Source organism: Arachis hypogaea, chromosome 12, assembly GCF_003086295.3.
Source record: "Arachis hypogaea cultivar Tifrunner chromosome 12, arahy.Tifrunner.gnm2.J5K5, whole genome shotgun sequence".
NCBI classification, from domain to species: Eukaryota; Viridiplantae; Streptophyta; class Magnoliopsida; order Fabales; family Fabaceae; genus Arachis; species Arachis hypogaea.
The window spans coordinates 51,320,906-51,392,994 of NC_092047.1; the positions used below are offsets into that span (position 1 = coordinate 51,320,906).

The 72,089-nt window shown below is 36.7% G+C and overlaps 1 protein-coding gene and 1 non-coding gene across 3 annotated transcripts; both read left to right on the plus strand.

The window, feature by feature from the left end:
- The first annotated feature begins 22,913 nt into the window (after positions 1-22,913).
- On the plus strand, positions 22,914-27,765 carry LOC112727383 (uncharacterized). Of its 2 annotated transcripts, none has more exons than XM_025777112.3 (5): positions 22,914-23,219; positions 23,445-23,588; positions 23,881-23,981; positions 24,658-24,721; positions 26,908-27,765. In XM_025777112.3, exons 2-5 carry the CDS (start codon positions 23,531-23,533, stop codon positions 27,324-27,326), a joined length of 642 nt encoding a protein of 213 aa, XP_025632897.1. In that variant the 5' UTR covers positions 22,914-23,219; positions 23,445-23,530; the 3' UTR covers positions 27,327-27,765. The 2 variants fall into 2 exon arrangements, with proteins under 2 accessions (XP_025632897.1, XP_025632896.1); XM_025777111.3 differs by having other exon boundaries at positions 22,916-23,219; positions 23,872-23,981.
- A 38,313-nt stretch (positions 27,766-66,078) lies between these two features.
- On the plus strand, positions 66,079-66,186 carry LOC112731957 (small nucleolar RNA R71). Its single transcript, XR_003167704.1, has one exon. It is a non-coding gene; the product is annotated as a small nucleolar RNA R71 (small nucleolar RNA).
- Positions 66,187-72,089: the final 5,903 nt, after the last annotated feature.

The window sequence follows — 72,089 nt, forward strand, 5'->3', positions numbered from 1 at the left end:
AGAATCCTTTAATAGGAGAATGGTGAGAGAAGATAAGGGGTTGGACCAAGTTCTAAAGGACATATGTCTCCCTGGAACTAAGTGGATAACTAATTCAAAAGGTGTCCCAAACCAACTCAAGAGAGGAGATCTCAAACCAGTTACAAGAGGCCGGTTGGACTTTATTGGACGTTCCATACTACCCACTAGCAACCGCTCTGAGGTCACTGTCAAAAGAGCAGTGATGATTCATTGTATTATGCTGGTCAACGAAGTGGAGATTCATCATCTGATTTCTTGTGAGATTTACACAATTGCAAATAAGAACTCCACTGAAGCCAAACTGGCATACCCAAGCTTAATTTCTTTGCTATGTAAAGATGCTGGGGTGAGGATGGGAGTAGATGAATTCATCCCAATCGAACACCCAATCACCAAGAAGTCAATGGAAGGACAACAAGTGCAAGACAACCCCATCAAAAGGAGGGCACAGAAGTTCCTCCCAGAAATCCCTGAAACTGACTACTGGATCCACCTAGAAGCATCTGTCACCAAGCAGCAAGAAGCTGTGGATCAACTTAAGGAAGAACAGCAGAATCAAAACTGCATGCTCTTCAAGCTGCTTAAGGAACAGGAGAAGCAGGGGGTGAGCTATAGGAGCTGAAGCGCCAGAAGCTCTCCCTTGAAGGATCAAACACCCCAGAGATTGAAGGAGCATCTACTTCTCAAAGTCAAGGTTGTTGAGTCCTAACTCTGTGATAACCTTTATTATTAAGAATCTATTTTAAGAGTCATTTATTTTTCTGTTTTTAATTTCTGTCTTCTATTATTATTGGTCTGCTCTTATGATTATTTTTTAGTCTTATTTTGTTTCCATAATTAATAAAAATTTAAAGTTTATGTCTTAAAGCTATGAATGTCCTATGAATCCATCACCTTTCTTAAAGGAAAAATATTTTAAATCACAAAAGAACAAGAAGTACATGATTTTGAATTCATCCTTGAAATTAGTTTAATTATTTTGATGTGGTGACAATACTTTTTGTTTTCTGAATGAATGCTTGAACAGTGCATGTCTTTTGAATTTGTTGTTTATGAATGTTAAATTTGTTAGTTCTTGAAAGAATGATGAAAAAGAGAAATGTTATTGATAATCTGAAAAATCATAAAAAAAAAAATTTAATTCTTGAAGCAAGAAAAAGCAGTGAAAAAAAAAACATATTTGGCGAAAAGAAAAAAGAAAGAAAAAGAAAAAGCCAATAACCCTTTAAACCAAAAGGCAAGGGTAATAAAAAGGATCCAAGGCTTTGAGCATCAGTGGATAGGAGGGCCCACAGGAATAAAATCCTGGCCTAAGCGGCTAAACCAGGCTGTCCCTAACCATGTGCTTGTGGCGTGAAGGTGTCAAGTAAAAACTTGAGACTGAGCGGTTAAAGTCGTGGTCCAAAGGCAAAAGAGTGTGCTTAAGAGCTCTGGACACCTCTAATGGGGGACTTTAGCAAAGCTGAGTCACAATCTGAAAAGGTTCACCCAGTTATGTGTCTGTGGCATTTATGTATCCGGTGGTAATACTGGAAAACAAAATGCTTAGGGTCACGGCCAAGACTCATAAAGTAACTGTGTTCAAGAATCAATAATACTGAACTAGGAGAATCAATAACACTATCTAAATTCTGAGTTTCTAGAGATGCCAATCATTCTAAACTTCAAGGGATAAAGTGAGATGCCAAAACTGTTCAGAGGCAAAAAGCTACGGTGGAAGCCATAGCCACAACCACTTGTGATGCACAGATTGTCCTTTAATTCCTTAAGAAGCATATTTTCACTAGATATGGAGTGCCCAAGGGTCTTATTAGCGATGGTGGTGGTCATTTCTGCAACAAACAGATGGAGAAACTCCTCCACAAATATGGAGTAATCCATAAGGTAGCCACACCATACCATCCTCAAACTAATGGCCAGGCTGAATTAGCAAACAGGGAGTTGAAGAAGATCTTGGAGAAAATAGTGGGAAGCACAAGAAAAGATTGGGCTAGAAAGCTAGAAGATGCACTCTGGGCATACAGGACAGCTTTCAAAACTCCCATTGGAAAGTCCCCCTTTCAGCTATTGTATGGAAAATCATCCCATCTCCCTATAGAGCTTGAACACAGAGCTTTTTGGGCTACTAAACTCCTCAACCTTGATTCTCAGGCAGCAGGGGAGAAAAAGGTTGCTACAATTAAATGAGTTGGATGAATTTAGGCTAGAAACCTATGAAAATGCTAAGACATACAAGGAAAGAGACAAAAGGTGGCATGACAGGAAGATTTTAAAGAAAGAGTTCAAACCAGGATAGCAAGTACTCCTGTACAATTTACGGCTGAAGATTTTTCCTGGCAAGCTCAAATCCAAATGGACTGGTCCATATTTAGTGACAAAGGTTTTTTCTTACGGAAGTCTTGAGTTACTAGATGAAGCTACACAAAGTTATTTCACAGCAAACGGGCACAGAGCAAAGCCTTACTTAGGAGGGCAATAGGACAAGGAAAAAGAGGTTCAGAACCTGAGCTAAGCAAGAATAAGAGATGTCAAGCTAGTGACAATAAAGAAGCACTTGTTGGGAGGCAACCCAACCTGAGGTAGTTTTCTTTTTATAGTTATTTTAATAAAAAGTTCAATTAGCTTTATCTATATTGCAAGAAGCTAAGTTTGGTGTTGCACACCAAAACAATATAAGGGAGAATGAAGGATTTTAAGTTTGGTGTTTCACCAAAGTCTCATCATGAAATGCATTCTCACTTTTTGCCTAATGCTAGCTTCAAACAATTAGATAAACTAGTTAACTATTTGCTGTTTCATAGTTTTTAGTTTTATTACCTTTAGCAAGGAAAAAGGATTCCACATATGGTTAGTTTGCTGCATGAAAAACGTTGTCAAGGAACTAAGTTTGGTGTTCACACACCAAAGTAAGTTCAAGAGCCACAAATAAGCTTTGCATATTAATCAGTTACCTAAAGGGCTTGAGAAACAAGCAACTTTTGAGAATCATGCAGGGAAACAGCAAACATTTGAAGACAATCTCTAGTATAACTCAAAAGAGACATAACAGAAGGAAGAATGAAAAGCTGCAACCCAACAGGTTGTATTTATTCTTAATCCTTGTGGTTATGAAATGTTTCAATTCAGAGATTCCTTTATGCCTTGCTAGAATAATCATTTAGTTGCAAGTAAAAGTACATGCTAAAGAAAGCTATCTGAAATTTCTCTTTAGCCTAAAAGTTATCTGTATAATAAATGTCATCACTCATCAGCTTGAGTACTTCGTTTTGTTCCCTTGCTTTTTGAATAAAAGAGAGATGTTTGATTTGGAAAAGTAATTGTTCAATGTTGCAAAAGTTAAAATGAAAGTTAGTGGTGGTATGTGTTTGATTCAATTGATAGCTCATACAATAATTGCTACAAAATGACATGTTACTTGAAGCCTAAGCTAGTTTGCCGCTATGATCCTTAAATTAATGAAAATCCCTTGAAAATGAATCAAAACAGAAAGAAAAAGAAATAGAAAAAGCCAAAGAAAATGGCAAAGAAACAAACAATAAGGCTAGACACCAATAGCTTGGATCCTAGGACACATGCCTGTGGTGTTTTTGTACTAGGATATGCTTGGACAAGTAAGTTCTAAAGAGTATTTCAAAACTTGGCCACTTAGATCAACTGATTTGGGATTGCCAACTGAAAGTCCACAATAAAGAGCAACCTAGATACAAAACATTTAGTTATCCAAAGAGATGCTGGGCATCAATGATCTTAGGAGGAAAAAGGTGAGCCATGTGTCTGTGGTGAAGAAATGTTGAGTGAAATTAAGCCAGGGCCACTGCAACATTTGCCACCAAGCCTTCAATAAGTAATAAGCTCTCTAATGCAAAAGAAAGAAAGAAAAAGCTAACAAGGAAAGTAAGCAAAAAGCAAGGCATTATAGCAGCAACCTTAGTGAATCCTTAAGGAAAGATTGTTTGTTTTGACAGCAAGTAATAAATGAGCCACTTTTGATCTGCATGAAACCCCATGAACCAAGTTCAACTATTTGCTTAATAAGGACATGTATACTTCTCTATTCTATTCTATCTTCTCTTATGTTTTATGCTTGCTTGGGGACAAGCAAGTTTTAAGTTTGGTGTTCTGATGACAAGTCATCTTAGCCTAGTTTTACTAGTCTTTTTCTTTGTTTTTATTAGAATTTATGCACTTTCTTGCATTGTAAGTAAGTAATTTGGAGTGGAATTGCATGGTTTCTTTGAATCAATCAACCACCCTTTAATTGATACAAAATCATGAGGTTTAAGCTAAATTTAATTGATAATTAATTGATTTATAAACCTTGTGAATTTGGTGATACTTTGATTGGTTGTTTTGATTACTTGTAGGTGAAGAAAGAAGAAAATAAGAAAAGCGTGGCATAAGGAACGTGTCCAAAGGAAGCAAAAAGCATGCCCAAGGAAAGAACAAGCGTGGCAACATTGAGGAAGAAGGAAGGCTAAGTTGAGAAAGCAAACTGAGCTCCACAAGGAAAAATGGGAGAGAGCAAGGCACAAAGCTCAGTTAACTTAGTGAACTGAGCACTAAAGAAAGCAAGGAAATGACATAAAGCTCAATTAACTAAGTGAGCTTTATCGGGCTCCTTCAAGAATTAATTCAAAGCAAAATCCCCATGAAATAAGCCACCAAGTTTCGAACTCATGAACTCAAGGAAGGCAAGGAACGCTCCTTGCAAGGAAAATCAAGAAGAAATGGCCAAAATGCTTCCTCCAAGGTTCGAACAAGGAACCTCACACTACTTAGCTTGCAAGGAAAAATAAGCCAAGGTGGGGTGGCTAAGATTCGAACCTGGGAGCTCATGCAAGACAAGGGAGGAGCGCTACTTGTGTGAAAGGAAAATGAGTCAAGATGGCTCTCCCAAGATTCGAACCTGGAGCTTCCTTGTACAAGCACTCCTTACTCTCCACTCTTCCAAGAAAATTGGCATCCATTTGCTTCCACCAAGAGTTGAACCTGGAAGCTTGGAGTCCAAAGCAAGGCGCCACAATGGGGAGCTCAGTTGGTTTTCCCAACTGAGCGCTACTTTCCCCACTCCCCCACATTTTGGCACACCTTGACACGGACCAAAGGGCTGTGACACGCAACAAGAAGCACGCCAAGGATGCCATGATGCGCTAGGTTAACATTGCCAAGACATAGAGCTCAGTTCAAAATTCCAACTGAGCTCTAGTGCAATTGACACAGCCAAGGCTGGGACACGCACCAAATCAAGAAAGCAAGGCAACATTGGGCGCTCAGTTTGATTTTCCAACTGAGCCGTCCCCTGGGAGGTGCACTTGGGCCAAAAATCCATTAAAAATCCAATTTAATTTATTTCTTCGCCAAATTTTAAAGCCCACCCAAATTCTTAGATCTAAATTAGGAAGTGTATAAATAAGTGTTAGTTTGATTTAGAAAGGACTTTTGGCTTTTGAACTTTATTTTCTTTGATCTTTTGCTTCTTTAAGAATTTTCATCTTTGTAATTTTGAGCTTTTTACTTTTGAATTTGGATATTAGAGAATTGGGAAGGAGAATTGATCTCTCTTCTTCCTTATTCTTGCTTGAGCACTCTTTACTTCTTGTCTTGGATCTTGGGTGGAGAATTGAAGAAATTCTTTTCAATCTCACCTTGAGATCTCTTGTTTAATCCTTCTGCATAATTGAACTTCTGTTTACTGCTTTCACTTTCTTCTCTTCTGCAATTTACTTTTCCATTTTCATTTTGCAATTGTTCTTGTTGGATCAAGGAAGGATTTGAGATCTAGACTTGTTTTCTAGTCTCTTCCACTCCTGAGATCTTCAACATTCTTTTAATTGCTGTAATTAAGCATCTGTTTTCTATTTTTAAATTCTTCAAGCATTTTTACTTCTCTGTTTGAGATCTATTTCAATTCAATTTATCTCTTGCTCTTCTGTTTATTGCAATTTACTTCTGTTTGTTTAAATTCTACAATCCCAGTTCCCAATTCCTTTTATAATTCAAGAAATTTACATTTCTTGCACTTTAAGATTCAATTATTTACATTTCTTACAATCTAAGTTTCTGCAATTTAATTTACTTGTTCCTTAAGATTCAGCACTTTTACTTCCTGTTCTCTTTAATTTACTGTAATTCTTCCATCTCCCTTTACATTTCAAGCAATTTAGTTTCTGTTAATTACAAACAACTCAAACCAATACTTGATTCACTTGACTAAATTAACCACTAAACTAAAATTGCTCAATCCTTCAATCCCTGTGGGATCAACCTCACTCATGTGAGTTATTATTACTTGATACGACCCGGTACACTTGCCGGTTAGTTTGGGTCTTGGAATTCATTTTCCAAATTTTTCGCATCACATTCTAGGAGTGTTGAGTTCTGACTACAGCAAATTTCCTATCTGTGACAAGAGTTGGGTAAAGGTGCAGGAAAAAGACAGGGTTTATGATGATTGCATAAAGGTAATGACTTCCGACATTGTTTAATCATATCAAACCTTTCAACTTACAATTACTTACAACTGGACATTGTCGTCGCAGGAGATGTCCTTTTAGGAAGATAGCGGTGGTAAAATCAAGAAAACATTTTTGCAACAAATGGGGAGGTCTTGGAAGGATACAAGGGGGAGGCTGTATGACACGCATTACAAACCAACTGTAACACCCTAGCTTTTATAAAATACCCATTTTTACCCTTGTACTTTATTTAACTACAAATTGTACCTCGATTTTTATATACAAATACAATGTTACCCTTCAAAAATAAAGTTTAAATATTAATCTTCCTCTTATACCAAAACTGAAACCCTTAGCCCTTCCCTTTCAAAATATTACTTGTATTTTAATCCCTTTTCGAGTCTTTCGGTTACCGATTTTTCTCAACTTTTAATTTAATCTTTCAAGTACTAAATCTCATCAATTTTCTCAAAATACCATATCACAACAGTCCCAAAATCATTAAAACAATCACAGCTGAGCTATTTCTCATAGCCAAACCAACAAATCACAAGCAACAATAATAATTCAACATAAACTCATTCAAACTCAAACAATAATCAACCAAATTAATATTCACTTATCAGATTCACATTTAACTATTATAAAGTTACCAAAACCCTACCTGTATATGAAATCAAAATAATGGAAACTCTGAAGAAGCTTTCTGATCGGGCTGCTAAAGAAGAAAATGTCAGAAATCATTTGTGCCTCCTAGAACTCTAATTGGTTGAACTCAAAGGGAAGAGGAGCTATGTCACCATTAACTTCTACCGAAAAAAAGTAACACCAACATGTAAAGGAGGAGGATATGAATATTTTTACCGGATTAGATTTTTTTATTAGAATTACGAATCGCAAGAAATCGAAGCTGGAAGCTTCACGGTCATGGAGGTTCTTTCTTCCTTACTCTCGGTTCCTTTCTCTTTCTTTGTTTGCAAATGGTTCCGTGAATGAAATGAATAAGTGAAGGTGATGATTATCGTTAATGAACAGGGAGGGGTTAGGTGTCATGTTATGAATATATATATATGTGCATATAAAGCCACATTTGATTTTCTTTTTCTTGGTTCCTTTGGCTTCGGCCAAGTATTCTTTTCTTTTTTTTTTTTTAACTTTAATAATAATAATAATAATAATAATAATAATAATAATAATAATAATAATAATAATAATAATAATAATAATAATAATAATAATAATCAATTTAATTTTTGTTTTATCAAATTATTTTTTGATAAATAATTTAAATTTAATAAAATAAGTAATAATTAAATTAAACTTCAATATAATATATTAGCTCATAAATAACTAATTATTTAATTTTTAAAAATTCGAGATCTTACACCAATAAAGACACTTGAGCAGAATTTTGATAACTGTACAGAGGGAATTCTTAGAGAGCATTGGAGGTAGTTCATTGATTATCGTAATGATCCTACAGCAAAGGTACCCCATTTTTTAAGTAGTCCTCGTCTTTAATCCACCTAGGTTCCAGATAAACGCATATAAAAACAACTAATTTTTAGTCTTAAAGATTACTTTCTTGCATTCAAGCTTTTTTGGAGTTATATACATTACTTTTTAAAGAAAGAGAAAAAGAACGCATATATAAGTAATACATCAAAGTAAAAGAGAAATATAAGAACATTTAACTATTTATGGTACACTCATATGTATTCATTCTATGTCCAACCAATCTTACTGTTAATGACATAATAGGCGAAGTGCAGGCAAAATGCGCTGAATCGAAAGAAGCAGCTTTATACGCACACTGGCGGTTCTAAAAGCTTGACTAGGGAAAGGAAAGAAGAGGTAATATAGATTTGAAATCAAGTATAGGTGCCTATCATTGTCTTGAATAATTCTCTTTTTTTAAGCAAATAATTCTTCAGTTTTGATTTATAAGAAATTGATAAGTGATGCTGATTTCCAAAAAATAAATATTGGAGCTGTTAAAATAATTTTACTATTTAAGTATAATCAATTACTCAATCCTTGAAAAATAAATGGAGCAATCATTAGATACTTAACCGATTGAGGTAAACTAAATTGGTTGGTATGTAGTTTAAATATATTTATAGAGTAGAACAAGAAAAAATTGTTGGGGAAAATTAAATAAGTGAAACTTATGGGATAAACTGTATTGTCACAGTAAAAAAACCAAGGGAAGAGAGTTGGTAGGGGAGAAGTATGGATCCTAAAGCACAAATGACGTGATGGCACCTACGTACATGAAGAAGCTCATAGGATTGGTGTAAGTACACTTAACTGCTTATGTTGTAATGTGTTGGGCTTAATTATTAAAATGTCTTGAGTATGCTATATTCCTAGTGTGATTGTGTATGCTTATTTACGTCTACAGGAAGAAATATCTGAGATTGAGCATCAGGATGAAACTTCGAGAATATTATCTGCAAATGATTTCCTTGCCCAAACTCTCGGTAAAGAGCGCTCGGGTGGAGTGCATGGCATAGGTTTCGGGATGACACCAAGTCAACTCTTTCGTCCGAGTTCGTAGCCGCCGGTGGATAGAGATTAAACAGAAGAGGCTCAAAGGATGCTACTTGAACTACAGACAGAGGTGACGGCTGAGAAATTGAGAAGGAAGGCAGTGGAGGATGAAGTAACAGCAGAAAAATTCAAAAGGAAGGCAATAGAGGATGAAATAGCAGCAGAGAAAACAAAGAGACAAGCATTAGAGAGTGTGCTGAGTTATGTAGTCCAACAGCAAGGTGGGGAGCTACCATCAGATATCGCTGCACGGATGAATTCTTTGGATGGACATGGCGGGAAATAGAAATTAGGATGTGATAAATTATTTTTCAGTATATGTTTTGTTTATGTTACTATGAAGCATTAATTATTAGCCAAATACTTTACTTTTTTGGGTGACTATTGAAATACTTTATTGATATTATAATAAATATGTTAGTTTTTTTGCAGTTAAATATTCATGAGTCTTTTACCTATAATATAAAATTTTAGAGGGAAACAATAAGATTTTTAAAATAAAAAAATACTCCATACAATTAAGAAATACTCTCAGGTTAACAAAATAAATCAAAATAAAATTTTAGAATCTAAAAAAAAATAGCGCGCGTAACAATTAGCGGCGGTTTAAAACCGCCGCAACTAAAATCCAGATAAAAACACAGGGAGCAAATAGCGGCGGTTTAAATACGTCGCAAATAAGATGGCTAAGTCTCTCTTGGTGATGTAGCGGCAGTTAAACCAACCGACGCAAAATAATTGATTTACTGCGGTTATGCCAGTAGTTGCTTGAAATCGTCGCAGAATATCATCCCGCGCCCTTATGCACTGCGTTTGTAGTTTCGCTGGCATTATGTTTAGCCGCAAATCGGCAATTAAACCACCGCTATCCTCAGTTCATCTTGTGGTGTGTGCTCAAACTTATGAAATGGTATGATGAAAGTGAAGTGAAATAGTATTAGATAATCACCAAAATGTCTCACAATACATATATAGCAACTTCCATTATGCTCAAACAATGTTGATTCTACCATGTGTTATCTTTAATTCTTTATATAAGAATATAAACGAGTAACAAACTAATATTAACTTTTATGTTTGCAACAACAACTTTTACAAGTACTATTCAGCATTCCCAAGACATAACTACCAAAATAAACCATTAATACAACTTTTAGACTGAAGTATACATATGGTCACAACTAATTACATTCAACCCAAAACAATGTAAATAGAAAATTCCAGCTCAATAACAAATTATTCAAGATTTAGTGATGATAATCAATAACAAATTTATCTTTGTGATGATTTTCAACAACAAAAAAATAGCTTAGTGATATTTTCAGCAACAAATTATTCAAGGTTCAGTGATGATAGTGACAAATTCATGTCGATGATGATTTTCAGCAACAAAAATACTAGTTCATTGATATTTTTAGCAACAAAATAGAAAAGGAAAGAGAGAGAGAGTAACTGATTTTTTATTGAGCACTATAAATTGAAGGGACAGCGGTAGCACAGTAGCAACAAAGCTACGGTGACACTGCAGCAGCAGAGCAATGGTAGTGCGAGCAAGAAGAGTGACAGTGGCACAAGTGTGAGGAGCAACAGTGGTGTGAACGTGAGGAGCGACAATGGCACGACAACAACAGAGCAACGGCAGCGCGAGTAAGAGGAGCAACGGTAGAGCGAGCAAGAGGAGCGATAGCATCACGACCGTGACGGAGCAATAGTGGCAGCGGAGAATGAGGGTTAAAGTGTGCGAGGTAAATTTGGAGGTAAAATAAGAGTCGGTGAAATAGTAAATTTGGGGAAAATGAGGGAGGCCCAGGAAGTTTGCAAGGAGTATGTTTTTATTGATAAAAATCGACGGCGGCTGTGTCGATTTTAATTTGACAAAAAGGAACAACCTTACCGTCAATTTTATACATTAATTCTACATCAGTTATCAGATTTTGAAAAGTGATATTGATCGTTCAAATTTATCGATGGTAAGATAGTGTTGATATTTTAAATACTAAAATAGACGCCGTGTTCATCAATTTTAAAGAAAAAGTATTCTTCACCCACAGTTCGTCGATAATGTGTCGATAATAGTAGAATAATTTTAATATCATCAAAATAATCGATGTCTTGGCTATCAATTTTAATATTTTATTTTTAATTATCTGTTTTAAACCGTATCGGCAATAAGCTATCAGAAAATATCGACAGAAAAACTGACCGTCGATTTTTAGCATAAAAAAAACACCGTTCTTTGTAGTGCGTGCAATAGAATTATTTGAGACAGAAAAAATAGAAGGCAATTGTGAACATATATGGTCATTGGGATGAGTCTTACAACAAAATCCATAGACTTTTGCAAGTACTCCAGTAATGACTCCCAAGGATCATTGCTGACCTCCAAACTATGCCGTACTATCACAACATGTCAGGATCAGCATTAGCGAGAATTCGTTCCATCCTCTGTCTAGGCCATGTCATCTTGCTCTCTGGCTATTGCAGTGATATGGCTCTCAGTAGCTCTACCATCCATCCTATGTCGATTACTAATCTAGAAATCATGTAAGCAACCATTGAACAGGTCTCGATCTGTATGCAACCCAAGATGATACGCTATATCTTAGAGTAGTGATGGTACACTCACCTCATAGTAAGTGGAATGCGCGTCTCTGGACACCATCTCTTCATAAATACAAATATCAGGATGTTGTCGAAACAAAAAGTTCCTAAGCATCGCCACATATTCAAACCATCCTTCATGAGGTACGACAACAAAATCTCTAAAGGTGCCATGCTATGGCTAATCTGCCTAGCACCCTGCATTGCAAACTATGATTGAACTTTAGTTTTATAACAAAAAAAATATGTGACATTCAAAATAACTAACGCTAGTGACACAAATAAACTAACTAGGATTTTTTGGAATAAATAAATATATAAAATAAAATATTAAAAATATCCTAATTAACAATTTTGATTTCTTTAAAATAAATAAAATAAATATTCCTAACAATATAGTATCACGCCACAAAAATATAATGAATTCAAATCAATTAGAATAAAATTATTAAATAAGATAAAACTAACTAACAAACAACCCTAACACACTATTTCTAATAAATATATTTTGTAAAAGGATTATTATCTCACCTAAACTAACAAATTCAACTTAATAACAAAACATTATTTTCTAATCTAAACTTCAATCATTATCATCTAACTTAAACTAACAAAATAAGTTTAATAATAATAACATTAAAATATTCAAATAATTTGATTATCAATCTCACGATTGAGTACTCCGACAGTGTATGTAATCGCATTCAACTAGCTGATGTTGATGACACGTGCTTGTGTCACCATCAATTATCTAAAAACTAACAAGAAGAGCAAAGAAAAGGGAATTTCTCTAGAAAAACATTGAAAGGAACTTAAGAGCAAATTAAATGAAGCTCCATCTCGTATGCGAGGAGTCTATATATATGAGCGGATGGGCCTCTGTTCACAGGTATTTTGTCCTCACAATGGAGGAGATAGTTATGTTCGTATTTTGTTTTCACTATGGACGAGATATATTTAAATTAATCCCATTTTTTATTAAAAGTGATCCGTTAGAGTTAAACAAACAACAACAAACTCGGAACTGAACTAACGCGTAAACTCTCCCCAAATCTCTCCTCAACTTCGAAAATAAAGGACACAACGGATGGAGGCTCCATCCAGTCCAAAAAATCCGCATAACCACCCTCAACAAACCCCAATATATACGAATTACATACTCAAGTGATAGGTACGCTGTTCACTCTAGTTTTTCCTTCTGAACTCTCTCATACTTACACTTACTTGAGCGTTGGAGTCCCTTTTCAGGTACCCAACGCCGCCCCTCCAGTAGAAGACGACGTTCCTCTCCCATTACTCCAAGGAAAGCCGATCTAAGTGTTACCAGAACGAGCTATACCTCGGAGTCAACTCTCATACAGGAACATTTGGCGCCCACCGTGGGGCCTGATTTACTTAACCCCATTTTTTCTTTACTCTGTGTATTTTTTATCTCCACTGTCTTGCAGGACACAAACGATGGCAGACGAACAGAGCCACGCTCCCTCCGACATCAACCCGCCGGAGATATTAGCGATCAACGAAGCCCTCAGGGCCGAGAACCAAAGGATGGCCTAGCTCCTGCGGCTGATGGAGCACGGTCGCGCAAAGGGCGAACACAAAGATGCCGAACAAAAGGAGGACAATGACGAGCACTCCTCCGAAACCAAGCAAGCCACTCCCAAAACGACAAAGACCATAGTCAAAAGAACCAACCCCTTCACAAAATCAGTTATGAATTTCAAAATGCCCGAGAACCTCACACTACCATCAACCCTAAAACCTTACCAGGAAATAGGAGACCCAAACGTCCATGTAACCAAATTTTATACCATGATGTTCATGAATAAAGAATCCGACCACATCCTATGCCGAACCTTTCCAACCTTCTTAGACGGAGCCGCACTCATCTGGTTTTCCAACTTACCTGAAGGCTCTATCTCGAGTTTTGACGAGTTAGCTGACCAGTTCGTCAACCATTTTGCTGCCTCAAAAATCTATGTCCACAACTCAGACTACCTGAGCACAATCAAACAAGGACCAAACGAAAGCCTGAAGGACTATATGACCAGATTCGCAGAAGCAACTAATGAGATACCCAATCTGAATCCCGAAGTCCATCTCCACGCTCTGAAGAGTGGCCTCCGCCCTGGGAAGTTCCAAGAGTCCATCGTCATAGCAAAGTCCAAAACACTGGCCGAATTCCGAGAAAAGGGCAACAACCTAAATCGAGGTGGAAGAATTCCGAGCACTCAGGAGGGCGGAAAAACCCGCCCCAAACAGAGAAGAAGACAGACGAAGCAGGCATCCAACCAGCAGGACAGACCAAAGACCGTTCAGACTAACACCTAAGTTCGATACATACACTCCTTTTAACACAAAAAGAGAGGACATAGTAAAAGATATACTACACTCTAAACTCATCAAACCCCCAAGCAGAGCCGGTACCTACCAAGACCAGAGGCACGTGGACAAATCCAAATACTGTGTTTTCCATCAAAAGTACGGCCATACAACAGACGATTGTGTGATAGCAAAAGACGTACTCAAAAAATTAGCACGCCAAGGATTGCTGGATAAATACATTGACACGCGAAGTCGAAGAAAAAATACTGAAGACCTCGGCCACCAACAAAAAACAATCGACAACCCCCGAGACAAGGGGCAAAAGGTAGACAATGATAACAATCTACCCCGCCGAATAATAAATTGCATTTCTGGCGGTTTTGCAGGTGGAGGATGCACGAGCTCGGCACGAAAGAGGTCATACCGAGCCATGATGACTATGACAGAATCAACAATACCTCGGCCGAATATCTCAGACAAGCCTGGAATATCATTCAGCCCCGAAGATTACAAGGCCGCTGACCGAAACCTAGACGACCCCGTAGTCATCACCGCACAAGTTGGAGAACCCCTGGTAAAGAAGATCCTCATGGACCCAGGGAGCAACGCCGACGTATTGTTCTACTCAACGTTCCAAAAGATGAACCTAAGTGACAAACTCCTACAACCATCATCCGGAGAACATGTAGGTTTCTCAGGTGAGCGAGTCTCTATCCGAGGTTACATTTGGTTAAAAACTACTTTTGGGGATTACCCCAACAGCAAAACTTTAGAAATACAATATTTGGTAGTAGATTGCAAAAGTCCTTATAACATTATTTTAGGCAGACCATCGTTGAATGCGTTCAATGCTGTTGTTTCCACTGTACATTTGTGTGTCAAGTTTATTTCATAGGATAACAAAGTGGTGACAATCCATGGAGACCAGAAGGAGGCCAGACAGTGCTATAACGCCAGTTTAAAAAACGAACAACCACAACACCTTGACCAACAATATGTCCAAGCAGTGTATAACTCGGATCAGCTACCTCCTCTGGCAGACTTAGACCCAAGAACAAGCAACCAGGAATGGCCTATGCCCCTCGACTGGTGGAACTATTAAATCAAAACGTCGACCTATTCGCCTGGACTCCAGCAGATATGCCTGGGATAGACCCAAATGTCATCTGCCACAAACTGGCGATCAACCCATCAATCCGGCCTATAGTCTAGAAGAAGAGACACTTAGGAACTGATAAAAGGACAGCCTCATTGGAGGAAACCCAGAAGCTACTATCCGTCGGGTTCATCAGGGAACTCAGGTACTCAACATGGTTGGCCAACGTCGTGATGGTAAAGAAGAATAATGGCAAATGGAGGATGTGTGTCGACTACACAGACCTCAACAAAGCTTACCCAAAGGACGCATACCCCCTCCCGTGCATCGACAAACTCGTTGACAACTCCTCTGGTTTCCAATGCTTAAGCTTCATGGATGCTTACTCAGGTTACAACCAAATCCTAATGCACGAGGGAGACCAAGATAAGACTGCCTTTATCACTGATAACGGTAACTTTTGCTACAAAGTCATGCTATTCGGACTCAAAAATGCAGGCGCCACTTACCAACGCCTCATGGACAAGATCTTCTCAAAACAAATCGAGCGCAACATAGAAGTTTATGTCGACGATATGGTGGCAAAATCAACACGAACATCAAACCACGCCAAGGACCTAACAGAGATTTTCCAGCAACTCCGAAGATATAATATGAAGCTCAACCCGGAAAAATGCGCTTTTGGAGTACAAAGCGGGAAATTCCTCAGCTTTATGCTTACATGCCGAGGTATTGAGGCGAACCCGGAAAAATGTCAAGCCATACTCAACATGCGAAGTCCGAGGACAATCAAGGAAGTACAACAACTAACCGGCCGACTTGTGGCACTGGCAAGGTTCCTACCCTGTATAGCACAACGCTCTCATCACTTCTTCAAAAAATTGAGAAAACAGGAAAAATTCCACTGGTCCGAAGAATGTGAAACAGCATTTACAGAGCTCAAAACCCTACTCACAACCCCTCCAATCCTCCGAACACCAGAAATAGGTAAACCGTTATATTTGTATTTATCAATCACTAACCATGCTATCAGTTCAGTACTAGTGACAGAAACAGACAAACAACAACACCCGGTATACTTCGTCAGCAAAACACTCCAAGGTGCCGAGTCCCGCTACCCAAAGCTGGAGAAATTAGCCCTCGCTCTCGTCATGACAGCCAGACGGCTACGACACTACTTTCAAAGCCACACCATTATAGTCAGGACAGAACAACCCTTAAGGCAGGTACTGACAAAGCCCGAACTGGCTGGACGGTTAATCAAGTGGTCCATTGAACTATCAGAATACGACATCCAATACCAACCCAGAGGCGCCATCAAATCACAAACGTTAGCCGACTTCGTCGCCGAACTGACACACGAAGACCGAGCTCCCAAAGAAAACCCATGGACGCTATACGTTGACGGGGCCTCAAATAGCAAAGGCTCCGGTGCAGGGATACTCCTCGAAAGCGGCCAAGGAATACAGCTCGAACAATCACTACATTTTACTTTCCACGCGAGTAACAACTAGGCAGAATATGAAGCTTTAATAGCAAGACTACGCCTCGCACAGACCATGGGAATAACACAAATAAACGTCAAATGCAACTCACTCTTGGTGGTGCAACAAGTAACAGGTAAGTTTCAGGTAAAAGATCCCCTACTTGAAAAATACAATGCAATGGTTAACAACCTTATCAGAGATTTCGATAGATTCAATATTCTTCATATACCAAGGGAGCAAAACAACAGAGCAGATCTCCTCTCCAAATTGGCAACGACAAGAAGTCAATACAACAGCCCCATGTTGTCACAACTAACCCTGGACGAACCCAGTGTCACCCTAACAACAATTGCAAGTATTTCACAGGAAGACAACTGGAGATCACCAATAATAACTTACCTGAAAACAGGAATAGTGCCCAACAACATTCAAGACGCAAAGAAATTCAAAAGACAGACGAGCTTTTACACCATAATGGGGACCGAGCTATACAAGAGGGGTTCACGAGACCCCTCCTACGATGCTTAAGTACAACCGAAGCAAATTTGGCCATGGACGAGGTCCATGAAGGAGTCTGTGGCACCCACATCGGCGGCCGAAGCTTAGCCGCCAAGATTCTCCGAGCCGGTTATTATTGGCCGACATTAAAGCAAGATTGCATGCACAAAGTAACCCACTGTGATCAATGCCAACGCCATGCTCCAATCATCCACAACCCAGCCGAGCAGTTACACATGTCTGAGGTATGCTGGCCGTTCAACAAGTGGGGACTGGACATCCTTGGACCATTCCTCTCAGCTCCAGGCCAAGTCAAATTTCTAATCGTTGCTATAGATTACTTTACAAAATGGATAGAGGCTATACCATTAGCGAAAATCACTTCTGAAAAAATGATTTCTTTCGTATGGAAAAACATACTGTGTCTTTTTGGTATACCTCAATCCATCATCACTGATAATGGAAGACAATTTATAGATCAACGATTCACAAACTTTTTACAAAATTTCAAAATAAACCAACAATTTACCTCAGTTGAACATCCACAAACTAACGGCCTAGCAGAGGCCGCCAATAAGATAATTTTGTAGGGCCTCAAGAAAAAACTAGAAGACTCAAAAGGCGAATGGGCCGAGCTCATCCCGGAAGTGATCTGGAGCTACAACACCACGGAACAGTCTTCAACAAAAGAAACCCCGTTCAGACTAGTGTACGGGAGTGACGCTATGATACCAATCGAGGTATCCCTACAGAGTAACAGAACTGCAAATACAAACGAAACTGACAACATAGAAAGGAGAAAAATCGAGCTTGACCTAATGGAGGAAGACCACAACAAATCAACACTGCAACAGCTAGCAACAAAACGGGCTATAGCTCGGAAATACAACAAGAAAATCAAACCAAGGACATTTTCAGAAGGCGACCTCATACTCAGAAAGGTCGAAGACATACGAAAGCCACACGGACATGGCAAATTAAGTGCCAATTGGGAAGGACCATTCAAAGTATACAAAGTCATCGGCAAGGGGGCTTACAAAATACAAAAGCTCGATGGAACTATCCTACCAAACACATGGAACATATCATCCCTGAAATTATATTTCAGCTAATGTATAAGTCGGACACGGTGATGCACTCTTTTTTCTACTACCAGATTTTTCCCTAAGGAGGGTTTTGCTGGAAAGATTTTAATGAGGTACACCACCCCGCACTTTCCAAATACATTAATACTATGACTATATTCCTATTTACACTACTTTATTAAAATCCCAACAATGCAAACGTCACATTTTCGATAAGAAAAACTCATCAAAGATAAACGCGGGTATAACCACCCAACAACTCAATCTCTCAAATCAGCAAACGCAATCTATCTAAAGCCCTGCACAAATGTACCATTACACAAAAGTAGGCATAATACTTACTCAAAACATACCAGAACAGCAATAACCAAACCTCTGACCGAGGAACAAGTTTCAGTCTAAACATTCAAAATAACAAAGTTGGCCTTCAAAAAAGGCACCAACAGCCTAATAAAAAAAACTAACATACATAAGTCAAAGTTTTTCCTTTTCTAAACTATAAAGCAGGATTCTCCCCCTGACCCTCGACCTCATCGTCATCCTCAACCAACTCACCTCCAACAATGACCTTACAAGGGTCCATCCTCGACAAATTGCCATCCGGAAACAAGAACTTCACTTGCTCAACAGCCCTATCGAAGCCAGCTGCAAACATTTCAAGACCATGATTTTCCTTATCATCCTCAGCTTTTTTCTTTTCAACCCCAAGCTCAACAATCCTACTTTCAAGAACAGCCTTTTCCTCACCAGACTTCTTCAATGACGATTCAGCCTCTTTAAGTTTCTCCCCTAGCTGGTTCACCAAGTCCAATGCATCTCGAAGCTTACCACTTTTTTCCATATTTTCACGAATAAGTTGATCCATTCAAGCTTTGTCAAAGACAACCCTGGAAAGCTTTAACTCTTCGATCCGACCAACACACATCAAGCGCGCTCCAATAACCTAAAGAAAAACACAAAGATGAAAACCAGCAAAACAAATACAAGACAAAAAGAAAACCCCTCAACCATACCTGCAAATACTGGGCAATCCCAACCTCACCCACTTCGTGAATAAGCTTAACATCTGAAGGATTCTGCACATGCTCATCCGCCATCACGGTGAAAGGAAAATGCTCGCTCCATAAAGACGTCAAATCATCATCACCCCTATAGCTATGCAACACCTTCTGGTTCTCTGTAAACTTCTTCACTTGATCCAGGTTAACCTCGGGCCCTAATTCCTCCTCGGCCACAACCCTACCCTTCTTTACCTCCCCCATTTTTCTTTTAAAATTAACCTTCTTAGGCGAAGGTTGGTCGACCTCAGCACCTTTCTCGGCCATAGCTTAACTGGTTGAACCTTACTTTTCAACATTCTTCGTTCGGAAGAAAGCTCGCAAACTGGACGAGGTCACTTTCGGCGCCTTCTCAACTACAAAAACACAAAGAAGATACATCATTATTCACAAACAAGAAACAACACACAAAACGGTTGAAAGCAGTTACCTATATATCCATCAAGGGCATCGCTATCACCCTCTAAGTCAAGAAGATCAACAACTGATAGCAAGCTCGACGACGAGATATGATTCACCAAAAACTCCACAAGCATTTCATTCCTATACTCCATATTATCCATACCAAGTATCTGCCTAGGCCTGGGAACCCAGAACAGAGGAAACCTCTCCAAAAGACACTCGTCGACAAACCATGGATACTCACCCTCTACAATGCCTACCTTCAGAAACATTGACTTGAAACCCTTATAGGAGGACCTATACAAACTAAAGATGGCGCGTCCAGGAACACTAGCTAAATTCAACCAACATCCCCGCCTAACCCCCTTACACTGAAACAACGCAAAGAAGACCTCCAGCGACGGTTCAACCTCCAAACAACTCATCAAAATCTGGAAAGCCCTAACAAATGCCCACGAATTAGGATGTAACTGTGACGGGGCACACTTCAACTGCATCAACACACCACATTCAAACTCGGAAAAAGGAAACCTAACGCCCAGGTCAACAAAAATACAGCTATAAATGAAAAAGAACTTAAACCCCTCTCCACGATGGAAAACACGATCGTTAGCAGAACAAGGAAGAAACTTAAGTTTCAAATCACTACCCTCCCTAACCCATGAAGAAACAGAACCTAATTGAACAACACTAAGATCATCATCAAATACAGAAGCATAGCCCTTCACCGATTCGGCAACCCACGAATAAGGATTCACTGGATCCCAAACCCACACGTCTTCAACCAGTTTCACCTCTGTCTTCATAGCTGACCCTATCTCTACCTTCTTCCCCTTCTCCATTTTTAAAAAACAGTATCGAAGAGAAGACAAAGAAGAATGACAAGACAAAGCAAGTAAAGGAAGAGCACAACTAACCTTTACTCATCTTCCGCGAACAAGAGAGAAGAAAAAACGAAAAACCACATGCAAATGGATAGAACAAAAAACCAGACAGTCAGCCCACTACCCCTACCACAAACGTTACACCTCCCAGAACAAACCCTAGCCGTCCAACGTGCGGATCATGAAATTCAACCAACGGCCCGATCATAAACACTCTTTTCCATAACCCAAAGTGCATTAAATGCAGTTTTATTTTCCAAAATAAAACTCTCTCTCCTACTAAGCACTCCGCGCGAAAATTCAAATCACAACAACTCGAAGTGAAAACAGTGAACAAGTTAAGCTTGGGGGCTCTGAGTTATAGCTCGGCACAAAAACAAAAAATTCCCGCGAAACCCAGTTCCGAGTTATAACCCACAGGTATAAGCTTAACCTGTTCATAAATCAAGAAACTGGTCAACCTTGGGGCTATGATCCGTTAGAGTTAAACAAACAACAACAAACTCGGAATTGAACTAACGCGTAAACTCTCCCCAAATCTCTCCTCAACTCTGAAAATAAAGGACACAACGGATGGAGGCTCCATCCAGTCCAAAAAATCCGCATAACCACCCTCAACAAACCCCAATATATACGAATTACATACTCAAGTGATAGGTACGCTGTTCACTCTAGTTTTTCCTTCTGAACTCTCTCATACTTACACTTACTTGAGCGTTGGAGTCCCTTTTCAGGTACCCAACGCCGCCCCTCTAGTAGAAGACAACGTTCCTCTCCCATTACTCCAAGGAAAGCCGATCTAAGTATTACCAGAACGTGCTATACCTCGGAGTCAACTCTCATACAAAAATAGAAAGAATTTTAAGAATATACTGGTATTTCAATAATTTTAATTATTAATTTCAATTATAAAAATTATATATAATATATATTAATTAAAATCAACCATTAAAATATTTGAAACACCAATATTCTAGATACATTTAAAAACTTTTATTTCTTATTATTTCGTTAGCAGATTAAATACGCACGTAGTGTTTTCTTACTTATTCTGGCCTCAATAATAACGAGATACATTCACAACAAAATATTTGAATTAATAGACGTTAAAATCAACATGATGAAGATTTTTATTTTGTTTTTTTTTGGAAAAAATTAGTGCATTAGATATGTGCTTTTTCTTTTTCTTTTTTTTCATTATGTTATTACTGATTTGGCCGTTTTAATTTTGTTCTATGCGTTAGATTATTATTTTGAAAAAGTATTGTTTCATCTCTAACATTTGAGCTAGATGTTAATTTAGCCTATAAGAGTTCAAATATCCTATTTTAGTTTCAAAACATTTAGATGGGTTCAATGTTGTCTCATTATTAAATTTGACACAAACAATAATTAACATGTTAAAGATATAATAACGTTCGATTTTAGTACGTAAGTAAAATTAATTCTCCAACGATTACCAATATAAATAATTTTTCTTAGATTTTGGATCGCTAATGATTAATTGCTACGAAAATTTTATATGAAAAAGAGAATATATAAAAAATGTTATAAAAAAAGTTTGGTTATGATTTTTTAATACGCAGAAATAAAAAGAAATGACTTAATTAAAAATATTGTTAATATTCATGTAACTTATTTTATTAATTATTCATATCAAATTAAAAAGTGGAACACATTGAATCTATTAAAAATTTTTTAAATTAAAATAAGATTTTTAAAACGTTAAAAACTAAATTAGAATTTAACACAAACGGTAGACGATTAAAATAATACATTATTCTTATTATTTTATCTTTTTTTATATATCTGAAATAAATTGAAATTAAATTTTGAACCTAATTGTATAAAAACAATGAATACTACTATGTTTTAAATATTTTATTAGAATTGAAGATTTAATAATATTGTAATTCACTTACTATCGGCAAAATAGGAACAAAATATTAGTGATCAGGAAAAAAACACACCTTAATGAATTGAGTATAATTTTAACAAGTGTCAATTTTATAAAATTAAAAAGATAATTAAATTTATCAATTAATTCTCCCAATTATTTTTCTTTCTTTTTAGTTTTGTCTTACTCACATTTATATTTTCTATTTTTGTTCCTCTCCTTTTTTTACCTGTTATTTAAATTATTTTTTTATTATATATATTCTTATTATAATTAATTATGATTAATATTAAATTAACAAAAAAATAATCTAAATAACATTATTAATAGAATGAATTTAGGTTTGCAAATATTTCATCAATTATTCCTTAGCTTCTCAACCTTCTTTCTCGTGGTTTCATTATTCATAAACCATCCAAAACGTTGAGCCCCAAATATAGCTGTTAGCACATGAAAACTGTTAGTACCTACATATCTGGATTCTCACCTAAAATTGCGTTCAGCTATCGGTTTTTGATTTGACTCAAACAAAAGCCAATGCTCTTTGGATTTTTACTTTTGAGATTTTTTTCCACACCGAAGTCTCCTTCTTCTTGGTTGGTTTCATTGTCTGAAGGAAAAATAACAACCAACCAAGAACAGCTAAGGAAATTTTGTTCAATTGATTTGTTTTTCATTTTTTTTCCTTCTTATTAATTTTGTTCTTCTCACTAAATAAATTTTTTTTCCTCCCTCTCCAAGTATATTGCCCACTTGATACATGTATTCTTCACTACACAGGTTTGAGATTCTATATATGATTTCAACATTAAGATGGCAAACAAAGTCATATGATTAAAGCTAAATTTGTTCTCAAGGTAATTATTTTGTCATTTTCTTTTGTTTTTGTGATCTTCATATATAAATTTTATTTTATTTTAGTTTCTTTTTTCAATTCAAGCTTTCTCGAAAAGACAAACAAATGAAATGGATTGTGGAGACTGAATTAACATTAAATAATATACGTGGCAAGAAGATTAATTTGTATAAAGAAGATTCACAATTATGATGTGATCATGTTGTCTTTTTTTTAATCCTTTCAGAAAATTTTAGTTGAAGATTGAAAGCACCAGCACCTTTTTCATTGGAAGGTTTCTGGTGCAAGTATATTGAGAGACTCATCTATATAATGTCGATCAAAGTGAAAGGTTTCTTTAAAGGACTTAGATACATATCCCAGATTTTTGGTAAGGATAATAATGCTTCACTCTCGTATTGAAATTGAAATTGAAATTTAAATAGAAAATTTAAATACATTTCCTTATTATTAGGGGTTATGCCATACGTTGTGCCATGCTTTGCTTTTTTTTTTTTTATCCTTTCAGATTTTAATTTATCAATTGATTCAGTTTCTTAGTAATGATATTCCTATAGGAATAATTCATTATTATTATTACAAAGACAAATTTTAGGGTTTTTTTTTTTCACTTCACAAAACTAAAAATCGTGAGCCATTGAATAATTTGTAAGGATTCTCAGCAGAAGAGAAAGAAGAAGAAATCCAAATTGGGATGCCAACAGATGTAAAACATGTGGCACACATTGGATCAGATGATCCATCACAAAATGCACCAAGCTGGGTATAATGCTCGCCATCTCATATCTCTTCTTTCATTCTGTTTAATTTTATCTATGATTTTAAGTTGCAGTATGCAATATTGCTAATTATCACATCATGTACAGTATAGCAAACATGCTAGTTACACATTTAAGACTTGATTCAATAAAGTTTTACTTTTTAAAAAGTTTGTAGTATTTATATTTGATAAATTAAATTAAAAATTAATTTTAATAAGTACAAATAATAACTTATACTTAGTAAAATAGTTTTTAAATTTAAAAATGAATTAATTTATGAGATTATATTAAATTTTTTTATTTTAATAAGTACAAGTCAATTTTATTTTAAATATTTTTAAAAATATTTCTATTTTTTAAAATCTATAAAGAGAAATTTGTAATCTTTTTTATTTATCAAATATAAAATAATAAATTTAAAAAATATAAACACTTTTTAAAAAAATTTTACCAAATCAAATATAAAAATCAATTATTATGTATTTATTTATAAATATATATTATTTAATTTATTTTCAAGGTGTACTTTATATATGTTTTATATATTTGTTACTGTTATATAGTACATTTAACTTTTACCTTGTGTTCATGGGTAACTACATTTTAAGACTGATTCTATCCCTAAAACCAGGAATTTGTTATATCTTATATTATTGTGAGATTCGAAAACTTGTGCAGATGACCGAGTTTAAATCAGGAACTGAACCCTCTTCAGGAACAACAAAAGAAAAAGAAAAAGAAGGTTCGTTTATAAAGAAAAGAAAGATCGGCTACAAAATTGTCAAATAACTATTTTTACTTGATATGTTCTTGAACTCTATTTTATATTTTGTTGACAAAGAAAATTAATCATTTCTTAAGGAAAGTTAATTCATAAAATATTTTAGAGAAAATACCACTTTTTTTATTTGTGAGATGCTAAAATGACACTCCTCTCTCATCTATTTATAAAATGTATATTCTCCTCTCTTATAACTTTTAAAAAATCTCATTTTTAATTCATTTTAAATTTTTGTGTTAACTAATGTTAACTTTATCTATTTTTAAGAAAAAATAAATTATTTTTTATAAAAATACCTCTTAACAAGAATTTTATTTTTTTGTCATTAAATTTTGTTTAGCAAAATACTCTTTAATAAATTATTTTTTAATTAATTAAATTGTATTTTTACCAAAATATTTTTTAAAAAAATTAATAATTAAATTATTTTTTTCTAAAATATCTTTCAATAATTTTTTAATTATTAAATTATAATTTTACCAAAATTTTTGTTAACAATTATTTTTATATTTTACTATTAATTTTTCGATATCAATATATATTATTTTAACATTAAATAAAAAACCTTACTATTGTTAATATGTATAACAATTAATATATATTTATATTGAAAAATAATCTTACTAAGATTTTTTATTTAATGTTAAAATAATATATATTGATATCGAAAATTAATAGTAAAATACAAAAAAAAATTGTTAACAAAAATTTCGGTAAAATTATAATTTAATAATTAAAAAATTATTAAAGGGTGCCTTAGAAAAAAAATTTAATTATTAAATTTTTTTAAAAATATTTTAGTAAAAATATAATTTAATTAATAAAAAAATTTATTAAAATGTATTTTGGTAAGCAAAATTTAATAATAAAAAATAAATTTTTTGCGAAAGGGTATTTTTATAAAAAATAATTTATTTTTTCTTGAAAAATAGATAAAGTTAACATTAATTAACACAAAAAATTTAAAATGGATTAAAGAGGAAGTTTTTTAAAGTGATAAAAAAAAGAAATATATATTTTATAAATAAAAGAGAGGAGAATGTCATTTTAATATCTCATAGAGAAGAGAATGGTATTTTCTCAATATTTTATTCATAAAATCTGAATCGAAATGAAAACCAAACTATTATCATTGTGATCAATCCTAAATTTATTACTATTACGCAAAGTGAATTATATTATAATGTAATCCGCTAGTATATCATCATCAGCATCATCCTTTATTATTACACACATTTAAGAGTTAACAATTAAAAACTTTGGATTACTAGTTATAGCTCAAATGGCATAGACTTCCCATACTCAATTAAGAGGTTGCTGGTTCGAATCTCCTATCTTTTCAAATTTTGCCAATAAGTAATAGCTCAAATGGCATAATCTCCCCATTCTCAATTAAAAGGTTACGAGTTCGAGTCTCATATCTTTAATAAAAAAAAAAATTAAAAACTTTGGATTACTAGTTATATATATTTGTTGACAATCTTGTTTAAGATGGTTATTACAAAAATGTACAGTTTTTTATTTATGTATATTTGTTGCTGCATCATTTAAGTTAGAGTAATATTTTAAATCAGTCTGTTAAAAAATTTTTAATCGAATAATTTAGTTCTCAACAAATTTTAATCACCAAATCAGTTTTTAAACTTTTATTTTACTAGATATATTAATTTTTACATCACTTATCTAAACAATTTAAAATTTCTTAAAATTTGTTATGACTTTTATTGACAAAGACTAATTTATTTAATAAAATAAAATATTAAAAACTGATTTAATTAAATTATTAGACTAAAATTTTTTTTTAAATAGTAATTTGGGATATTGTTTCTTGAGTTATTAATTATTTTCTTTTTCTTAAAAGTAAAAAATCAATTTGCTTGTTAGTTCAGGTTAAAAAGGTCAAAATCACCCTAATCATTATAGCTAAAATTTTTATTTAACTCTTCAAACTTTTTGATATTATATTTTAAATTAATTGACCAATTTTATCAAATTTTTACTAAATTCAACGATTTTACAATTTAATATTTTACATATTTAATTTTCTCTTTGGATTTTACATAAAATTTCAATTGCCTCTATCTTGAATTCTTGATCGTAACCATTTTCTTTTTTACTTTTTTTTTTTTTTTTATTTACGTTAACAGGTGCAGCAGAAGGCAACAAAGCAAGTTCCAAAGGTTCCAAGGTTAGACATTTGATTCCCAAGTCAAGACACCAATCAATCGATGGTGATTCTAACTCAGCCAAGACCAAGACCGCACGTCGCAACCGCTCCTCGGATCCAACCGCAGACTCTTCCAACAACGACTCCTCCGGCGGATCCCGCCACCGTCGCCACCGCCGTGGCTCCACCCAGGGCTCCGAGTCACCCACCAATGACACGCCACCGACGGGCCCTAAACCTCGTAGGAAAACAAAGACTAGTACCTCTGAAGACAGTCCCGTAAAGAAGTCCTCTCCTAGAACCCGAAGGGCCTCTAAGGGAGATTCTTTATCTGATATCTCTCTTTCTCAAGAGTTGGGTTCTAGTCCTGGGCCTGAATCTGGACCCGTACCCAATTAGTTTTTAACTTAAATCATTATACAATATATCATAAACTTGTAATCAAATAATTGGTGCCAAGTTGAAGAGAGGAATGAGTATTCTCAATTGGAAAATTGGTCAAGTATGAATTTCTACCCTTAATTGAATAAGTCTTGATATAGTCAAATAGATGCAACAGAAAAAAGAAAAGGTAAAAACACAGACATAGTCAAGTGAATTTTTCGTTTGAGAGGATCCACTCCTAATAGAGAACGAGAGAGTGAGAAGGATTTTGAATTTTTGATGCTCTAAAGACAAAGGGCTGGAGGCAGGAAAAAGAGAGTAATATTTTGTAAGTTTGTAAATTACGATTTTTTATTTTTTATTTTTTTTACTTTGCATTTTTTAATTGGAGATGTGATTTCAATCAAATTCATGCCATTTTTCCCAACGACATATATATGTATCTTTTATTCTATGTATTTTATTTATTGAGTTTCTATTAAATTTGATAATATCAACTATTGAGAAAATGTTAGAGGATCAACATAATTTATTATTTTTGACTAGTAGTCAATCAATATTTAAAAATTTGAATTAAAAGTATGTTATTGACTAGACTAAAACAAAAATAATTTTTAAAAATAATAAATTGTGATGACCATCGAGTATTTCTCTTAAAAATTTATTATCTAAAACAAATAATGAACATCGACAAGAAATACTTCATGATTCAAATATGGAGCGGAAGTCACTTCCCTCATAAGTTCTTTTATCGAAGACTTTTATCAATCTTGCAAAATAAGGTGGTATCGAAAGCCATTGGATATATATAAAAGAATAGGAGTTAAAGCATGGCAAGACAACAACAAATAAATAAGAAATAGAAAAGTTTTGCTATGATGCATTTTGAGGTAAGCATTTTGTGCCTTAAGCTATTTTGCACATGCATGATAAGAACTTCGCGTGACTGTAAACGGCTCGTCAATCGGAGCTCTGTAGCTCAAGTTATGGCTCCCAGAAGGTGATGATGAATAGTGACAATGGGGTTTCACCCCCCACCATCATCTATCCGAGCTCTCTCTTTCTCATTGCATCAAAATGAGCTTAAAGCTCATTAAACACACATATATATATGTTGGACCTTTGGCCCGGTCCAACCCGTTAGCCGTTTCAACCCGTTTGGCCCACTTTAGGCCAAAACCTTTAAGATTAGTGCCCGTTTTTTTATTTCAAATTATTTTTATCTTTTCAAAATAATAAATTCAATTTTCAAAATATCATTTCTATATTTTCAAACCTATTTTGGGTGATTAAATTACTATTTTATTAAAGCAATTAAGCCGGTTCTTACATTCTCGCCTCCTAATTAGGAATTTTGTCCCCAAAATTCGAATCGCGTGAGATACGAAGCGTTCTACTTCCAACGTTGTCTCATAATCTTGTCCATCATAGTCCTACCATGTCGATGTTCCCTCTCGCATTCCGCTGCGTCACTCTGATTATCATCATTAAGAATCCGAAATTTTTCCTTAAAGGAAATACTAATTTTGCAATATTTTCCAAAGCCTTCAAAACAAGTTCAATCTAAACCTTTTAAATGTCAAAACTTTTTCAAAAAAACTCAAAATTATTTATTCTTAAATCAATTACTTTAAATAATTATTTTCTTAAATTCATTAAAATCCTTAAATCACAGCTTTTCAATTTGAACCCCTTTTGATAAGTTAAATTACAAACCAAATTAAAAAATCAACAAAATCTTAGAACTAACTTTTTCTGTAAACCATATTATTCAAACCAAGAGTTTCGACTTAGTTTCAAAACGAAAACATTTAAACCAAAAGTTTCAAACCAAATTTCAAAATCAATTTAAGCTTTAAAACTTTTTTTTAACAAGGCTCAAGGCCACACCAGTTAGAAATAAAAAGTCCTAATTAAAATTCACAAAAGCATCAGTTGGTCTTTCGGATGACACACCCTCATTCCGTAGCTGTGTTAGTCGGCACTTCCATTACCTCCAGTACTGTGCCGCACTCAGCAACTGGTATGCCGCAAACTCCACGAACTGGTTTTTCGGAACATGTTGAGTTCGTAATGCATAGGCTAGGTTAGTCATCCTCACTACCTCTCCGTTAACGTGATCGACCTCATCCGTGACTTGCCATTCGGGTTTTTTTTCCACTCCAAAAAATTGATATCAAGGTGATCAGTCTCAATATCTCAAGCTTAATGCTTCAATATCTCCAAAGGCACTCACAAACAAGCATGCTATGCATATCAAACAGATATCCTAAATAGCACGAAAAAAACGACCCAGAGTGTGCAACGATGCACAATCAGTCCATCCCTCAGGCTCATGAGGACGAACCACTGTGATACCATTAATGTAACACCATGATGAACATATTTTTGACAGTTTAGAATTCCTCAATGAATTCTCGTTGCAAGTATAGTTTCTAAACTAACAAATAATCCTTTCATACAAAAATTTGGTTGGCACAAGTAACAAACCCTTATAAAAATAATAACCGAAGTATTCAAACCTCGGGTCATCTCTCAAGGAATTGCAGGGAAGTGTACTTATAATTGTTATGAGATTGTATCTTTTTGGGGTTTTGAATAAGGAACAAGAAAAGTAAATTGCAAGAATTAAACTAATAACTAATAAAGCTCTTAGCAAGGTATGAGAATTAGAAGTCCTATCTTAGCTATCCTTTTCAATTGTGACATCAATTGTCCATTGCTCCCACTTAGTTAACCTCTAACTATGAATGAAAGTCAAGTGGATGAATTAATTTGATTCCTCAAGTCCTAGTCAACTCCTAAGGAAAGACTAGCTTTAGAGGGATCCAAATCAACTAGCAACTTTCAATTATCAATCAACAAAGGAGTTTGATAACTCAAGAGTCTCCAATTACTCAACCACAGCCAAAAGGAGAAAAATCTACTCTAAAACCCAACCAAGCATTTTGTCAAACACTTGGAAGGCATAACATAAAAACATAGAAAACTAGCAAGGAATAGTAAATCCAAACGACCAATTGCAAACATCAATGACTCACAAATAATAAAAGAAGCAGAAAATATGAAATACCTCAACTTGCATTAATAAGAAATTGAATCTAACATGAGAATTTATAAACTTAAATAGCAACATAGAGTAATCAACAACGGAAATAAATAAACTAAAGTGCTAAAAGAAATAAGAGTAGAAGAGAAACTAATTAAACTAAGATAGAAATCTGAAACTAAAAAGAACTAAAAGGAATCCTAAAACCTAGAGAGAGGAGAGAGCCTTTCTCTCTAGAAAACTATATCTAAAACCTAAAATTATGTGAATGAAAGTTGTGTGAATGAATGAATCATTTCCCCACTCTGCAGCCTCTAATCTGTATTTTCTGGGTCAAAAATTGGGTCCAAAACCAGCCCAAAATCGCCCCCAGTATTTTCTACAATTTCTGCACGTAGAGCATATCATGCGTACGCGTACGTACGCGTCGCTGAACTTTCGCAAGGTCACGCGTACGCATCATGCATGCGTGCGCGTCGCCTAACTGCATGGAAAACATGGAAATTGCATATCATTTTGAAGCCCCGAATGCTAGCTTTCCAACGCAACTAGAACCGCCTCATTCGGACCTCTGTAGCTCAAGTTATGGTCGATTTAGTACAAAGAGGTCAGGGTTGACAGCTTAGCAATTTCTTCAATTTCTTGTATTCCTTCCACTTTTGCATGCTTCCTTTCCATCCTCTAAGCCATTCCTACCCTATAAACCCTGAAATCACTTAACACACATATGAAGGCATCGAATGGTAATAAGAGAGGATTAAACATAGCAAATTTAAGGCCAAAGAAGCATGTTTTCAATCATAGCACAAAATTAGGAAGGAAAATATAAAACATGCGAATTATATGAATAAGTGTGAGAATAATGGATAAAATCCACTCAATTAAGTACAAGATAAATCCTAAAAGTGGGGTTTATCAATCTCTCTACACTTAAACATTAGCATATCCTCATGCTAAGCTCAGGAGAACCAAAAGAGTGAAGAGGAATGGTGAAACTTATGAAATGCAACCTATATATATGAATGCAACTACATGCAAAATACTTCTACCTACTTGGTTAAAAGTAAACAAATTCTCCAAGACAAACATAAACTGGATTCCACTAATTCAAAAAAAAATAAAGTACAAGTAAACTTGTAAGAAGAAAGCTCGTGAAAGCCGGGAACAAAGAATCGAGCATCGAACCCTCACCAAAAGTGTATACACTCTAATCACTCAAGTGTTTAAGGTTCGATTCTCTCAATTCTCTACTAACCTTGCTTTCTAAGGCTTGCTCTTCTTCTACCAATCAATAATTAATTTGATGCACAAATACACATATCAAGGGGTTTTTTAAGGGTTATAATGGGGTTAGGGTCAAGGTAGGATTGTATTTGGTCAAGTGGACTAAAATATGAATCCTTAATTAACTTAAACTTTCCACCTAACTTAAAACAATCCATGTAATTAGAATACAAAATCTAACTACCCATTAACTATGTTTTGCCACATATCCATGCATCCCAATTTGAGTACAACTCATATGCATTGCTAACACCATTTACTTTGGGGCATTTTTTCCCATTTTATTATTTGCTCTTTTTCTTTTCTTTTTCTCTCTTTTTTTATATTTTTTTTATCTTTTTTTATTTTTTTTTTGTTTTTCTCGATGCATACGATTAAGATATTGAATGCAAGAATATATGCTCAACTATTGTTTTGCACATTTTCACAAGAATATACAACACCCAATTCTCAAACCAAATATTGGCAAACCCAACTTCCCCACACTTAAATCATGAATACTCTCACTAGTCTAAGCTAACCAAGGATTTAAATTAAGGACATTATTATTTTCCGCTTAGAGTTAATGATGAGCTAAAGTAAAGAATAAATGGGGTTAAAAGGCTCAACATTGGTTTACAAAATATAATGAAAAGGTTAAAGCCATATGGGTATGTAAGCTCAGTGAAACAAGGCCTCAATCATATAAGTGCATACATACATCAAACAATGTAAATATAGAATTAAGCAAGACAAAGATCACAATTTTAGAGAGAACAACACACACCAAAAAAAATATTGGTTGATAAAATGCAACCAATCGAATAGGCTCAAAATCTCACTGGTTTTGTGTGTTCGAGCTCTAAACCATGTTCCAATATAATATTTCTTCAAACATGTTCAAAAAAAAATTTTAATTCAAATTAGTAAAATGCTATAAAATAATTTCTTGGAAAAGAATTCATCGCTTCAACCAAGCAGTGGTAGAATATGCACAAAATCAAACAAACATGCAATCAAATATGGAAATGCAACAACTAATAAATTAAACATTGGTATTGAGAAAGGAAGTAACTAACCCACGGAAGTCGGTATCGACCTCCCCACACTTAAAGATTGCACCGTCCTCGGTGCATAGGAACTTGTCTTTCGCCCCAACTGACGGGTGGCTCCAACTGATACTTTTCTCTAAAGATTGTGCGTAGGAACTTGTCTTTCGCCCCATGTAAAAGTCTTCCGTTTCCCTTCTTGATGGCCATCCTGAAAGAATAGAAAAGGGAAGAAAAGTAACCCAGAAATAAAGATAAGAAAACAAATAAGGTATGGGTGGGTTAATGCCAAATAATGCGGGTCTCAATTACATGGTAGCTACAACATGCAAGTGAAAAAATAGTAGAAGCAAATGGCATATCAATAGTGCAAAAATTGTAACAATGGGAGAGAGTGTGGGTAATGCAAGATAGTATAAGTGCATATCAATGTAAATGGAATACAAGTGTCATAGAAATTAGCATTGACTTATAATTAATAATACCCAACAATTTAAAACAAGTCACAAAGTACCAAAATAATGCAAGAAAAGATGCAACAGTTGAATGAGAACATTTAACACCAATAGAAAAATAATAAACTTAGAAAAGAAAATAAAAACATGCACAAAATTAAAATGCAGTGAATGAAAGCATGCAAATAAATTAAGTAAAATAGAATGAAAGGGAATAAGGATGAGAAGGGAGGAGAAGAAAGTGAGAAAGGAAGAAGAAAGAAGGAAGAATTAGGAATGAAAGAGAATTAGGATTTGGGAGGGGGAAGAATTGAAATCTGGGCGGCACACTTGTTTAGTGATGCGGCGCATGCGACGTGCACGCGTACCCCACATGAGACCAGCCGCACGCACGCACAATGATAAACCCCAATTTTGTGGTTTATATTGTATAGAATTTGGGGGGTTTTGTCAATATTTTTCACACTTATTCACAAGAATTGCATGGTTTTGTGTTCTCTTCCTAATATTGCTTCATGATGGAAAACATGCTTCTTTTGCCTTAAAATTGCTATATTTTGATCCTCTTTTATTACCATTCGATGCCGTGATGTGTTTATTGAGTTATTTCAGAATTTATAGGACAAGAATGGCCTAGAAGAGAGAAAGAAAGCATGCACAAGAGGAAGGAACATGAAGATTTGGATTTTGAAAATTTCAGCATGGGCGCGCACGCGCACCTCGCGCGCGCGTGGATGTGGACAGCTGGAAGCGGCGCGTGTAGATCGGCGCATCCGTGCGGATTAGAGAAATCCACAGCAGCGCACACGCGTACATAGCACGCATGCGTGGATCGCAAAATCAATCGGCGCGCACGCACGCATGGCGCGTACGTGAGACAAGCTGCACGTGACCTCATTAAAGGAAATTGTGCCTGGCGATTTCTGAGGCTCAAGAGGCCCAAATTCAAGCTGGTTCTGTATAAAAAAGAACCAAGGATGCTAGGGGAAAGGCAGGGATCATTCATTCACACTTAGACACAATTTTTAGCTAGTTTTTGATTTTTGTTCTTCTAGAGAGAGAAACCCTTGTTCCTCTCTAGATCTAGTTTGATTTGATCTTCCCTTGTTGAATTCTAAAATGGATCTTGTTAATTACTAGTTTTGATTTTTTAATTTGAATTCCTTAGCATAATTTTGTTGACATCTTGTGTTAGATTTATGTTTTCTTATCAATTGTCATTTTATACCCATTTCATGAATATTGTGAAACTTGAATTGCTAATGTTACATTGATGATTTTCATGGTTAATTGTGTTGTTTGAGTGATTGTATGTTGATAATTGTTAGTGGGTACTTGTTAATTTCAATTTAATTGCACTTTGAATATGTCTTTTAGTAATACTTACCATGTGTTTGATGAAATGTTTCCTCTGATTATAGAGTAGTTCTCTTTACTCTTGGCCTAGGATAAGGGAATTGGGTAAACTTGAGTCATTGGGTCTAATGGATTTGATGATTTGGGAACCCTTAGTGGTCAATTTGATAACCATTGACACTAGCCCACTTCTAAGTCAATTAGTAGCTAGGTTGGACCTTATGGGTTGATGTTGACTAAACCATTTAATATACTTCAAGTATAAAAGTAAACTTAATGAGTATGGTTCCTCATAATTGTCAAGATATGGTTATTAGACAAGGATAGTGATCCTAATTCCCATGTCTATCCAAGAGTTGCTTTATCATTCATATTTGAAAACCCAAAAATCCTAATTGCTTTGTCTTAGTCATAGTTATTTGTTTAGTTTTAGAGTAGACTTATATTGGATGTTATCTTATTAGTTTGGAATTGCTCACATCTTGCTTTAGTTATTTGAATTAGTTTCTTGCACTTCAAGATTACTTGCTTGTTAGGATTCTTAGTTTAATTTCTTGCTCATGACTTGCACCCCAATTCTAACCAATGTTGATGCATATGCTTGCCCATTCCTTGTGAGACGACCCGAGGTTTGAATACTTTGGTTACTTTTATTGGGGTTGAACTTGTGACAACCAATTCCTTCGAAATTTGATTTGCGGATTATTTTTCGGTTGAGTGCTATACTTGCAACGCAAAAATCTTGTGAAATTCCTTACCGACGGTATTCCTTGACCATCAAATTTTTGGCGCCGTTGCCGGGGAATGGTTGCAACATATGCCTTGATATTGGTTATGTGAATATGTGAATATTGTAGATAGTTTACTTTCTTTTAATACTTAGCTATAGTTTAGATTTCTTTTGTATGTGTGCTATGACTCTCAGGTTTAATGACTCGGTCTCAACCGAATTCTAGCTTATCGAGTTTGACCCTGAGATTAAAAGAGCCTTGTTACACACTCGGCAAGCTAGACGGCGATTGGACTATATGGCTAGTACTTCGGCCTCTCTTGAGGAACATACCGAATCACTAGACGGTACCGAGAGTGACTTGGAGTCCGCTACTTCATATTCTTCTGTTGGCACTACTAATACATCTTTGCATCCTACAGGTGAGCCATACATGGCGGAGCCACGACGGATCACTTTGCATGAGCAAGGAGCTCCGGATATCATACTTCAACCTTTGCAAGCAAGGTATCCCAACCTTGATCCAAACTTTGAGTTGAAGAGTAGCTTGATACATCTACTTCCTAAATATCATGGGTTGCCGGGTCAAGACCCCATCCGACATCTAAGAGACTTTCAAGTTGCTTGTTCTACGGCTCGAAGGCATGGGCCGATGAGTTGGCTATTATGGTTTTTGCCTTTTCCTTCTCTCTTGAAGGGCAAGCAAAGACATGGTTTTATTCGCTATCGGATGAGATTGTGACCAATTGAGATTTCTTGAGAAGAGAGTTTCTAAATAAGTTCTTTCCACCGGAGAAGACCAATTACGTCCGAAAGGAGATCTCGGGTATAATGCAAAGGGACCAAGAGAGTTTATATGAGTATTGGACTTGGTTCAAGAGGCTATTGGAATCTTGTCCACACCATAGATTGAACACTCACTTGCTCATTAGCTACTTCACCGGAGGTCTTTGTGTGGAAGATAGAAGATTGCTCACCGCTTCTAATGGTGGTTCCCTTTCAAAAAACAAGACGAAGGGAGAAGCTTGGAAATTGATAAATGATGTTGCCGAGGCTACACAACATGTAAGAGTGAGAATTAATCCTCTCAAGGGTGTGGTAGAACCATCCCTTTCCGAAGCAAGCTTAACCAAAGCGCTTGGGGACATAACCACTATCCTCACGTAAATACAAAAAGATCAAAAGGAATACTACTCCATCCAAGCCATCCAAGCCCCACCCCCGGTTGCTCAACTTGAAGGCCCTCCTAGAATTTGTGGTTTGTGCTCTAGCATCACACATTACACCGATCAATGCCATCAAATTCAAGAGGAGCATGCCTTTGTCGTAGCCAATGTGAATTACAACAACCGTCCACCCTATCCTTCTCAAGGCCAAAATAACTACTCTCATGGTAGTAATCAAAATCAAGGATGGAGGGATAATGTACAAGGGAGCAATCAAAACCAAAGATGGAATAACTCTTCTTATCATCACAACAACAACCAATCTTCATCCCAATACCACCATAACAACAACAACCACCAAGCCAACCAAAATCACCACAACCAAAACCAAAGCAACTACACCAAATACCAAGCACCACACCATAGACAACAATCCAACCAAAGTTCTTCATCTTCCACCAATCAAGTTGATGAGCTTAGAGCCGCTATGGAGAAACGGGATGAGAGCAACAAGGCTCAATTTGATGCCTTGGGCGCTCAATTGGCCAACCTCGCCGACATGCTTTCAAAGATGTCCATGCCTTCCTCCAACAACAACACCAACCAACCCTCAAGCTCTTCTAACCTTCCATTCCAACCCCTTCCAAACCCCAAGGGCGGTCTCAATGCCATCACTCTACGGTCGGGGACTACATTGGAGGAGATACCTCCTAGGGTCATGGAAGACATTCATGAGGAAGAAGTGGTTGTTGAAGCTCCGCATGAAGAAGAGGAGGTAGATAAAAGGCATGAGGAAGAAGGAGTAAGCCTTAAGGAACCCAAGAGGAAAGCTATAGTAGATGAGTCCATTCCTATCCCATTCCCTTCCATGGTGAAGAAAGAAAAGAAGACTTTGGAATTTGATTTGAACATGCTTCAAGTGTTCAAGAAGGTTGAGGTAACTATACCACTTCTTGATGATATCCAACAAATTCCGAAGTATACAAAATTTTTGAAAGACTGGTGTACACACAAGGATAGGATAGGAGAGTTGGAAACATTATCCTTGGGTAGTTCGATTTCTTCCTTGATGGAGCCTATTCCAAAAAAATGTGGTGACCCTGGGCCTTGTTTGGTGTCTTGTTGTATTGGTAGGTGCACTTTTCATGACTGTATGTGTGATCTAGGAGCTTGCGTAAGCATCATGCCGCTTTCCATCTTTGTGCGGTTAAATTTAACTCCATTAAAGAAGTCGGCGTCGAAGTTTGCCTTAGCCGATAAAAGTGTGATCACTGTGATGGGAATAGCAGAAGATGTACTTGTGGCAATCAAGAACTTGGTTTTTTTGATTGACTTTTACATCCTTGAAATGCCTCCAACAGAAAATAGAAGCTCATCCTCCATTCTACTTGGTAGACCCTTCCTTAAGACCTCTAAATTCAAGTTAGATGCCTTCACCGGCACATATTCCTTTGAGGTTGGAGACAAGACTATCAAGTTCAATTTGGAAGAAGCCATGAAGTATCCTCCCGAAGAGCATTCCGTTCTTTGATGTGATGTAATCGATGAAGTGGTAGTGGAAGTGCGAAAAGAAGACTACAATAAATTATGCTACCCTATTGTTGAAGAGACGGATGACCAAGAGGATGAACAAGAGAAAGTTGTTGAGAATGAACCCTGTGAGCTTAATGTAAAGGAACCTCAGCTTGAGGCAAGGAGTGAACTAAAGCCTCTTCCATCTCATTTGAAGTATGCTTTCTTAGAGGACAACCAAAAGTTTTCGGTCATTATTGCTAGTGAGCTTTCTAGTGAAGAAGAAGGGAAGCTCTTAGATGTTCTAAGAAAGTACAAGAAGGCAATTGGTTGGAGCCTAGCCGATATTATGGGGATTGACCCTCGCAAGTGCATGCATCGTATCTTTCTCCAAGAGGGAGCTTCGGCCGGTTAGGCAACCGCAAAGGAGGCTCAACCCGACCATCCTTGATGTGGTAAAGAAGGAGGTCACTAGGCTACTTGATGCGGGTATCATATACCCAATTTCTGACAGTGAGTGGGTGAGTCCGGTGCATGTTGTTCCCAAGAAATCGGGCATTAGTGCGGTTAAAAAGGATGATGGTGAAGTGGTCACCAAGAGAGTATAAAAAGCATGGTGAGTGCGCATCGATTATAGAAGTTTGAATGCCGCCACAAGGAAGGACCACTATCCTTTGCCCTTTATCGACCAGATGTTGGACCGTTTGGTGGGTAAATCCCATTATTATTTTCTTGATAGATTCACTGGTTACTTCCAGATTCATATTGCTCCTAGAGATCAGGAAAAGACCACATTCACTTGCCCTTTTGGCACCTTTGCCTACAAAAGGATGCCATTTGGACTATGTAATGCACCTGCTACTTTTCAGCAGTTTATGACGAGTGTCTTTTTCGATCTGATGGAGAATTGTCTGGAAGTCTTTATGGATGACTTCAGTGTTTATGGAACTTCATTTGATTGTTTCTTAGAGAACATGGCCAAGGTCTTAGCTAGATATGTTGACACTAACCTTGTCTTCAATTTTGAAAAATGTCACTTTATGGTAAGACAAGGTATAGTGTTGGGACATGTAGTATCTCATGAAGACATTTTTGTAGATCCGGCCAAGGTCGATGTTATCACCACTTTACCTCACCCCTCATCTGTGAGGGAGATCCGCTCGTTTTTAGGACATGCAGGATTCTACAGGCGCTTTATTAAAGATTTCAGCAAGATTGCTTTGCCATTGTCGCGCCTACTCCAAAAAGATGTGGACTTTGAGTTTGACAGTGCATGTGTGAGTGCATTTGAAGAGCTAAGGAGAGTTCTTACCACAACACCGATTGTGCGAGGCCCCAACTGGACGCTACCATTTGAGATAATGTGCGATGCGTCAAACCATGCTGTAGGTGCCGCGCTTGCACAGCGCGAAGGTAAAATCCCTTATGTCATTGCTTACTCTTCTAAAACATTGGATGCAGCACAATCCAACTATACCACTACAGAAAAAGAACTCCTAGCTATTGTTCATACTTTAGATAAATTCAGATCTTATTTGCTAGGGTCCAAGATAGTGGTATACACAGATCATGCAACTTTAAAGTACTTATTGACAAAGAATGAGTCCAAACCTAGACTCATACGTTGGATCTTGCTTTTGCAAGAATTCGACATTGAGATTAGGGACCGGAGTAGGTCTCAAAACTTGGTTGCGAATCATTTAAGCCATCTTGAGAATTTAAAATTTGACCCATTTCCGATCGATGACTCATTCCCATTGGAAAGTTTTCATGCTGTATCGGGTAGCTTTCCTTAGTTTGCACCAATGGCGAACTACTTGGTTGCGAAAATCTTTCCTCCTAACTTTTCTAAACACCAAAGAGACAAGTTAAGGAATGATTCCAAATACTACATTTGGGATGACCCTCACTTGTGGAGGAGGGGAGTGGACCAAGTAATTCGAAGATGTGTCCCGAAATCTGAAATCTAACCCATTCTTGAAGCTTGCCATTCATCCGAATGTGGTGGCCACTTTGGCCCACAGTAGACATCTAAAACGGTGTTGGATTATGGATTTTGGTGGCCAACCTTATTCAAGGATACTAACCGATTCTGTGTGTCTTGCCATCAGTGTCAGAAGTCGGGAAACACGTCCCAAAGGGATGAGATGCCTCAGCAACCTATGTTGTTCTGTGAGATATTTGATGTATGGGGCATTAACTTTATGGGACCGTTTTTTTTTGTTAGCGGTTGACTACGTGTCAAAGTGGGTAGAAGCAATACCTACCCGCCTTGATGACGCCAACACCATCATTTCTTTTATTAGGAATAACATTGTATGCCGTTATGGGTCGCCACGAGCAATCGTGAGCGACCAAGGATCCCACTTTTGTAATAGGAAAGTAGAGGCACTGCTCAAGCACTATGGAGTATTGCATAAGGTTGCCACTGCTTATCACCCACAAACCAACGGACAAGCGGAAGTGTCCAACCGGGAGATTAAGAGAATCTTGGAGAAAGTGGTCAATCCACAAAGGAAGGATTGGAGCCTCCGGTTAGGAGATGCACTATGGGCATATAGGACGGCCTACAAGGCTCCGTTGGGGATGAGTCCCTTCCGGATTGTCTATGGTAAGGCATGCCACCTTCCGGTGGAGATTGAGCATAAAGCCTATTGGGCGGTAAAGTAGTGCAACATGGATTTAACCAAGGCGGGTGTGGCCAGGAAATTACAACTAGAGGAGCTCGAGTGTTTGAGGAACGAAGCATATGAGAATGCCCGGATCTACAAGAAAAAGACTAAAGCATTTCATGACCATCACATCCGGAAGAAGGATTTTCAAGAAGGTGATGAGGTTCTCCTCTACAACTCGAGGCTTAGATTCATGCCTGGCAAGCTCCGTTCTAGATGGGAAGGACCCTTCAAGGTGAAAGAGATAAAGCCCTATGGGGTGGTGGAATTGTTTGATACTAAAAGTGAAGCAACTTTAAAGGTGAATGGACATAGAGTGAAGAAGTACCATGGCTACAAGCTCCCAAAGGAGCTAGAGGTGTTTCTACTAACGGATGCACCTAGAGGAGGAGAAGCTTGAGCGACTGACTGTCCAACTTAAGGACGTTAAAGAAAAGTGCTTGGTGGGAGGCACCCCACCATGGTAAGATCTTCCTTGTGTATACCTTCTTGCTTTTAGCTCTAGATTTTTGTACATTTTGTGACTTCTTGATATTGTTGATTGCATAGGAATGCTAGTTTTGTTGATCTTGTTGGATAACTAGGATGTTTATATAGATTTCTTCATTTTGGTATTGAGGAATTGTTGAAGTAGAGAGAATGCTATGTTTTGAATAGTGCATAAATTTTTGAATATCTCTTTGACTACTAGTTTAAACACATGCCAAGAATATGTTAGAATAGCCCTTTCTATGTTGTTAAAAAAAAAGGGGGGGGGGGAAGGGGCATCCGCGCGCGAGCGTGCTGTGCGCGCGCATGCTGGTGGCACATTTCACACTCCTGGTACAAAAACCAGAGAGTTATGCCCACCTTGTGCATATCGTGCCAGGCACCCACGCGCAAGCGTGCGTGGCGCCTACGCGCCCCTCCCCACTTAGCCATCCGCGCGCAAGCGCACTGTACGCGCGTGAGCCGGTTGTGCAATATGAACTCCCTGGTATAAAAACTAGAGAGTGTTGCCATAAGTGTGCCTATTCTGTGCCCGCACTGACACGCAGGTGTAACGACCCAATTTTCAGTACGCCTAGGACATACCAGTAACTGAGTGCTACCAATTTGTCATCCTAATTATTATCTATTATTTATTATATGAGCCTGATTCATTGTTAAAAGCGTAGTTAGTTAGCGAGGTACCTTTTTTTTTTTGAAAATATTTGAATTAATAAACAGAATCATTTATAATCAATTCACAAATAATAACAGGTAAAACTGTTATAAACAACCACACATAAATACATCACAAGTAGTTGACAGCATTCGGTAATTCAGCCTTTATTAGAAAATAGACTACTAGTTAGAATACCCCTAGATATAGCTAAATAATATCTATATATCTATATATATATATATATACATACAACATCCCAGGTCCTGACTTGTTCAAGAGGTCCCTAAGCTGGCACCTAGGCTATCCTAGACTCTATACTCGCCTAGTCCCTCTAAACTACTAAAGCGAGGGAAAGTACGTTCTAGATCTTCAAAACTCAAGTCAGGTGGAACGTCACCAAAAGGTAGAACATCATCTGCTACTCCTCTGTACGATCAGTCATTGCCATATGACGTCTCTCTGGTGCCTTATCAAGTAGCCACACAACAGGAGTCTCGTACATAGGATTTAGGTTAAAGTTCACGTACAAACGGGGTGCAGACATTAGCTGGTTGATGATAAGTCATCTTAGCCTAGTTTCACTAGTCTTTTTCTTTTGTTTTCACTTGAATTGTGCACTTTCTTGAGCTACAAGTAAGCTAATTTGGGTAGATTTTCATGCTTCCTTTGATTGAATCAACCATGTATGAATTCATGCTATTTCATGAGGTTTTATGCTATAATTGTCACATATTATGATAAAATGAATATCTCATGATTTTAAGCATAGCTTTGATGTGTTTGGTTGATTAATGATAGGTGAAGAAAGCTTGGAGAAAGGTTGAAGCAAGAAGGAATGGCTAGGAGTAAAGAGAGGACAATGGAATAAGTGAAAATGAACCAGGAAGCAAAAAGCTGGACCAAAAGTTAGCCTCAAACCTTTGCACAAACTTTTGGATGAAAAGTTAGCCCCAACGTTAGCCCCTAACTTTTGGGCTAACGTTGGCACATGAAAGTTACTCCCTGGGCACCAAAAGTTTGCGCCAACGTTAGCCTCTAACTTTTGGGCTAACGTTGGCACATGAAAAACACAAAGGGGGAGCAAAAGTTTGCGCCAACGTTAGCCCCTAACTTTTGGGCTAACATTGGCGCCATAAGTGCACTAAGGAAGGCCAACGTTGGAGCAAAAGTTAGACCCCTAACTTTTGCACCAACGTGGGTATCAGCAAAACATGGGGGCTGATATGAAAAGTTGGACCAAAAGTTTGCCTCAAACTTTTACTCAAACTTTTACTCAAACTTTTGCAAAACTCCAACCCGGTTCACTTGGTTCACTTTGGTTCCTCTCCAAACTCCAAGAGCAATCAACCAAGGCCTCTCTCAACCCAATTCCACCAAGAGCAAAGGCCCAACTCAAGGCTTGAAGATCATTTGAAGAAAGTGTATAAATAGGATAGAATTCAAGTTCTTAAGGGAGCTTTCCTTTTGAGTTTTCATAATAGTTTTCGGAGAGCTTTGGATATTGAGTGATCTTTAATTTCTTAGTTTCGGGGAAGGAGAGTTCCACTCTCTTCCTCTTAGTTTTATTGCTTTCAATTTTAATTGCAATTGCCTTGGATCTTGGGTTGGAGAATTGAAGGAATTCTGTTTCAATCTCATCCGAAGATCTCTCTGTTTCTTCTACTGCTTATTGAATTTAATTTCTGTTAATTGTTCTTCATCTACTTTCTTTTCAATTTACAATTCCTTTGCAATTGTTCTTGTTGGATCTAGGAAGGCATTGAGATCTAGACTTGGTTATCTAGTCTCTTGGGTCCTGAGATCTAAATTTCCATTTTCAATTCTCTGTTTAATGCTTTCAAGCTCATTTACCTCTCTGTTTTAGTTCCGATTCAATCTAAGCAATCTTCTACTTCTCTGCTTGTTGCAATTTTACTTTTCCTCGTTTAATTCCTGCAAATCCAACTCCCAATTCCCTTTAAAATTCAAGCCATTTACATTTCTTACACTTTAAGATTCTGCAATTTACATTTCTTGCGTTCTAAGTTTCTGCCATTTAATTTCTTGCTCTTTAAGATTCAGCACTTTAAATTCCAGTTATCTTTAATTTCATGCCAATTACCCATTTCCTTTACTTTCTATGCAATTTAAATTCTGCAAATCACAAATCTCTCAACCAAATCTTGATTCGCTTGACTAAATCAGCCACTAAACTAAAATTGCTCAATCCTTCAATCCCTGTGGGATCGACCTCACTCCCGTGAGTTATTATTACTTGATGCGACCCGGTGCACTTGCCGGTTAGATTTGGGTGTTTTGGAGAAATTCGTTTCTCCGCGAAAATATCCCATCACTGGTCTCACAGTATATACATGTAAACAGAGAACGAGATTCACCCTAGACTCAGAAGACTATCTAGAGCAGAATTCTCTTTGCAGAACCATCAACAACGAACTACGGAAGGGTACTCATACTTCCATCTGAAGGGGGAAGGGAGAGAGAAGGGGTAAGAACTGGGGAGTTCTTAGTAGGGCCGGGGTTATTAGTTATGTTCATTTATTTGGGGTCGATTAGCAGACAAATAACATAATATAGCGAAGCAGTAAACAGAAGATAAAGATAGAAAGAGAAAGTAGAGACAACAGATAGCAGAACACAAACAAAAGAATACAAGAAAATAAAACACAGAAATAGCATGCAAGTAGACAAACATAAAGAAATAGACCACATACAGAAAGGAATGCAACATAGAATGATGCGCAGACAAGAATGATGCATGTCTAGCCCTAGTGCAGATAATGAGCTCATTTGTCGGTAACATACCCGCTCCCGACGTTACCCAGAGTCCTCTGACCAGGTAAGGCTTCCCTGTTGGCAATGCCCCTCGCAAGAGTCCTTTGACTTGTGAGGCAAACCACTGCAAGAGTCCTTTGACTTGCATGGCGGAGCTAGTTAACTTATATCTGCCCAACACACTCTCTGTAAGAGTCCTTTGACTTACAGGAGCATACACACACTCTCATTGTAAGAGTCCTTTGACTTACAGGAGCATACACACACTCTCACTGTAAGAGTCCTTTGACTTACAGGAGTATATGCTAGTCGTGTGTTCTCGATACCTCTGTAAGAGTCCTCTGTCTTACAGAATAGCATTATAGCTAAGTATCCCAGGAAAGCACTCTCAGTGGTCGTACCACCATCTATCTGACTGCCTTCACGCAGCAGATCATCACATAATCATTCTCATTATCATTATTCATCATCACTTTCACATTCTTATGCAATACCTCTTTCTTTCTCTGTTCAATTATGCTATACAAACTTTACAGCTTTTACTTTTACAACATCGTAACTCAAACCATTTCTCTTTATCACATTACTCTTTTCTCTTTGTCTTTTTACTCTGCTCTGATTAGTCTTTTCTCTGTATCTCTTTACTTTTCTCTGGTTACTCTGTTCTCTGTATTTCTTTACTCTGCTTTGATTTTTCTGCTTAACATATGTATTTAAAGCTTATGTAAATTTCGATATGAATAGTTAGCCTGTCCCAAGTATAGGTTCGTTAAGTCTATACTGAAACAGTTTAACTTTTCATATTATACCTAACCCTCGGTGCAACTCAAGAACTAACTATGTTGCTCCTAGTTCGTTTACTAATCTCTGTCTGTTTTTCTGTCATTAAAACTTTACAGACTTTTCTTTGGTGTTTATCTTTTCTTTAACTTCTTATCTTTCATTTATCTTTGCCTCACTAACATGTTATTACCACTCCCTAAGTGTTTTATGAAGGTAATTATGAGATTCTGCGCTTAAAGTTGTCTTTCTAAAGCTTTTACAGAAAACTGCCTTTTTCGCATTATTTTATTATTTTTATTAAAATATTATTTTTAATTAAATATTATTATTTAATATTTTATTATTATTTATTATTTTAATACTAAATTTTCGAAAATTAACTTACCTTTTACTTTTAACCTTTAAAATTCACTTTTTACCACCCGTAACTTTTAATATTTCTACTTTAACCACCCTAACTTTCAGAAATTACCAAATAACCCCTCAAACACCAAAATAATTACTTCCTTGCCCTTTCTAAGATCTAAAAGGTGTTCTTCAATGTTCTTCACCACACTCAAAGTGTTCTTCGTGTTCTTCGTAAATTCTTCAAATTCTTTCTCTGTTTTTACCCGTTTTTCAGTCTTTTCAGCAACCGATTTTTACTATAATTCATAATAAATTAGCAGCCACTAAAACCCCATCTTTTCTACATGATTTTAACACAAATTGAACCCCAATTTAAGCTCTAGGGTTCGTTTTTCCAGCTGCCCTCAAGAACAACATTCATAGCTTGAATATCATCAAATTTCATAAAAAATTCAACAAACTTTCACCAAGAATAACTCAAATAAGCAATCAATTTCAAGTATAACCAAACCATATCATAATCACACATCTCAAACACAATCAATCAAGATTAAATTTGTCACACCCTACCTGGTTTTGCTGCTCCAAATTCGGTTATACTTTTAGGTGGTCCTTAAGCACTTTTTCCTCCTAAAACACATCAAGAACAACTTTAAATCCAAAAACCATCAACTAACCAAATCTCCCTCAGCACGTTAGGAGGTGATTTCTAACCTTATAATTGCTTGAAAGTCACGTTTCTTGGCCCTCAAGTCAAGTTAAGCATGATTCCTAAGGAAGAACATCAAGAAAACACATGTTTAAGCATGTTTCCTTGAAAACTGAATTGAAAGGGCAAAGGAACAGCCATCTCACCTTATTTCCAGCATTGATAAGTTACATGGTTATGTAGAGGAAGAAGAGAGGATCATTTTGGTGAAATCAGATTTTTGATTTGAGTTTTGGTTCAGAAGAAATCAAGCTTTGAAGATTAAGTGTTCATGAAAGTTTCTCTCTTTTCTCTCTTGTTATTTTCGGCCAAAATGATGAAATGAGACAGCTTTGGAGGTCTTGGGGGTGTAAGGTGAGTTGTGATTGGTTGGCTTGGAGGTGGATTAAAATAATATTAAAATATCTCAGGTGTATAACTACTAAAACTAGATGTATCGGAACACTTGTAAAAACATCTCTAAAAATTATTTTCTGAGCTACTAGCATAAATGACACTAGTAACATATTTATTATGAGAGTAAAACATGTATAATGAGGCCTTAGCATTGCTAAAGTCATCAGAGAGTGCTGGTGCTAAGCTACACCAGTAAACTGTGAACCCAGTTAAATAATTTTTCTGTTTTTAACTAAAACAGACCAGGTAACCTTATAATATCATTCAATCATCTTCTAATACTAATATAATACTAATATTATACTATTATCTCTCTTCTATCATGAATCGAGTCTGGTTCATCAAACTGAGACTATTTACGAAAATCAGAATTAAAACTCCTAACTGGTACGGTCCAAAAACTAGGTTCTTCGTGATTACGTTATCGAGCTTGCCTCAGAAAAGGTTCTAGCTTAAGGATGACATAATGACAATGAGGATCGAGATACTTGTTGATATAGAAGAGGTGTTCTCTTTACTCATCTTCCGGAGAAATCCGTGCCTTTAGAAAAGATCTCGCGTACTCGAAAATTAGGGTTGTTACAGTAGGCGTACTTGGTGCGTCAGCGCTGGTGGCCAACTCGATCAGGCACGCATCCACGCACTGTGCGCGTCCGCACCGCCTGTGTTGCATGCCAACTTTGGTACAAATAACCCGAGAGTTAGGCCTACTTTGTGCCAACTCTGTGCCAGGAGACCAACTGACTTCACACATACGCGCCCTGGACGCGTACGCGCCCCTCGCTCCACCCTCATCGACGTGCTAGCGCACCGTGCGCTCGCGCGACCCAGTTTTAAACCTGGCGCACCCTATCTCTTCCCTCTTTCTCACCTATTTTCTTATTTCCTTTCTTCTTCTTCTTCTCCCATCACCTCTTCTCTTCTCCTTCTTCTTCCATACTTCACCACCGTCTCCGGCTACTCACCGGCGACCACCACCACCTCCGGTGGCACTACATCTCTTCTATCTCTTTCTCATTTTCACAACAAGAAAATTCTACCTTGATTCTTTTAAACTTCTCAAGGTTCTACTTCTTCTATATCTCATCTATTATCTTCTTTGCATAATCTCTTTTCAAGTTAGATGTTTCTTATTGATTCACTTATTTTCTCTTTTAGTTGCATGATTTTACTACTTACTTTTGTTTGTTTACTTTTCCTTTTTCTTGCTTTTCCATGGATGTTGAATTTGAGTTTTCATTTGCTTTAGTAGATCTTCTTGTTATCTTTCATTATCTTTGTCAGTAGGTGATGTTGTGTGATTATTAATACTTCATTTTGGGCTTCTAATTGGTTGAGTATCTCATAATTGCTCATTGCTTGATAACTGCACACCAAGTGTTCGAGGAAATACATGAATGCCATTTTGGTTTATTTTAATCATGTACCTTCAATTTGGTGCTTCCTCCTCACTCACTTGCTTTATTCTAAATGCATTGAGTCCACTTTGCTTGCTTAGAGTGTATGCTTGCTAATTAGATACTCATTGAACATGACTTGCTCGTTGTTATGGATGCTTGAGATTATTCTTCTCATGCCATATTGCATGCTTTACTCCCTCTTGCATCCCATGCCAAGTGTTGTGAACCATGCCTCTATGACTACTTTGTTGCACTATCTCTTTTGGGCACTATCTTTCACTTGCATGTTTTTGTTGAGATGATCCTTTGGGTTTAATGCTTTCCTTCTTTCCCTTCCTTTTTCAGAATGGCCACCAAGAAAGGCAACAAGAAAGCTTTAAGGAAACCAGCCATAAAGAGGGCACCCCAAAAGTCAAACTCCAAGGTGCACCCTACATTAGGAGCCAAACCCCTATCTAAGAAGGCGAAGGCACCCGCTTCTATTGATGAAAAAGAGAAGAGCAAACCGCCAAAGGATTCTCCAAGGTTCCCTAACCACTTCTGTGAACTTGTGTTTCCCGCCATGGTTGAAAGGAACTATCATGCCAAACATCTACTCGCCCCGCCAGACAAGGTAGCTCATTATATTCTACCCCGCATTGAATGGTGAGGATGGGAGTTTCTTCTGAGAAAACCACAAGAGAACAACCTCTCATGGGTGGTAGAATTCTACACTAACTACTAACTTCCCTCTCTTCAATCGGTATACGTACACCGAAAGCAAGTCTCAATTTCAGAGGAGGCTATTCAGCAAGTGCTTAATGTTTTATCGGTACCAAGTGACATGGATGACTACCAAGAGGTCTTACGTCAGCGAGAAGAGTTTGGATTTGATTGGGACTCGATCCTCCGAGTCATTGTTGAACCAGAGACATTTTGGACCCATGGTCGACTCCGGATGCGGCCCAAGTGCATTGACGCACGTTTTCTCACTGTAGAAGCTAGAGCTTGGGCCCAAATCCTATCCCACTATGTGCTACCTAGCACCCACAAGTTGTCCTTCACGGCAGATCTCGCCTTGCTTATTTGGTGTGTTCTCACGGAGAGACCGGTGAACATTCCGCTTCTTATCAAGCAAGCGATGGGTCAAGTCCACGCCCGGAGTAATTTGCCATTTTTAGCATTGGTATCTGATTTAGTTGCTGTGGCGGGTGTTCCTTGGGAAGCCATGGACACGAAGGCTATAATTCCAGCTAAGGGCGATGTGGTCCCAAGCGGAAAATACTTACATCTTCCTATGAACAACCCAAGCCTTGACATAGCCCTCCCATCTACTATTCCTCCCACCTCATCGTCACCACCACGGCAAAGATCCACCCATCAAAGGATATAAAATCTACACCGAAAGATTGATAGATATGAGCGGCGCAACCAACACCGATACACTTACATCAAGAAGCTCTTGCGTTGTGTTACCCCTAGCATGGAGGAACCTGAGATATTCACATCCACCTCAAACCCAACTGACGGAAGCTCTGATAAAGGGGACAGTGAAGGTTCCGGTCCCAACCGCCCTTTGCACATTGTTGATAGCACGGAGGATCGTTGGTGCGTGGCAGAAGTTATCCAATTTAGAGATTCAATTAAGAGACAGCGTTGCACGTATAGCTCTTAACTGGCTAAGATCTGCCTCACTGGTGCGCGGTAATCGTGACGGTTCATTCCTTGGTAACGGAGCTAAAAACTTAATACACACGTTCATAATCTTAGTTCTTTGTCACAACTTCGCACAACTAACCAGCAAGTGCACTGGGTCGTCCAAGTAATAAACCTTACGTGAGTAAGGGTCGATCCCACGGAGATTGTAAGACCCAGAAATTTTAAATAAATCTTGTTATGAATTAATTTCAATTCATTTATTCATTAGAAATTTTATTCTCAGAAATTATTTTATTAAAGTTAATTAAATCAAAAAATAAATCAGGTTTTGATAATTAATTAGAATTTTACCTAATTTTATAATTATAGAATTATTTTCTATATTTAAATATAAAGTTGGTAGTTATGAAATAATAAGAATTTTATATGATTTAATTTTAGACGATTTATATTTATATCATTTAATACTTTAAGTTAAAGATAAAGAAAATTAATTATATTATCATATATTTTCAATTAGAGTAAATTATTGAGAATCAATTAGTATTTTTATACTACAAATAATATTTTAAAGTAATTTTAGAGATTAAATTAGTTTTTAAAATATTAAAACTTAATACTCCAATTTTATTAAAATTAAACAAAACCCCAATTTGCCCCAAATCAAATCCCAAAATTCCCAATCAGAAACCCTAATTTACTATCCTACCTCTAACCTAACCTAACCCTACCTCACCGCCACTCCACACCGCCAGTTCCTTGACCCAACCCCATCCCCTTCAGAAAGAAATAAAGAAAGAAACAGGAAGGAAGAAAAGAGAAAGAAACGCAGAACAGGGAGGGAAGAAGAGAGGGAAAAGCGCTCCGCCACATGCCACCGCGCCGTCATCACGCCGCCGCCACGGTTCCGAAGAGCTGCTACGCGAGGAAGCTTCAGCCACCGTCACGCCTGGCTGTTGCCAGGGTTGCCACCGCCGCGTCTCACCACTAAAGACTACACTGTTGCCGAACCGGGCCAGATTTACCGGTAACCCTGTTTCTACTTTCCTGAACCCTATTTCACTTCTATTCTGTTTCACTGTTTTGATTATATTTGGTATCTCTGCTGCCTTAATCATTCAGATTAATGCTACTGCCGCCACTGGCTTGCCATTTCTGCTCGGCTGTGCCCTTATTCGCCGTTCTAATTGTTGAAAGGAAATGTTGTCGAAGCTATAGTTTCTCTGTTCCCCATTCTTTTGTTTCTTTTCTGGTAAGACAAATTCTATTGTACCTTATCTTGCCATAATGCTCCATTTCGATTCTATTTTATTAGTGCGTAATGTTCCTCTTTGCCTTGCTTGGTTGTGTTTATTCTGGCTGTTAGCTAAAGCTGCTGTGTTTGCGGTTATTACTTTTGCTTGCCGATCTTCTTTGCTAGCAGAGGGTGCTTGGAATACAAATCATAACGTAGCTACTGCAGAATAAGGTGAAAAGAGGGTTTATCGCGTTAAAATCGCTGCGGGTTTGATTCTTTGAGGTAGGGGTTTTTCTTAAAATCCAATTTATATTACAGAGTTGTGATAAATAGATATTAATGTGAGAAAACATATGCCTATGACTATAATTGTCTTCTAAATGTGGTTGTTTGTTGGACTGAATGACTGATTGCTTGATTGCTTGAGTAGCTTGTGATTGCTGAAAAGAAATTAGTTTGAAAGGTTATTTAACTGATTATTATGAAAAATGGATTTTCTTGGTTTTGAAGCTATTTTTGATGATGTAAAGGAATTGGCTTTGGAAATGGTTTAATTTTGAGTTAGTGACTTTATAAATGACTTTATAAATGATTTAGTATTTGAGCTAGTTTGATTTTAAAAAGAGATTTATTATGGGCACCGATTCGCTTTGAAAATAATTTGATATTGGAACTAGCTGAATCTTGGAAAATGATTGAAGTTTGCAAAAGGTTTGAGAAAATGTTTAGATGGGACCCGAATAGGGTGGCAAAGTCTGAGTTTTAGAGGAGATGCTACCGAAATTTTATAAAATTGGAAGTTTTATTTGAAGTAATTAATTAAAAAGATTTGTTTTTAAACATTATATGTTTTAAGATTCATTTATTTATCGAAGAAGGAATTATGTTTGAATTGGGATTGTTAACGAACGGACGAAAAGAAAGATGATGAGGATTATTTTTGAAATTTAGTTTTGAATGAATTTGAAAATTAGATTTGGATTGATGAATGTTGAGAAAGTTGAGATATGATCTTGGAATTATTCATATGGCTTATGAATTTGAAATATCTAAGATACGAGGTTCCCTAGATTAAGTGCCATGGCTTGCCACCACGTGTACCAGATTGAAAACTCGATACTCTGTTGACCCTACAACGTAAGTGTGACCGGGCACTATATAAATTCCTGGGAATATTACCCCCATTGAGCAATATTGATTATTTGATAAAAAGCTATGCATAAACTCTTGGCGATGCACGTCGAGGGACAGTCTAAGGACAATTCAGACTTGTCGGGTTGGTTGGATAATCAACAGATGAGCTTCATCAGCCATAGGACAGGCATGCATCATATGCATTTGTATGCTTTGCTTGCGTTTGAACTTGTTTTGGTTTGCCTAATTGCTAAATTGTTCTTAACTAATACTTGAACTATTTGCTGTAACTGCTACCTACTTGTGCTTTCCTTGTCTGACTTGCCTGTGTTTGTCCTGGCGTGCTACATTTGAGAATGAACTTTGGTGCTAAATTAATGATTGTGTTGTTTGATTGCGTGGTTTGTTTCTGATTGAGATTTTCTTATAAGAAAGAAAATGGTTTCGGATTTTTGAAAGATTAAACATGATTTCTTTAGAAAGGTTTTGAATGATTACGTATTGGTTTTTAAAAGCTTCATAAGGCAATGATAATCACTGAGCTTGAAAACAGTTTTCTTATTAAATATCTTCTTATGACAACTTTGAAACTCCGTGGTGAGACCGTGTAGTTAAGTTCTCACCCCCCTACGGCTTTATCTTTTTAGGAACCGGATGAAGCATTATGAAGGGTTATATTGCGTTTGGCTTATATGTTGTATTAATAAGATTATTTTCTTCCCTCGTCTTTGTTATTACCAGTTTGTAAGAGGGATAGGAGTTGTATGTTTTATATGTATATTATGTTATGAGTTATTATGTAAGGAGTCTTGTATATGAATTTATGCCTGCTTGTATTTTTCTTAAGATAAAGTATTTATTCCCGGTTTCCAAAGAAATCAGCGATACAGTGTCAAATTACAGGCTCCTATTTTAGTATTTAGTAAGTAAAGTAGTCGTAATACTTCTTGCTATCAGAGTGGCGCAACCGGAAGCGTGATTTCTGATAGTGAGGGTGTTACATTATGGTATCAGAGCAGTTCATCCTAATTAGAACCTTGGGGATGGACTGACCATTCTTCATTGCATTCTCTGAGTGTTTGTCATGTTGTAGGTCTTGTCCAGGTAACAAGAATTAGAATTTTATGCACATGACTGCCTATTAATTAATATTGTTAACTTACCGTTGCATATTTGTTGATGTTAAGTCTGGCCAACTTAATGTTAATGACTTATGTGAACGGGAAAGTTAGTAGGTAATTATAGGCGAATTGGAATTCATAAATAATAGGTAATACGAGTCACGTGGTTCGGGGATACTGGAATTCGCTTTTCGTGCTTGGTTTCAACTTATGATTCTTGCTTACGTTGCTTAGGTTGGTATATTGTTTCTTCTTTACTATTCTCATGGAAGTTCCTTGACTAGGGTTTCTTCTTTGAACCATGATTTGACCATTTTCTAATCATATTTTATTATTCGTCCATAACCTTGTTTTGTTGTATTCCTGAGGATCTACCTGAGACTTTCAAAACATATCCATCTTTAGTATTGACTATGTTCTTCTTCATGAAATCTTGTTCTCATTGATCAGATTTTAAACCTGTTTTGGTGTGATGTATGATCCTTAAGTCTTGAGCGATTTAAACCTTGAAAGTTATGGTTCGAACTAAGCTAATTATGTAACTTGCTTCTTTTGCATTATACTTAATGTATACTTTGACTTGATCATATTCTTGATTATCTCTTAAATTTCAACATCATAGTTCCTAACCTTGACTGCTTTATTATCTGTGTATCTCCTTGATGTAAACTGAGCTTGTGTTGGTGAAATGTATCATCCCTTACAGTCTATTCCTAGGGTTCTTGTTTTAAATTGAAAAAGTTTTGAATTGACTCTTTCCCTACCAAATTCTGTTTCACAACCACCCTTCGAATTTTTTTTATGAGATCATTTTTAACTTAGCATATACTTTCCTATATGGATTAAAGAATTTCTTTATATGGTTTAAATCTGTTTATCTGCAATACTTTACCTATTTTTCTATAGACATGTGAAAACAATTTCTTCTTTGGATTTCCTTCATTAACTACAACTTGATTTATTTTCAACCTTCTCACAGTTTTTAAACGTATTCTTATGTGATTTTACATCCGAGTATCTTTCAAGATTCTTTAAAAAAAAATCTTTCAAAGTTTTCGATGAAAAATTTTATCCTTAGTCTAACTAATTTTCATTTCACAAATCTTGCATAATCTAGTTCGACTTGAATTTGTTTTAGCATGACGTAATATTTATGTTTTTGATGATTCTCTTGAATTTTGTAAACAATTGCCCTGTTTTCCTCTATGGTTTTTATTGGAGTCCTTTGAAATTAAAATTCTTTCCTAATTGCATTTTGATTCTTCCTTCCGGCAGACTTCATGACTTTTGACCATTCTTATTTGTTGGTGGTTTGAACCATTTTGAAGAAGTTTTGAATCAACTTTTTAAGTTATTGAGTTCCTTTTTAGCGCATCTTAATATTATTGAACATCCTTATAAAGTTGTGACTTCAAGTATATTATTGGAGTTTTGTTTTAAACTTTTGTAAACAAATTTTGATTTATTATTATGCAAAGTTGTCCCTGACTTTGAATTGCCTTACTTGAGCAGTGCCTCTCTTTGATGTGATTTGGACTTGTTTCGGGGCGATATAACCGTCTATTAAAATTTTAATAAAATCGCTTTCAATTCAGCCTACACTCCTTTACTTTATATTCTGAAAATTCCTGTATATGATTTAAACCTGTTCGATTGTAATGCATCATCTTTTCTTTTATGAGTAAAACTTTATGTCAAGTTTTCTTCCAACAAGATTGTAGTTTTCATACATGCTTGAAAAAGAGAAAATACAATTTAGCTCTTAACCAAATTAATCTTTTCATTTACAAAGTTTGTGTAATCTATTCCCATTTGAATTTATATTAAAATAATGCCACATTTACGCTTTTATTAATCTTTTGAAGGATGTTTGTTACCCATTTTTTTTCTTTCTTTTAGAACATGAAATGATTTCCCCTTAAGTTTTCCATTCTTTACGAACAATGCATTCGAAAATATTTTTAAACCATACTCTTGAGTTCTATAAACTTTGTTCTTGGTTTGGATATTCTTCTTTTGTGAACCTCATATTTCTTGATTTAGCTTGAATTCGTTTTAAAATACTGTGTTGCTTTTCATCTTATTGATCCTATCGAATTCCTTCGACTTAAGAGTTACCTTAAAGTTATCAGTTGATCTCTTTTCCAATTCTTCATTACTTATTTATCCTTGTCTACTTGTGATTTCAACAATTCTTTCAAATTTTCGCGAACACGGTCCTTATTACTTTTCTTTCTTTTCTAAGGTCTGTTATCCTTGTGAGTATACTCGAGATTAGTTTTGATATCTTGTGTACCTATTGGACTTAGTAAACGACACATTAATTCTTTAGGGTACGTTTGGTAGACGCAAAAGGTGAAATTTGTAAATGTACGACGTTGCAGGGAGTTGTGGACCCTTATTTCATGTGAAAGGATTTTGTTGATGTCGGGTTTGTGACCATTAAGATTTGCAAAGTGTTTGATGTGGTTGAAAACCTTCAGATGATTTGTTCGATGAAGTACGATTGAGGATGGAGGGAATAAGTTAAGTTAAAGTTTGAATAATTGAATCTCTGAAGTTGGTGTGAGGTCAAATGTGAACGTTAAGCACGTTGTTTTAATCCTAACCCATTTTATAACCTTTTATCGCTTTATTTTACTATCACATGTGTGAAACATATCATTTTATGCATCAAGCCTATCTTGTAACCTTGTTTCACATTATACTTATACCATTCATATTTTTATATGAAAATCCTAGTATTTGAAACTATATGTATATATATATTGAGAACTTCTTGCCTTTTCTTTAAATAAGATCAAGATGAGTAATATGAAAATCTCTTTTATTTTGTATCAATTTTCGAGGACAAAAATTTTTATAAGGTGGGTAGGATGTAAGACCTAGAAATTTTAAATAAATCTTGTTATGAATTAATTTCAATTCATTTATTCATTAGAAATTTTATTCTCAGAAATTATTTTATTAAAGTTAATTAAATCAAAAATTAAATCAGGTTTTGATAATTAATTAGAATTTTACCTAATTTTATAATTATAGAATTATTTTCTATATTTAAATATAAAGTTGGTAGTTATGAAATAATAAGAATTTTATATGATTTAATTTTAGATGATTTATATTTATATCATTTAATACTTTAAGTTAAAGATAAAGAAAATTAATTATATTATCATATATTTTCAATTAGAGTAAATTATTGAGAATCAATTAGTATTTTTATACTACAAATAATATTTTAAAGTAATTTTAGAGATTAACTTAGTTTTTAAAATATTAATACTTTATACTCCAATTTTATTAAAATTAAACAAAACCCCAATTTGCCCCAAATCAAATCCCAAAATTTCCAATCAGAAACCGTAATTTACTATCCTACCTCTAACCTAACCTAACCCTACCTCACTGCCACTCCACACCGCCACTCCCTTGACCCAACCCCATCCCCTTCAGAAAGAAATAAAAAAAGAAACAGGAAAGAAGGAAAGAGAAAGAAACGCAGAACAGGAAGGGAAGAAGAGAGGGAAAAGTGCTCTGCCACATGCCACCGCGCCGTCATCACGCCGCTGCCACGGTTCTGAAGAGCTGCTACGCGAGGAGCCTTGGTCCGTTCACGAGCCTCTGTCATGCACGAGCAGAGGAGAGAGATCGGGCAGAGAGAGAGAGAGACGCGAGGAGGAAGAAGGGATTCACGCTGCCAACTATGCCGCCACCGCCGCGGGAGGGTCGCCATCGTCGTCCTCGCCGCGCCGTCGTCGAGACCACCGAGTAGAAGCCGTTCGCCACTGCTGAACGTCCGTCGCCAGCGATTCACCGCCGCTGAAGCCCATCACTGCTGCTGTGGCACCGCCGCAGAGAGAGGGAGTGACGTGATTAAAGAGAGGAGGAGGAAGGAGACATGCGCGCCGTCAGAGCCAGTGTTGCCCAGTCGCCGCCGTTCACCCCTTGCCGTCGCCGTTCAGGCCACTGCCAAGTCAGCGTCGACGAAGCTTCAGCCACCGTCACGCCTGGCTGTCGCCAGGGTTGCCACCGCCGCGTCTCACCACTAAAGACTACGCTGTTGCCGAACCGGGCCAGATTCACCGGTAACCCTGTTTCTGCTTTCCTGAACCCTATTTCACTGTTTTGATTATTGTTGGTATCTCTACTGCCTTAATCGTTCAAATTAATGCTACTGCCGCCACTGGCTTGCCATTTCTGCTCGGCTGTGCCCTTATTCGCCGTTCTAATTGTTGAAAGGAAATGTTGTCGAAGCTATAGTTTCTCTGTTCCCCATTCTTTTGTTTCTTTTCTGGTAAGACAAATTCTATTGTACCTTATCTTGCCATAATGCTCCATTTTGATTCTATTTTATTAGTGCGTAATGTTCCTCTTTGCCTTGCTTGGTTGTGTTTATTCTGGCTATTAGCTAAAGCTGCTGTGTTTGCGGTTATTACTTTTTCTTGCCGATCTTCTTCGCTAGCAGAGGGTGCTTGGAATACAAATCATAACGTAGCTGCTGCAGAATAAGGTGAAAAGAGGGTTTATCGCGTTAAAATCGCTGCGGGTTTGATTCTTTGAGGTAGGGTTTTTCTTAAAATCTAATTTATATTACAGAGTTGTGATAAATAGATATTAATGTGAGAGAACATATGCCTGTGATTATAATTGTCTTCTAAATGTGGTTGTTTGCTGGACTGAATGACTGATTGCTTGATTGCTTGAGTAGCTTGTGATTGCTGAAAAGAAATTAGTTTGAAAGGTTATTTAATTGATTATTATGAAAAATGATTTTTCTTGGTTTTGAAGCTATTTTTGATGATGTAAAGGAATTGGCTTTGGAAATGGTTTAATTTTGAGTTAGTGACTTTATAAATGACTTTATAAATAATTTAGTATTTGAGCTGGTTTGATTTTAAAAAGAGATTTATTATGGGCACCGATTCGCTTTGAAAATAATTTGATATTGGAACTAGCTGAATCTTGGAAAATGATTGAGGTTTGCAAAAGGTTTGAGAAAATGTTTAGATGGGACCCGAATAGGGTGGCAAAGTCCGAGTTTTAGAGGAGATGCTGCCGAAATTTTATAAAATTGGAAGTTTTATTTGAAGTAATTAATTAAAAAGATTTGTTTTTAAACATTACATGTTTTAAGATTGATTTATTTATCGAAGAAGGAATTATGTTTGAATTGGGATTGTTAACGAACGGACGAAAAGAAGGATGATGAGGATTATTTTTGAAATTTGGTTTTGAATGAATTTGAAAATGAGATTTGGATTGATGAATGTTGAGAAAGTTGAGATATGATCTTGGAATTATTCATATGGCTTATGAATTTGAAATATCTGAGATACGAGGTTCCCTGGATTAAGTGCCATGGCTTGCCACCACGTGTACCAGGTTGAAAACTCGATACTCTGTTGACCCTACGACGTAAGTGTGACCGGGCACTATATAAATTCCCGGGAATGTTACCCCCATTGAGCAATATTGATTATTTGATAAAAAGCTATGCATAGACTCTTGGGGATGCACGTCGGAGGACAGTCTAAGGACAATTCAGACTTGTCAGGTTGGCTGGATAATTGACAGATGAGCCTCATCAGCCATAGGACAGGCATGCATCATATGCATTTGTATGCTTTGCTTGGGTTTGAACTTGTTTTGGTTTGCCTAATTGCTAAACTATTCTTAACTGCTACTTGAACTATTTGCTGTAACTGCTACCTACTTGTGCTTTCCTTGTCTGACTTGCCTGTGTTTGTCCTGGCGTGCTACATTTGAGAATGAACTTTGGTGCTAAATTAATGATTGTGTTGTTTGATTGCGTGGTTTGTTTCTGATTGAGATATTCTTATAAGAAAGAAAATGGTTTCGGATTTTTGAAAGATTAAACATGATTTCTTTAGAAAGGTTTTGAATGATTACGTATTGGTTTTTAAAAGCTTCATAAGGCATTGATAATCACTGAGCTTGAAAACAGTTTTCTTATTAAATATCTTCTTATGACAACTTTGAAACTCCGTGGTGAGACCATGTAGTTAGGTTCTCACCCCCTACAGGTTTATCTTTTCAGGAACCGGATGAAGCATTATGAAGGGTTATATTGCGTTTGGCTTATATGTTGTATTAATTAGATTATTTTCTTACCTCGTCTTTGTTATTACCAGTTTGTAAGAGGGATAGGAGTTGTATATTTTATATGTATATTATGTTATGAGTTATTATGTAAGGAGTCTTGTATATGAATTTATGCCTGCTTGTATTTTTCTTAAGATAAAGTATTTATTCCCAGTTTCCAAAGAAATCAGCGATACAGTGTCAAATCATAGGCTCCTATTTTAGTATTTAGTAAGTAAAGTAGTCGTAATACTTCTTGCTATCAGAGTGGCGCAGCCGGAAGCGTGATTTCTGATAGTGAGGGTGTTACAGAGATTGTCGGCCTGAAGCAAGCTATGGTCACCTTGTAAATCTCAGTTAGGCGGATTCAAATGGTTATGGTGAATTGATAATTAAAATATAAATAAAATATAAATTAAAGATAGAGATACTTATGCAATTCATTGGTGAGAGTTTCAGATAAGCGTATAGAGATGCGTTCATTCCTCCTGAACCTCTGCTTTCCTATTGTCTTCATCCAATCATTCATACTCCTTTCTATGGCAAGCTGTATGTTAGGCATCACCATTGTCAATGGCTATATCCTGTCCTCTCAGTGAAAATGGTCCAATACGCTGTCACTGCATGGTTAATCATCTGTCGGTTCTCGATCATACTGAAATAGGATCCATTGATCCTTTTGCGTCTGTCACTACGCCCATCACTCGCGAGTTTGAAGCTCGTCGCAGCCATCCCTTCCCAGATCCTACTCGGAATACCACAGACAAGGTTTAGACTTTCCGGATCTCAAGAATGGCCGTCCATGGATTCTAACTTATACCACGAAGACTCTGATTAAGGAATCCTAGAGATACTCCTGTAATCTAAGGTAGAACGGAAGTGGTTGTCAAGCACACATTCATAGGTTGGGAATGATGATGACTGTCACGATCATCACATTCATATTGAGGTGCGAATGAATATCTTAGAATCGGAATAAGCTTGAAGTGAATAGAAAAATAATAGTACTTTGTATTAATTCATGAGGAACAGCAAAGCTCCACACCTTAATCTATGGTGTGTAGAAACTCTACCGTTGAAAATACATAAGAACAAGGTCCAGGCATGGCCGAATGGCCAACCTCCCAAGGAGGGTTCAATCATCAAAACATGATCAAAATATGATCCGAAGATGTAAATACAATAGTAAAAAGTTCTATTTATACTAAACTAGTTACTAGGGTTTACAGAAATAAGTAAATGATGCAGAAATCCACTTCCGAGGCCCACTTGGTGTGTGCTTGGGCTGAGCATTGAGCTTTACACGTGTAGAGACTTCTCTTGGAGTTGAACGCCAGTTTGTAACCTGTTTTTGGCGTTTAACTCCACTTTGCAACCTGTTTTTGGTGTTTAACTCCAGAATGCAACATGGAACTGGCGTTGAACGCCAGTTTGCATCATCTAAACTCGAGCAAAGTATGAACTATTATATTTTGCTGGAAAGCTCTGGATGTCTACTTTCCAACGCAATTGAGAGCGCGCCATTTGGAGTTCTGTAGCTCCAGAAAATCCACTTTGAGTGCAGGGAGGTCAGAATCCAACAGCATCTGCAGTCCTTCTTCAACCTCTGAATCTGATTTTTGCTCAAGTCCCTCAATTTCAGCCAGAAATTACTTGAAATCACAGAAAAACACACAAACTCATAGTAAAGTCCAGAAATGTGACTTTTATTTAAAAACTAATAAAATATACTAAAAACTAACTAAATCATACTGAAAACTATGTAAAAATAATGCCAAAAAGCGTGTAAATTATCCGCTCATCACAACACCAAACTTAAATTGTTGCTTGTCCCCAAGCAACTGAAAATCAAATAGGATAAAAAGAAGAGAATATACTATAAACTCCAAAATATTAATGAAACTTAGCTCCAATCAGATGAGTGGGACTAGTAGCTTTTTGCCTCTTGAATAATTTTGGCATCTCACTTTATCCATTGAAGTTCAGAATGATTGGCATCTATAGGAACTTAGAATTCAGATAGTGTTATTGATTCTCCTAGTTCAGTATGTTGATTCTTGAACACAGCTACTTTATGAGTCTTGGCCGTGGCCCTAAGCACTTTGTTTTCCAGTATTACCACCGGATACATAAATGCCACAGACACATAACTGGGTGAACCTTTTCAGATTGTGACTCAGCTTTGCTAAAGTCCCCAATTATAGGTGTCTAGGGTTCTTAAGCACACTCTTCTTTTTTTGCTTTGGACCTTGACTTTAACTGCTCAGTCTCAAGTTTTCACTTGACACCTTCACGCCACAAGCACATGGTTAGGGACAGCTTGGTTTAGCCGCTTTGGCCAGGATTTTATTCCTTTAGGCCCTCCTATCCGCTGATGCTCAAAGCCTTGGATCCTTTTTATTACTCTTGCCTTTTGGTTTTAAGGGCTATTGGCTTTTTGCTCTTGCCTTTTGGTTTAAAGAGCTTTTGACTTTTTCTGCTTGCTTTTTCTTTTTCTTTCTCTTTTTTTTTTCGCTATTTTTTTCTCTTTTTTTTTTCTGCAAGCTTTTGTATTCACTGCTTTTTCTTGCTTCAAGAATTATTTTTATGATTTTTCAGATAATCAAATAACATTTCTCCTTTTCATCATTCTTTCAAGAGCCAACATATTTAACATTCATGAACAACAATATCAAAAGACATATGCACTGTTCAAGCATTCATTCAGAAAACAGAAAGTATTGTCACCACATCAAAATAATTAAACTAATTTCAAGGATGAATTCGAAATCATGTACTTCTTGTTCTTTTGTTTTTAGAACATTTTCCATTTAAGAAAGGTGATGGATTCATAGGGCATTCATAACTTTAAGGCATAGACACTTAGACACTAGTGATCATATAGTAAAGACACAAACATAAATAAAACATAAAGCTCAAAAATCGAAAAAAAGTAAAATAAATAGACAAGGAGATTAAGGAATGAGTCCACCTTAGTGAGGGTGGCATCTTCCTCTTCTTGAAGAATCAATGGTGCTTTTGAGCTCCTCTATGTCTCTTCCTTGTCTTTGTTGCTCCTCCTTCATAGCTCTTTGATCTTCTCTAATCTCATGGAGGATGATGGAGTGCTCTTGGTGTTCCACCCTTAGTTGTCCCATGTTGGAACTTAATTCTCCTAGGGAGGTGTTGATTTGCTCCCAATAGTTTTGTGGAGGAAAGTGCATCTCTTGAGGCATCTCAGGGATTTCATGGTGGGGAATTTCCTCATGCTCTTGTTGAGGTCCATGATCTCTTATTTGTTCCATCCTTTTCTTAGTGATGGGCTTGTCCTCTTCAATGAGGATGTCTCCCTCTATGGCAATTCCAGCCGAATTGCAGAGGTGGCATATGAGGTGAGGAAAGGCTAACCTTGCCCAAGTGGAGGACTTGTCAGCCACCTTGTAAAGTTCTTGAGGTATAATCTCATGAACTTCCACCTCCTCTCCAATCATGATACTATGGATCATGATGGCCCCGTCTATAGTAACTTCAGACCGGTTACTAGTAGAAATGATTGAGCGTTGAATGAACTCTAGCCATCCCCTAGCCACTGGTTTGAGGTCATGCCTTCTTAGTTGAACCGGCTTGCCTCTTGAGTCAATTTTCCATTGAGCTCCTTCCTCACATATGTCTATGAGGACTTGGTCCAACCTTTGATCAAAGTTGACCCTTCTTGTGTAGGGGCGTGCGTTCTCTTCCATCATTTGCAAGTTGAACGCCAGCCTTACATTTTCCGGACTGAAATCTAAGTATTTCCCCCAAACCATGGTAAGCCAATGCTTCGGATTCGGGTTCACACTTTGATCATGGTTCCTAGTGATCCATGTGTTTGCATAGAACTCTTGAACCATTAAGATCCCGACTTGTTGAATAGGGTTGGTGAGAACTTCCCAACCTTTTCTTCGAATCTCATGTCGGATGTCCGGATACTCATTCTTTTTGAGCTTGAAAGGAACCTCAGGGATCACTTTCTTCTTGGCCACAACTTCATAGAAGTGGTCTTGATGGACCTTTGAGATGAATCTCTCCATCTCCCATGACTCAGAGGAGGAAGCAATTGCCTTCCCTTTCCACTTTCTAGAGGTTTCTTTGGCCTTAGGTGCAATATATGGTTATGGAAAAACAAAAAGCTATGCTTTTACCACACCAAACTTAAAATGTTTGCTCCTCCCCGAGCAAAAGAAGAAAGAAAGTAGTAGTAGAAGAAGAAGAATGGAGGAGAAGGAGAGGGGTGTGTATTCGGCCAAGGGAAGAAGAAAGGGTTATGTTGTGTGAAAATGAAGAAGGAAAGAGGGGTTTATATAGGGGTGGGATGGGAGTTAGGGTTCAGCCATTAGGGTTGGGTTTGGGAGGGAAAATAGTTTGAATTTTGAAGGTAGGTAGGGTTTATGGGGAAGAGAGGATGGATGTGAGTGGTGAAGAGGTGATGGGAAATAGTGATTGAGGTGATTGGTGAAGGGTATTTGGGGAAGAGAATTATGAAAAGGAGTGAAGAGGAGAGAAGAAGTGGTGGGGATCCTGTGGGGTCCACAGATCCTGAGGGGATTCTGTGGGGTCCACAGATCAAGTGGGGTCAAGGACATAACATCCCTGCTCCAGTTAGGCGTGAAAAACGCCCTTGCTGTGCAATCCTGGCATTTAATGCCAGACTGTTGCTTGTTTCTGGCATTAAACGCCCAAATGTAGCCTGTTTCTGGCGTTTAACGCCAGGCAGATGCTTGTATCTGGCGTTAAACGCCAGCTTGGTGCCTGTATCTGGCGTTAAACGCCAGATAGATGCTTGTTTCTGGCGTTTAAACTCCAGACTGCTCTCCTCCAGGGTGTGCTATTTTTAATGCTATTTTTCATTCTGTTTTTTATTTTTTAGTAGTTTTTGTGACTTCACATGATCATCAACCTAATAAAACACGAAATAACACAAGGAAAATAAAATAGATATGATTAAATAACATTGGGTTGCCTCCCAACAAGCGCTTCTTTAATGTCAATAGCTTGACAGTGAGCTCTCATGGAGCCTCACAGATGTTCAGAGCATTGTTGGGACCTCCCAACACCAAACTTAGAGTTTGAATGTGGGGGTTCAACACCAAACTTAGAGTTTGGTTGTGGCCTCCCAACACCAAACTTAGAGTTTGACTGTGGGGGCTTTGGTTGACTCTGCAGTGAGAGAAGCTTTTCATGCTTCCTCTCTATGGTTACAAAAGGAGATCCTTGAGTTTTAAACACAAGGTTGTCCTCATTCAGTTGAAGGGCCAACTCTCCTCTGTCCACATCAATCACAGCTCTTACTGTGGCTAGGAAGGGTCTTCCAAGGATGATGGATTCATCCTCATCCTTCCCAGTGTCTAGGATTATGAAATCAGCAGGGATGTAAAGGCCTCCAACCTTTACTAACACGTTCTCTACTTGTCCATAAGCCTGTTTTCTTGAGTTGTCTGCCATCTCTAATGAGATTCTAGCAGCTTGCACCTCAAAGATCCCAAGTTTCTCCATTACAGAGAGTGGCATTAAGTTTATTCCTGACTCCAGGTCACATAGAGTCTTCTCAAAGGTCATGGTACCTATGGTACAGGGTATTAAGAATTTGCCAGGATCCTATTTCTTTTGAGGTAATTTCTGCCTGTCCAATGCATTCAGTTCATTGGTGAGCAAGGGAGATTCATCTTCCCAAGTCTCATTACCAAATAATTTGGCATTCAGCTTCATGATTGCACCAAGGTACTTAGCAACTTGCTCTTCAGAAATTTCTTCATCCTCTTCAGAGGAAGAATACTCATCAGAGCTCATGAAGGGCAAAAGGAGGTTCAATGGAATCTCTATGGTCTCTAGATGAGCCTCAGATTCCTTTGGTTCCTCAAAGGGGAACTCCTTATTGGTCACTGGACGTCTCAGGAGGTCTTCCTCACTAGGATTCACGTCCTCCTCTTCCCTTGTAGGTTTGGCCATGATGGTCAAATCAATGGCCTTGCACTCTCTCTTTGGATTCTCTTCTGTATTGCTCGGAAGAGTACTAGGAGGAGTTTCAGTGATTCTTTTACTCAGCTGGCCCACTTGTGCCTCTAAATTTCTAATGGAGGACCTTGTTTCATTCATGAAACTCACAATGGCCTTAGATGGATCAGAGACAATATTTGCTAAGCTAGGTGGATTCTACTCAGAATTCTCTGTCTATTGCTGAGTGGATGATGGAAAAGACTTGCTATTGCTAAACCTGTTTCTTCCACCATTATTAAAGCCTTGTTGAGACTTTTGTTGATCCTTCCATGAGAAATTTGGATGATTTCTCCATGAGGGATTATAGGTGTTTCCATAGGGTTCACCCATGTAATTCACCTCTGCTATTGCAGGGTTCTTAGGATCATAAGCTTCTTCTTCAGAAGAGGCCTCTTTAGTACTGTTGGATGATTCCTTCAATCCATTCAGACTCTGAGAGAGCATATTGACTTGCTGAGTCAATATTTTATTCTGAGCCAATATGGCATTCAGAGAATCAATTTCAAGAACTCCCTTCCTCTGAGGCGTCCATTACTCACAGGATTCCTTTCAGAAGTTTACATGAACTGGTTATTTGCAACCATGTCAATGAGTTCTTAAGCTTCTGTAGGCGTTTTCTTTAGGTGAATGGATCCGCCTGCAGAATGGTCCAATGACATTTTAGATAATTCAGACAGACCATCATAGAATATATCCAGGATGGTCCAGTCTGAAAGCATGTCATAAGGACACTTTTTGGTCAGTTCCTTGTATCTCTCCCAAGCTTCATAGAGGGATTCACCTTCTTTTTGTCTGAAGGTTTAAACATCAACTCTAAGCTTACTAAGCTTTTGAGGAGGAAAGAACTTGGCTAAGAAAGCCGTGACCAGCTTATTCCAAGAGTTCAGGCTATCTTTAGGTTGAGAGTCCAACCATATTCTAGCTCTGTCTCTTACAGCAAATGGGAAAAGCATAAGTCTGTAGACCTCGGGGTCAACCCCATTGGTCTTAACAGTATCATAGATCTGCAAGAATTCAGTTAAGAACTGAAAGGGATCTTCGGATGGAAGTCCATAAAACTTGCAATTCTATTGCATCAGAGAAACTAATTGAGGTTTCAGCTCAAAATTGTTTGCTCCAATGGCAGGGATTGAGATGCTTCTTCCATGTAAATTGGAATTAGGTGTAGTAAAGTCACCAAGAATCTTCCTTGCATTGTTATTATTTTCGGCCATGTCTCCTTCTTTTTCGAAAATTTCTGTTAGATTTTCTCCAGAGAGTTGTACTTTAGCTTCCCTTAGCTTCCTCTTCAGAGTTCTTTCAGGTTCAGGATCAGCTTCAATAAGAATGTTCTTATCCTTGTTCCTGCTTATATGAAAAAGAAGAAAACAGAAAAGAAAATTTGGAATCCTCTATGTCACAGTATAGAGATTCCTTTATGTGAGTAGAAAAAGAAAAGAAATTCGAACACAGAAAGATAGAGAGGGTTCGGATTTTTAAGAAAAAGAGGAGTGTTAGTAGATAAATAAAATAATTAGAAGGAGATGAGAGAAAAGAATTTTCGAAAATTAAATAAATTAAAATAAAAATACTTTTGTTTTTAATTTAAAATTAAAATTAAAATTTCAAAAACTTAAAAAAATGAAATTAAATTAAAAGTTAAAACAATTAGTTAATTAAAAAGGAATTTTGAAAAAGAGGAAGGTGATTTTCGAAAATTAGAGAGAGAATTAGTTAGGTAGTTTTGAAAAAGATATGATTGAAAGAGTAAACTTTTAAAATCAAACAAAAAGTCAAGCAGTTAATTGAAAAAGATTTGAAAATCAATTTTTTGAAAAGATAAGAAGTTAGAAAAGATTTTGAAATTGATTTTGAAAAAGATGTGATTCAAACCTATTTTGAAAAAGATTTGAAAAATAAATTTAAAAAGATTTAATTTTGAAAATTAAAGTTGATTACTTGACTAACAAGAAACAAAAAGATATGATTTAAAATTTAAAGATTCAACCTTTCTTACTAGGCAAGTAACAAACTTAAAATTTTTGAATCAATCACATTAATTGTTAGCATTAATTTCGAAAATATGAAATAGAAATAAGAAAAAGATTTTGAAAATCAAAATTTAAAATTTTTCGAAAATATGAAAGAAAAAAATGAAAAAGATTTGATTTTTGAAAAAGATTTGAAAAAGATAGAATTTTTAAATTGAAAATTTGATTTGACTCATAAGAAACAATTAAATTTAAAAACTTTTGACTAAATCAAATCAAATTTTCAAAAATTATGAGAAGAAGAAAAGGGAAAGATATTTTTTATTTTTGAATTTTTAATGAAGAAAGAGAAAAACATCAAAAAGACTCAATGCATGAAAATTATGAATCAAAACAACTAATGCATGCAAGAACACTTTGAATGTCAAGATGAACACCAAGAACTTATTTTTGAAAAAATTTTTAAGAAAAGAAAAACATGCCAGACACCAAACTTAAAAATTTTTAATGTTGAGACACTAACAAATTGAAAATGCATATGGAAAACAAAAAAAGATACTAAACATAAAAATGCAAAGATCAAACAAAGCAAATCATCAAGAACAATTTGAAGATTAATAAAGAACATTTGATGAATTTTTAAAAATTAAAGAAAATTATAAAAGCATGCAATTGACACCAAACTTACAATTAGACACTAGACTCAAACAAGAAACATCAAATTATTTTTGATTTTATGATTTTGTTAATTTTTTTGGTTTTTTTCAAAAATTAGTTTGGGAAAAACGAAAAAGAAGAAATCTTTTTTTTGTATTTTTCGAAAATTAGACATAAAAATCTTAAAATTAAAATAAAATTACCTAATCTGAGCAACAAGATGAACCGTCAGTTGTCCAAACTTGAACAATCCCCGGCAACGGTGCCAAAAATATGGTGCGCGGAAATCGTGACGGTTCATTCCTTGGTAACAGCGTTGAAAACTTAATACACACGTTCATAATCTTAGTTCTTTGTCACAACTTCGCACAACTAACCAGCAAGTGCACTGGGTCGTCCAAGTAATAAACCTTACGTGAGTAAGGGTCGATCCCACGAAGATTATCGGCCTGAAGCAAGCTATGGTCACCTTGTAAATCTCAGTCAGGCGGATTCAAATGGTTATGGTGAATTGATAATTAAAATATAAATAAAATATAAATTAAAGATAGAGATACTTATGTAATTCATTGGTGAGAGTTTCAGATAAGCGTATAGAGATGCGTTCATTCCTCCTAAACCTATGCTTTCCTATTGTCTTCATCCAATCATTCATACTCCTTTCTATGGCAAGCTGTATGTTAGGCATCACCGTTGTCAATGGCTACATCCTGTCTTCTCAGTGAAAATGGTCCAATGCGCTGTCACTGCATGGCTAATCATCTGTCAGTTCTTGATCATACTGGAATAGGATCCATTGATCCTTTTGCGTCTGTCACTACGCCCAGCACTTGCGAGTTTGAAGCTCGTCGCAGCCATCCCTTCCCAAATCCTACTCGGAATACCACAGACAAGGTTTAGACTTTCCGGATCTCAAGAATGGCCGTCCATGGATTCTAACTTATACCACGAAGACTCTGATTAAGGAATCCCAGAGATACTCATTCATTCTAAGGTAGAACGTAAGTGGTTGTCAGGCACGCGTTCATAGGTTGGGAATGATGATGACTGTCACGATCATCACATTCATATTGAGGTTCGAACGAATATCTTAGAATCGGAATAAGCTTGAATTGAATAGAAAAACAATAGTACTTTGTATTAATTCATGAGGAACAGCAGAGCTCCACACCTTAATCTATAGTGTGTAAAAACTCTACCGTTGAAAAAACATAAGAACAAGGTCTAGGCATGGCCGAATGGCCAGCCTCCCAGGGAGGGTTCAATCATCAAAACATGATCAAAAGATGATCCAAAGATGTAAATACAATAGTAAAAAGTTCTTCTTATACTAAACTAGTTACTAGGGTTTACAGAAATAAGTAAATAATGCAGAAATCCACATCCGGGGCCCACTTGGTGTGTGCTTGGGCTGAGCATTGAGCTTTACACGTGTAGAGGCTTCTCTTGGAGTTGAACACTAGTTTGTAACCTGTTTCTGGCATTTAACTCCACTTTGCAACCTGTTTCTGGCGTTTAACTCCAGAATGCAACATGAAACTGGCGTTGAACACCAGTTTGTGTCGTCTAAACTTAGGGAAAGTATGAACTATTATATATTGCTGGAAAGCCCTGGATGTGTACTTTCCAACTCAATTGAGAGCGCGCCATTTGGAGTTCTGTAGCTCCAGAAAATCTACTTTGAGTGCAGGGAGGTCAGAATCCAACAGCATCTGCAGTCCTTCTTCAACCTCTGAATCTGATTTTTGCTCAAGTCCCTCAATTTCAGCCAAAAATTACCTGAAATAAAAAAAAATACACAAAATCATAGTAAAGTCCAGAAATGTGATTTTTATTTAAAAACTAATAAAAATATAATAAAAACTAACTAAATTATACTGAAAACTATGTAAAAACAATGTTAAAAAGCGTATAAATTATCCGCTCATCACTCACCAATTTAGAAAAGGGTTGTCACAAATTTTAGAAATAAAATACTGGGGGTATGAGTCCCAGGTCGTCTCCCAACGAGTTGCAGGAAAGAGTGCTAATTTATTAATCAAAAAATTCCCAGAATGTTGTGTTTGATAATGAGCAATTGAAATAATTGTGAATTAAGGCAATAAAAATAAACTACGAATAATTATTGATGCTCTGAATAGAAAAAGACCTTGACTGTGGGAATAATTAAGTGAAACTTCTATCCTTATTGGGATCTTCTCAGGTGTGGTGTAAAAAGGTTGTTGTTCTCACTCGATTTTCCCTTACTAAATAAGGAAAGGTATGGTGATTGAGCTAACTCTTACCCTCAGATCCTAGCCCTCTCCCTTGGGGAGGTCTAGTGTTAGTAGGTATGGAATTAACCAACAACGTCCAGTTTAACCAGGCAATTGAGCATTCCAACTCAAGTATCTCCTCTTAATTAACCCCCATGTCAAGTGGAGGATCTACTCCATTGACATGAAATTAATAATCATAAAAATATGCGAAGACATAATTGAATAAAATAAAGTAGAGAATTAAAATTAATTAAAATAAAAATGACTTTATATATTAATAAATTCAAAGCGCAACATAATCATCTGAACATAATCAATAATTAAAAATAAGGGAATAAGGAAACAAACTAAAGTAATGTCTTCAACGGCGGTAATGACTCTTCAACATCCACTATCAAAAGCAAAAGCATAAACTATCAATGTAATGTAACTCTAAAAACTCAGATCTGAAACTAAGAGTAATCCTAATGTCGTGAATCTGAATGTGTGTGGATGCCTCCTTGAGTTTCTGCATGTTCCCTAGGTTTAGTCTGTATTTCTGGGCTAAAATTTAGGTCAAAAAGCGGCCCAAAATCGCCCCCAGCGTATTATGTTATTTTTGCAGATCGTGCAGGTCACGCGTTCGCGTCGTCCACGCGTTCGCGTCATTCAGCGATTTTCCTAGTCACGCGTCCGCGCCAGATGTGCAGACTCCAATCCATGCGTTTGTGTCGGGCACGCGTCCGCGTCGCTGCGATTTCTCCATTTTCACGCGTTCGCGTGGGCCATGAGCTTGCATCATTGCTCGCTGGTCATCTCCTCAATTTTTTGTGTTCCTTCCATTTTTGCAAGCCTCCTCTCTAGTTTCCAAGTCATTCATGTCCTATGAAGCTTGAAACACTTAACACACGAATCACGACATCGAATGGGATAAATGAGAATCAAAATACATAATTAAAAGTCTCTAGGAAGCAAGTTTTCAATCATGAACAATTTTGGGAAGGAATTGTAAATGCATGCTAATTATATGAATAAGTGGGTACAGATTTGATAAAACCACACAAATAAACACAATATAAATCATAAAATAATGGTTTATCAACCTCCCCACACTTAAACAATAGCATGTCCTCATGCTTAGTTGAAGGAGATAGAGTAAATGAATAGGGAAATGCAAAACTCATGAAATGCAATGCAACCTATATATATATGAATGCAACTATATGCTTCTTGTCTACTTGGTTAAAAGTAAATAAGCTCTCCAAGACAAATATAAATTAAATTTTTCACTAACTTAATTCATATAGTAAATACAGGTAACATTGTAAGAAGACAGCTCATGAAAGCAGGGAACATAGAAGTAAGCACTGAACCCTCACTGATGGTGTATACGCACTCTAATCTCTCAAGTGTATAGGGTAATCACTCTACTCTTCTCTAGTCATGCTTTCTAAAATTTTGTTCTTCACCTAACCAATCAACAATATTTAATATACCAATGCAAACATCATGATGTCTTTTCAAGGTTGTAATGGGGCTAAGGTAGGGGTAAGGATATATGTATGGCCAAGTGAGCTATAATATGAATCTTTAATTAACCTAAGCTCTCGCCTAACATACACTCTATATACTTTTAAATTCATGCCTAGCTACCCAAAAATTTCCCACTTTTGCATTACATACTCATATATCAACTTTTCTTTAATTCTATCACATATGCATTGAAATTCATTAACTTAGCATTGGGGTAATTCTGTCCCCTTATTTATTTACTTAATTACTATTACTTTTTTTTAAATAAAAATAAACATAACTTATCAATGCACATGGATTTTAAATTTTCATAAGTTCACATGAGTA

Bases quoted from the DNA above. Each gene is read 5' to 3' on its own strand.
- LOC112727383 (XM_025777111.3), top strand. From the start codon at position 23,531: ATGTCGATCAAAGTGAAAGGTTTCTTTAAAGGACTTAGATACATATCC. The intron at 23,589-23,871 runs GTAAGGATAATA...ATAATTTGTAAG, and splicing joins ATACATATCCCAGATTTTTG to GATTCTCAGCAGAAGAGAAA. The intron at 24,722-26,907 runs GTTCGTTTATAA...TTACGTTAACAG, and splicing joins AAAAGAAAAAGAAAAAGAAG to GTGCAGCAGAAGGCAACAAA.